Below are 69887 nucleotides of genomic sequence, written 5' to 3' on the forward strand. Positions count from 1 at the left end.
CTGTATGAGCAGGAAAAGATAAAAAACAACCAAATATATGATCAAGATTACATTGAAATAACATACATCAGAAACCAATCAAATTGACCTTGACTTACTGTTTTACTGCTAATGAAGGGCCATTAGTTTCTTCCCAAACCTCCACGTTGAAGAGAATGACATAGGAGCCCAGGTTGCCCTTGAAATTCTGTTCATCAGCGAAGTTCACTTTCAATCATCTGTATCCGTGCATTCTCAGTCGGTGAAACAATCACAGTCTGTGAGTTTTAATTTCTAACATCCCTCACTGTCTAAGACTCGCGGAGTGAGCGGAGAGATCCATAATAAAAACTTTATTGCTCGTTGCCGAGGAAGGAAAGTAATTACAGGCTTTATAAGGTTATCAATTCCTTGGACCTGATCTTCATCGATCGCTCCAAGGAACATTTTACACGTCAGACAGATAATGGGCAGGGCCTCAAGGGTGTGTGTTTGCGAGTGTGTGTGTGTGTGCAGACATTTTCTTGCTGAGAAATAAAGAACTCTTGGCTTTAATCTTCTTTTCTTGACACAGCACTTTTCCTAAGCAGGTGTTACAAATCTCGACCGTTAATGATTCCAGAGCAGATCTAAAAATGTCTGGAACTCTTTAGATGATTATTTCTCAATTAGATCACTGTGATTCAACATCATTCATACAGAAACCTGTACAACTCTGTGGTGTGAATAGATTCATAGCAAATGAGTCTCACCCAATGTTAATAGATGGACTTTTTACCTTAAACGCATACCTCGGGTCTTTAGTGACCCGGAACGTCATCCACTACCCTCCCCTTCATTCATTTTTAAAATTAAACATCAACCTTCTTAGTGTTCCTCAATCAATTAATTATAAACAATATAACAAGAAAAAAAATGATAGAATTATAAAAGAATGCCTGTTTTCCCATTCATTTTATGTAAAAAATGTATAGGGTCGCTAACGACCCAAGGGTGAAACAGTGCAAGTATATTTTTCTGCACAACAATAATTGAATCTTTGATGAGTGAATAAGAACAATTCACCTTTATTTCACAAGGGGGCAAAGTCTGATACACAATGATGAAGTGACCTTTCACTCATAAAAAAAACAAAAGAATAGGAAGTATCATCAGCAAAACTTGAAATGGCTCAGCGATTTACTGCAGAGCAAGTACTGAACACAATCCAATATTAGTGTCACTATCACTTGATGGTGGATCTGGTAAAGAAGCTGTCAGCGATCAAAATATTGATTTTGAAGATGCTGAAAATGATAGTTTTGAGAAAGTGTTTGAGATTGCGAATATGAGCCAGATGCTGAATGTACTGGGAAATGAGCTCTGACAAGGACAGTGATAATGGTATTGGTAACATCTGCTCAAACTGAACCCTTCCAAGCTCCAAAAGGTAATAAATATGCTTTATTTTATTCTTCTGTAATTGTCACTCTAATCAGGACAGTTATATATAATCGCGGCAGGTGGAGATCCATCCATGTTAGATATAGATCCAGGTCGCTGAAGACCCAAATATGTAATAAGGATTGGCGAAACATTCATGCATTTAAAGCTGAGGTCACAACAGACTTAAAGCTTGTGAAATGTCTTTGGACCTCGCAACAATTACGGAAAAGAAGATTGGATGTCACACGCTAGGAAATCTGCTTTTAATTAACATTTTTATATAATTAAAAAGATAAAAAAGCTCAAATTGGTAATGCAATTTGTATTAGCCTATATACAAACAATTTCAAATTCCAGACCTGTAAAAACATATGTAACTTGATGACCTACACAGGAGAACAAGTGCAGAGCCATAGTCTTTATACTGACACTCACATTCAATTTTTCCCCCTCTGACATATCTTTTCAATAACTATGATTTCTGAGATGGAAAAGAAAGACTCTTCTTTGAACTGTGCTATAGACATTGTGGTACTTTCGAGCAGTAATAAAAGACTTTAAAACCCCGGAGAGTTTTTTTTTTTTTTTTGCATTATGAGGGTATACGCACTGTACTCAAAGGCCAGGGGAGAAAAGGGAACGCGTTGTTCTTTCAAACTGCACACCACCTTTCCATTTCAGATGACATTTTGAAAATCCCATAAAGGGATCAAAGGCAAATCATTTCTGTGACACAAAGCACTGTATGTGGGGAATTTACGTTTTTTTTCCCTCCAAACCAAAAAAAATTTGACCATGTGTGCCTCAACCAAAAGTGAAAATTGTATGGTTAATTATGCAGCCTCATGTCTTTCCTAACCTGTATTTCTTTTGTGAAACAAAATTTGAGGAAATTCTGAAGATTGTGCTGATTGCTTTTTCTTCGCAATTACAATGGTTCAAATCTTTCATTTTCAGAAAGTACCCCAAAATAATGTAAAGTATTGTCAAATATCGAATTGTCCACTAGCTTTCTGCTGTCATGTATTGATTTTTATTATTCACTTATAATTGGTCAAGGAGTTGAACTGGTTAACACGAAGTAGAAAAACTTGCTTTCCAATATTACTATCATAAGTTTTTACAAGGCTTTAACATAATTTTTGGGGGCATGTCATAAAAAGTTTGCCAGAAAGAGGTAAACCTGAATTTTCGTCACATCAGAGCGCCGCCAGAGTCCCGTCAGCGATCCTGAAGGTTCCTCTGGAGATCAATGGGATTTGACGTGCTGTCAGCGGAATCAAACGCTCATGATGGATTGCTCCGTTCGGTTTATTGTCTCCAGCTGACGTAACGCTGAGCGGCTCTCCTCTAGCCCACTTCTTCAAACCCTTAGGGGAACCAAGAATATGAAACATAAATTTTACCTTGTCTCTTTTTTCACCTTATGATATGTGTAGTTCTGTTAGAAGAGTCGGGTTCTATAAAGACGATAGTCCCTGAAGACTTGAAGCTGTTTAAAGAAAATTTTGCATTATACCTCAGTCATTTAAGTCAGCCTGAACTGTACAAAATGCATATATATGATGTATAATGAAAGCACTTTTATAGTTCACATTTTGTATAGTTCAGGCTGACTTAAATGACTGAGGTTTAATGCAAAAATTAGCGTCAAATCTATATATAGGCTATACAAATTTAAGGTAGTAATAACATTGAGAAATGTTTTGTATTATAAAAAAAGAAAAAGGTTATATAAATAGGCTACATAAAAACTTTGTGGTGAAATGTGGCCTGGAAATGTTCTTGCAGTTGCCAGGCATCTTTTCATAGCTGGCTAATCATTTTCAATCAATGTCCTCACTTTTCTCAGAATTTGTCAAGGGCTTATAAAACATGGTCTAGTTGGACAGTGTTAAAAAAAAAAAAAGAGTCTGGAAATAGCATCATTTTCACAAAGCAGCTAAGCAGTTTCCATGGTGGCCTACGCTAATGCTTTATCGCTAATTCTGACTATCCCATTTAGAAGAGGATATGTGGCCCGCTCGACCCCGGAGTGGGACTGACGACGGAGGAAATTCAGGAGCATGGGAATACCAATGGCATCGATCAGATGATGAAACAATGATGGGATTAACACATTTTTCCTCACATCCAACCTGTGCTAATTTCTGATTAGCATGAACTCCCATGCCATTAGGAAGAGAACATTTTGGGGTGAATTACGGCTGGCTCCGCAGTGCTGGAGATGGAGAAATTGGATTAAATTCATGCCACTCACAACTGCCCTCTGGACTTATAAACACACACACGCAACTCTGGCATCATGAAAATAGAAAAGACTCAAATCCATGCTAAGCTGCTTTGCTAAATCACATTAACACATTATTTAAGGCTAAAAACCTTTACCCTTATCAACAGCTCAAACATCCAGATGCTCTGACGAATAAACTAACTTCTTTCCTCAGTAAAATTAAAATTTAAAGATAGTTGCAGGTTCTAATGAATGAATTGTGCTACTTAAGCTAAACAACACCTAGCACAGTAAACAAACAAATGCTTTACAACATAAAGCTATTCTAACATAATATCTGTAATAATTGAGCAATGAGGTTGTTCCAAATCTGTTCTGTGATCATTTACTCACTCTCATGTCGATCCAAACCTGTTTATGGGGAGGTCACACTGCACTTTTTGTTCCGTTGACTTCAATTCAATCGCATGCGAATGAATCGGACCGGAAAGTCCAAAGTTCAAGTTTGGTAAACTCGGAGCTGCTAATTTGACCATTAGAAGATTAATCGCGGCACAATCAGACCTCTTGGCTGAATTAATGGAACGATATTTTTGCATTAAAGTCGAGTAGATTGTATATCTTTTACATTTTTGAGTGTATTACTATTTGTTATATGTTGAATTCATCATGTTTATTAAAAAGACGAGAGTGTGACGTCATATGTTGCAGTGTCCGAAGAAATATCACTTGGCTAAAGTCTATAGTGTGACCGCGGCTTATTTATTTGCAAAATATGGTGTCTAAAAGTTTGCCTGAAAATATTGTATAGTTTTTTTTGAGGCATGCCATATAGCCCAAAATAGTATTTTTGGTCTATTTGGCAAACATGGTCACTAGGACATCTGATGGGAAAAAAAAGCAAAAATGCTGTGTATCTCCTTTTGCATTCCACTGAAAAAAGACCAACATAAGGGTGAGTGAATGACACCATTTTCATATTTAGGTGAACAATTCCTTTATTCTTATGACGAATGACTTGTAGGCATCGAAATATGTACACTTCTTTTATTCCCTATGTGGTTATAGATGTGCGATATGTGCAGCATAATGCCTCTCACAGTCTTATTCTGCTACATTTATATGATATTTGAGAGATGACGGCCTTGATTCAGACTCGTCTGACAAAGACCGACCTCTCTAAAGAGGGCTGAAACTCGCTCTGTCATATCTGTCGTTTTTATTCCCTGTAATGGTTTCCTCAGAGATGAGAAATCAATGCGGATTGACGCTTTTGATGATGATTAACGTCCAAACAGAGCTGGATCAAACTGACCCTATTGTGTCGCCTACTCAGGGAGGGGGGGAAAAAGTCTTCGTTCGGGCTCATTTGCTGCGTGTCCACAGCAGAAAATTGGCGGAAATTACTTGATGATCCATCGCCAGGGATATCATTAACCTATTTAATGCAAATAAACAAAACGGTCGCTAACATTTTGGGAAAGTTAATTTTCGCATCTAGCGAAGCTATTATATTTCTGACATGTTTTTGAGGCATCATGTCACCTCAGCTGAATCAAACATGAGTTGGCATGATTAGATGTCGTTTTTGGCGTCAGGGTTTACTGGTGGTCTGAATGCTGTACGTGGTATAGCATCTCTGGAGAGCCTCAATGCAGAGCAAAAAGCTCAGAAATAACCCGTATCGTTTGATGTATTTGCCCATGCGCTCTTTGTGTGAGCTTCTCCCTGCTAAATTGTATTTTGCATGGTCGTATAATAGTCGCAAGCTCGGGAACGGGCTAATTCCCCTAGCACGTATGCTATATCGGAGTTTTTCTTTGAAAGTTTCCTGCTGTTGTTGACACTTTATTTCAGCTCAAATCTCTGAGGGGGTGACGCTGTTCACCGCTAATTAGAAACTGTTTTCATCCAGCCCTAATCAGGTCACTGGCTTCCGTCGTATAGCGAGATGTACCAGTTTCCAACAAATTGCTGTAGACAAAGGGAGAGCTGTGTGTTTGGGGCTGTTTGGTTTGTTTCTCGTATTCTGGGATGTAGCTTTTGATTTGCGCAGTCTGCTATTTTTGAAACTCTACAACCACAGTTTTTGTTTGTTTGTCTTTTGTTTCCTACGTGGACCGTCACGCACTGTTTACATTAGCATTAGCTGTGTCTCTTAAATGTGTGTATTTTTAGAGCTCTAGCATAGTATTACTGTATCCATACCACATATAGGTCAGCAAACAGATTCTGCAGGTGGTTCAAGATTGTATAAATATCAAGCTGGATTCAAAATGAAGCAAAACTCAGTTTTATTTACTTGGATTCTTCTTAGCGATACCCTGAAATGTCTATATTAAGAGAGTCTATAAAATTGGCACTCTTTATGACACAAATCAAAGGTCAAATCATGGTCCTTATTATTCGTGATTTTTTTTTTTTTTTGCTCACAAGAATATTAATAAGTGTCTATTTATGTCTGTTCACATGCAAAACTTTGAAGGATTATTTTAAATGTCCTTTTACCATTTTCTGTAATCATTTTATTCACAATTGAAGCAAAACATAGCTTGAATTTTTTTTTTTTTTCTGAAGCTTAAATAGATTAACAAACATAAAAAAGCACAAAAATAATACAACATTTTTTGTTCTTTAGTTCATATTAAAAATCCATAAAACAAACATACACACACCCATTTAATTTTATACTGAACATTTTTTATATGTATATATATATATATATATATATATATATATATATATATATATATATATATATATATATATATATATATATATATATATAGACAGACACACATCTGTTCCAAAGTTTAGGGACAGTTTCTTATTATTGTCTTTTTGAAAGATACATGCCAACCAGTCACTAAAATTGGCGTAAATTAAAAAAATCTATGAAATATACAATCAGTATTAGCAAAAGAACTTCATATTATGTTCATATGAAAGATTATGCAAACATTACTAAATTGAGACATGAATGTGTTAATTTATAAGGGTAAACGTTAACAGTATAAAAAATAATTCTGTAACACTCAAGAGTAAAATAATTAGCACACAAGTGCTTACGCACATGGGAACCTATTTTAGTGGAATTTTTTGGAATGGTTGAGTGTAAAGCCGTCAGAAAAGGACATCTGTTGGAAAAGGCATATGTGATTGGAGTGAAAAGGAAGAGGAGCCACGACAGATCCTTCTGTCGCTCGCAGTGATCCATTTCACACAGGAAACGTCCCAAAGGCTTCCCGCCAGAAGATACTAAGGCTCCTCTGTAAAAAAGATTTTCGACACCGTTATGCGAATAAGTTGCTAAAAACTTTTTAATAACTTTTTAAGCAGGAGGTGTCCGTTTTCAGTTTTGAATCCAAAGAGGAAAAATGGTGGAGGTTGACTCTTACCTTCTTCTGGATCTTCTGGATCTTCTGGATCTTTTGGATCTTCTGGATCTTCTGGATCTTTTGGATCTTCTGGATCTTCTGGATCTTCTGGATCTTTTGGATCTTCTGGATCTTCTGGATCTTCTGAATCTTCTGGACTTTCTGAGACATCCTGCACCTCCGGGTCACTCTTAAACGCTAAGTCCTCCTCATTGGTGTAATATGTACCTTTCTGATGGGCAATGTAGCGGAGAACCATTACCATCATTAGCAGTATTATCACGAAAACCGCTATTGCAGAGACTCCTGGGTGACGGAACAATAACAAGAAGATCAGAAACGAATGAAATCAAGTTGATTATACACTCTTAAAAATAAAGGTTCCAAAAGCGGGTTTTCGCAGTGATGCCACAGAACAGGGGTGTACAATCCTGCTCCTGGAGGGTCACTGTCCTGCAAAGTTTAGTTACAAACCCAATAAAACACACCTGAACACTTTGAGCTAATCAAAGTTTAACTTGGCACACTAGAAACAATGCTCTCACTGTCAGTTATATGAAAAAGTTATATGATTTTACATTGCTTTAACTCATCAAAATAAGTTCAACTATTTTTTTCAACTCTTTAAGTTATGCAAGATTCAACTTATTAAAGGAGTCATAACCTAGTATTACATTGGATACCTACTGCTGTATTATAGTCTTTCAGGCCCTTCTAAAAAAGAAAAGTGGAAAAAAAATAAACACAGACCTACTTTTACTCTTATTTCTGAAAGCATTATTGTCTCGCGAGATCAATGCGATGTTTTGGCTGTTGTGGACGCTCATTTTAATAATGCAAATGAGGGGCGCGTTGATTGGTTAAAGGAAGGAGGGGGGTTGACACGCAGGTAACTTCAGCATCATTACAAACTGACATCATGGCGCAAGTGGTGAATGAACCCGACCCGGCCGCGACCTACGGGATTCAACCCTACATGTTTGAGCCGGACTCTGAACCAGAGCGGGAAAGGGAAGATGTAGAGTTGTTGGATGGACGTCTACATCAAGATGTCTCTGAATGGTAAAGACAATCATTTTGACTGAGACATACATTAACATCGGTAACGAGCTAAAACGTTTGTTGCTATTTTCTCCCACATAGGTGTACCTTTTATTTAATGTCGATTACATTAACGGAGATGTAGTCTACTTATTTTATCAGCTTACAGTGGTTATTGAGATGAGACGTTTACTATCATGTGCTGTTTTTGCCTTGTTTCACGTTATTTAGACATTCAATATTTTTCTTCTTTAGACAGGTAACGTGTTGTTTTTCTTTATGTTTATTATTACTTGACTGTTTGTTTTATTTATCTATGTATCGTTATCTATTCTATAAAAAAATCAATACAATGATATGTTGTCATAGTTATATAATATACAATAAAGCGCACACACATAACGATACGCCAGTTGAAAGGGTTGTTGGGACAGCGTCATTAAAAATGAATTTCATCCACTGGTCCCTGATAGTTTCGTCTGATTTTGGGAGATAAAACACATTTACATGTTTTTTATGGCAATCAACCACAGAGCACCGTGTGCACTCGGTTTCTCCATCTTTCTCGACTGAACTGAATATGAGGGGGAGAGGGGAAGCAGGGCTTCCTGCTGCGGTGTCCATATATGGTATATCCTACACCTCATGACGTCAAGAGGGAGCTGAAATCAAAATCTCGTATTTGAGTGCGCGTGCACGCGTGCTGGTTATTTTACACTGAGGTAAACAAACGCTTCACTTTTAAATATCGGCTTCCCGGCCAGTGTATAATCGTTAGTCGATCATAACATACATTGATTCTCGTGGAAAAGTGAAAATTGCAGGTTATGACTCCTTTAAGTCATTTTAATGTAATTTATGTTGATTGTGCTTAAAAATTTAAGGCAGCAACATTGTTTTAGAGTGCAGATTTATCAAGTGTGAATGGCAAAAAATCTCATGAAATGCAATTTTTACAAACCCGATACACAATATGGACGGTCAATCGTTTTTTATCAGATTCCAATCGGGTACACAAATGCTCGGATTTGGACTGACCGTGTGAATGTAGCCTTTTTTTTTTGTGTGTGTGTGTGTGAAGAATGTTTCACGAATCTGAAGAACCTTTTGTGGAATAGAAACGTTCAGTGGATGTTAAAGGTTCTTCATGGAAAAATCGATGCCAGTAAAAAATTGTTTTTTTTTAAGGGTATGTTTACACGACAACAAAGTAGTAAAAACTGAAAAGTTTTTCCTTTGCGTTTTTCGCGTACAGACGACAACGTTGTCAAAACTATTCCCGTTCACACGGAGCCGCGAATTCATGCCAGGCCAGAAGTGGGCGATGTCACATTTTTTTAAAGAAACACTATGCTGAACCTATAGACTGAACACGTAATATGCATGCACATGATGTCACCGGTTTCACAAATTCGTATTCAAAAACGGTATCGTATTCAAAAGTTCGCACTTTGAATCCCATTTTCGTGTAAAATCAGCATTGTCGTGTAAATGAATGGTCAAAATGCATCATTTTTTTCCCGTTTTTGTTTAAAAATGGTGTTGTGTAAACGGCCTCTAAGAGTGTCTTTAAAAAACAGCGTTTTCTTCAGAGGGCGGGACTTTTATTCATTGTAAATTGATTGGATGATGAAAAGTGGGCGTGGCCGTGAGTAAAATGTGAGGTTAAATAACATATAAAGTGAATTTATTGAATAATTCAGCCTTAAATATCCATTGAGACACTCATATTATCAGTATGGCCTTGTATGATTCAAAGAATTGTAGATGAATAGATCATCTTTTGAGTTTGATTGCATTCTTACCCAAAATAATGAGATTCACTGATTGGTCTGCAATGGGAGCTGCATCTGAAACACAATTAAAACATTCAATGTTTTTTTCATTTAATTGATTCAATGATTTTTCTACCCCTCCTCCAGGAACTTTGTGCTTTTCATAAAAGTCTCTCAAGCTGCACTTGAAAACGATCTTAGTGTTGTATTTTAAACGGAGGGAGAACAGATCTTGGAGGAAGCACCATGAAGAGGATAATTTGGGAAATGATGTCTATCTAAATCTGAGTGCAAACATCTGCTCTCCACTCCACAGAATGCCACATTTTCTCATTGCAAGGCTTCCCGGAGGACAGAAAAATGTGAATGTGAGCTCTCTGAAGGGATAGTTTACCCAAATCTCATAATTTACTCATAATTTACTCTGGCAAACCACATATGTTCAACAGTCAACATATTCAACGTCAAACCTGGTGCTGATTTGGCTTAAATTTCGGTGAAGCTATTGCATGGCTTGAGAAGAACCAACCTTTAAATATCTCAAAAGTTTCTCCTCAGCAATGAGACTAATTGGAGAACATGTGGAGAAGTGTCCTGCTTCTAAGATTTTTCTCTTTCCCAAGAGTTCTCAATAAAGTCTCAAACTGTGCTCAGATTTGTTGAGATACCAGTCAAACATCTCAAAATTAGCTCCAACATTAATAATATTTGTTTCAAGACCAACTAACCAAGCCGAGTTGTTCCATTAACATAAATTTTATAGTTCTGTATTATTTAAGGCCCATTGGCACAAAGAACTGTAACTATATTAGCATCCACACCAACAGACAATGATATTCTGTTTATTATAAGGACATGCTGCAGTTTTGTCTTCTGCCACTTTAAATGCACGAGCTCTTCAAAGTTGAATAGTTTCTGTTTGGCTGTCAAGGATTTTAGAGTTCATCAGTTTGAAAAAATCTCCAACAATATCGTTCCTCTGTATCGTTATCATTACAGTAGACTTCCCTATTCTCATAGAATTAGAACAATTTTTCAAAACTTCATCATTATCGTTCTTGGTGAGAACAAGCCTTTACTATTACTTTACTGCATTTTTGCAGGCGAAATCCAGTCACACTGTAAAAAAATTATAAGTAGTCAGTTTAATGTAATTTTTAGTTGACATGACTTAAATATCCAAGTTGATTATACTTAAAATTTTTACTTTTTTTAACAGTGCATTTCAATAGGAATGCAAGAGATTTTAACATGAAGGCGAAAATCTTTCCCACGCAGATTTTAAGTTGATAAGTTGGTTACAGTGACTTCAGCGTGAGCAATGCTTCATACATCGCTACGCTATATTGACAAAAGCAAAAATCAAAATTTTGCAAATGCGATTGCACCTTTACTCTACATTAGTGATTGTCTCGTTTCTCATTTCTTCTCCAAAGCAATTTTAAGAGAAACATCTGAGACAAGCTTCATTAATGAACCATCAATAAGATCTCAATTAAGTCTCCTGAGAAATGGAGGAGCAACTTTCAAGCAATTAAAGCCCTTGGCGGTGATGTGTGGCTATGTGTGACCGAGTCTCTGTGTGTCTGAGTGCTTTTGCACAGCTCATTGATGCTTAATTACCTGCTACATCTAGGTGTTAGCCTATCATTACTGCTCCATTAATCAGAGCTTAAAATGCACTGCCCACTCAGAGCCATTAAACAACAAGCGTCAATAAGAGAGAGAAGGGGGCGGCTAGGAGAGGACATCATGATAATGAAGCACCTTGAATTGAAGAGGAGAGAGATACTGGCTCCGTTCCAAAACCTAGTGAGATAACAACGTAGGAAGCATTTCTAAACATCATAGACACACTCATGATGCAAAGGCTGTTCCTTTCAATTGGTAGGTAGCTGTCAATTTAACGTTCACTGTAAAAAAAAAATACATCACCCAAGTTAAAAATTTTCTAGTGACTGGTCACATCTAAATTTTTCAATTAGTCTGACGTATTATTTCTCATTGAGCCAATGTTAACAGACTATTGCATCAAGAATTGCACTTGGGCCAATTTAAAAATTTAGATGTGACCAGTCACTAGAAAATTTTGACTTGGAGAGGTTAGAATTTTTTTTACAGTGTTTAGTCAATATATAAATAACTAAAAAATAAAAATACACTGAACATTTAATAATGACTGTCCTAAACAATTAATAGTAATAAAAGTGATACAAATTTGCAGTTTTTATTGTGCCCTCTAAACTTTCCAAACATCCCCCCCAAAATATTTCAAAACAAACAAACAAACAAAACACTCATTTAGAATTCAGACTATTTCGGAAACGCTTTTCCAAAAAACTAAACAATAAGAAAAAATAAATAAAAATAAAACAAAATAAAATAAATAAATTAAGTTAAATTAAACTAAACAAAATCACTCCGAATGCTGAAAATGTCTGACATGGTTTTCCAAACAAAAATAAAATAGAAGAATGCTAGCTAAATAAACAAACAAACAAATAAACAAATAAGTAAGTAAGTAAGTAAGTAAGTAAGTAAGTAAGTAAGTAAGTAAGTAAGTAAGTAAGTAAGTATGTATGTATGTATGTATGTATGTATGTATGTATATGTATATATATTTTTTTATTTTTATATAAAATATAATATAACACACACATAGGGTTTATATTAACATTTCTTTTATCATTGTATATAGAGATTTATCATATGGAAATCGCACACAGTGACTTTAACTTCTTTCAGAAGACAAATCACAGGATTTTCTCTGTCTTCCTTTGGTAGTTGCTGTTTAATTCCTAAAGTTAAACTTCTAAAACTTTCTTGAGACACGCCAAACGGTCGCTCATGTCGCCTCAGATCACCAGCTCTCACTGAAAATGAATGGCTTCCGGGAGCTTTGTTGCTGCAGATGAGCTTTTGAGGGCAGCTGCCTGTGTATGCAGTAGTCAAGCAGGCGCACTAGGTTTTGGAACACAGCCTGTGTGTGCGTTGTGTGTGCGTGTGTTTGACTGAGAAACCTCTGGAGCTGATTAATTCTGTGAATAAAGAGCACAAATGCAATTCTAAGTGAGATGTTTTCCAGAATCCTTTCTTTTGACCTCCGTCCATCTCTATTCCTTAATTTATCTGTCTTTATCTTTTTTTCTTCTTCTTCTTTTCTATTCTCTGTATACCCACCCCACACACACCTCAATTCCAAGCCTCATTAAATCCCTCGTCAGCAGCTCTACATCTCATCAGTCACTGCCTCATTTACACACGTCCATCTGTTGGATGCAAGATCACACACACACACTCTCTCTCTCACTGCAGAGATGCATTACAGACCCCGTGCATTGTTCCTGTTCCTTTGGTGTTTACGGTTCTGCTAAATTAGTTAAAACTCAGCTGCGTTCAGTTGGGAAAAGGTTATGTGAGCTGAATAAATTGCTTAAAGTATTTTCATACCAGAATATATTTATATGATATGACATATATGACATATGATATGATACAAATGATTACATCACAAAAATAAAAAAGTGCTAGAACGAGAAACAGGGTTACAAATATTACGTTTAAAATGTTTTATTAATTCCAGCAGATTCCATGAAAAGATCTATAATACAATATAAAAATATTAGCTTTCATTTAAATAAAAAAAAAATTAGGGGGGGGGGGGGGGGGGCTATATTAAGCCTAAATTATAATATAATAAATTATTAAAATAAAATATGTAAAATAAATAAATAAAAAATGTTTATAAATGAAACCTAAATTCAATTGTTTTAATAATTCAACCAGATTCCACGAAAAGAAAACAATTTGCACAATGTTTTACTTCAGTATCGAAACAGCCCTTGACACAAGAAGCACCTGCTTTCCTTGGTTTATTTTGTAAGCACACGCACACAAACTCAAAATGATCACACATAAAAGCATCGAATCCATGCTGACTTTGAATCAAAGCAAGGCGAGGCTTTGCAAAAGGAAACGTTTATCATTTGAGTGTCGACTTAAGTTGTTTTGCAAACCTCTCTTTGATGCGGAGTAACGAATACGGCCGGCGTTGATCTTTACAACCCTACAGAGCCGGGGCCCTGCGCTCTGTCAGTCGCTCTATCACTCCAACCCTGGCCCACATTCAGGCCGAGTAAACAAACAAACAAACAAACACCTGGAGCAGTTTCGCTCCCGGCCCACCTCTGGGGGCCCCCGCTTTCAAAAAGGTCCCTAATCTGCAGGCAATTTGTCAAAATAACGTCTTTTGTTTGTCAGGCTCAAACAGCGCTTGTCTCTTTAAGACAGGCATGCTGACAGACGGCTCGCTTGGGTCCTGATGAACGCTCTCTGATGGATTTTGCCAGATTAATGGAGCTGAGAGATGGTTCTGTTTGGATGGCTGACAGACAGTTTTCTGATTGCGGAGCCTATTGGTGGGAATGGGCCGGTCTTTAACTAGGGTGAAAAAGCTCTCCCCAATTTGTGACCCTGCTGTTTTTATTCATAATTAAATTGGAATTTGGTTTTAATGCAAACGTTTGTGCTGAATCCTGCATTTCACAAATAAGGAGCAAACAGTATCAGTGGTTTTATGGCTTTCAGTGATGCTTCTGCATATTTACCTTTTGAGGCAAACAAAAGTTCCTTCAGGGATATATATATTACATAATAATAACAAAATATAATAACAAAAATTATAAAAATATAATAATAATACAAATATTAGATCATTTAAAAATGTAAGGCAAGACACCCCCGGTGAATTGGGTAAAAAAATAACTAATAGTAGATATCACCATACTTCACCAGTTGATTGATTACATTCAGAATTGCAAAACAATTTTTGTATGACATATTTTCTGAAATGTTGTTTAAATATGCAAATGATCCAATAGCTAATTAAATATGCACTAATTTGCATACTTTTTTTTTTTTTTTCAGAACAAAAATCTGAACATTGGATAAAGCCAGGTTCAAAATTCTTGTTTTTTACAGGGCGGGATTTTGGATATCTCTTTTTATTACTCCATAAATCAGAAAATACGGTCAACAGCCAAAAATAAATACATAAAATCAGGAAAATGATACTTTTCAAAAACAATCCCCTCCGTAAAAAAAACAAACATTCATAATATAGATACGACTAAAACTGTAAAGTTTGGTGTATGTAAGTGCTACTGAAGTGGAGACTTCATGGCTCAATGTAGGAGGAAAAACTCATTTTGAGAAAACGGCCTTTAAAGATATATACTGATATTGAAATCTACAGACGCAAATAGATAAAGTGCTCTAAAAGATAGTTAAAATTGTATTTTTTTTTTTGTATTTTAAGGCCTCCAGAGTGCATTGCACCATTTTATCCTTGTGCTTCAGGAAGTTAGACCCCCCCCCCACAAGAGCTGGGTTGGTTTTTAACGGCACATCAATATAAAATGCCCCAACATTTACAGAATTCGAATCCTCTGCACTGAAATTGGTTGCATTCGTTTTTAAGGCTTTTTTGTATTATTGATGCATTTTTTCCCGTTAGCGGGGAAATGGTTCCAAATGACTTTTAAGCCTCTGCGTCTTTCCATTTCTGGTTATTCCATTTCTTACATAAGAGTTGAAATGGAAAGATGAGAAAAACATATTTCTTATTTATAAAGTGAAGTAGGAATTGATAGATGTAAGAAATGAGAATGACAGTGGCCGTGCGGTGAGTAACACACACGGGCGACTAACAAAAATATCCCTCAGTGGGACCGCTGACCCGTATGGAGTCCAAACCTGCTGGGAAAAAGCCTTAAGTGAGCTTTTTTTATATGCTAGTTTTCTTGCTAATGCACTATTTGGAGTACTTTCCTCTTCAACTTTGTTTTTTATTACTAGCTAGTTGTTTTAGATGGCAAGAAAGTTCCTTCTGAGGATAATTACAACTAATAACCATACTCGGATGTTTTTACTGAAGTAAACCAAGGGTTTACAGTCATTGGAAACGCTAATATCGAATCGCAAACTGAGTCGATGCTGCAGGTCAGCCGAAAGTACAAAGTTTTTGCTTTTAATTGTTTGGTTTAAAAGCAAAGAGGTGGTTGCGGGCTGCTTCCGCGGTGAGATCACCACTTCTGACTTTAGTTAATGAGCTCAGGCCGCAGTGTGTCATGGGAAGCGTGTGATGTTAGCGGGAGGTTCCTGGCACATGGGTCGGGAACCGCCTGTTACTGGCATCAAGGGTAATGGAAGTAAACAATCACCCATCGGGAGCACGCAGAGAATTTTAATGATTATGAGTATAAGAGTGAGATCGTATATGTGTGCAGACTGCATTTAAAAGATTGGTCCGGGTTAAACATCTGCGACAATTACACAATTATCTCTTAACTGATAAAAACAAACAAAAATTGCACAGGCTGTGAGGTAATACATTAACGATAGCAATTAAGAAATTCCAAAAAGTTAAAAGTAGTTTGCAGCTCATCATCAAAAGAGCTGATTCAGGTCAAATTTCTATAATGTATACACAATGTATACATAAAAACTTGATTTAAAAATAAACTTAAAAAAATTCCTAATAAAAATGATCATTCTTATGGACAAAAAAAGTGTTATGAGATTGCATTAAAAATACATTAAAAAACTGTATGCACATTTTGCGTTCCCGGGTCTGATTAGACCCTGTGGAATGTAAGCTTATAAAATAGTCATAACTTAATATTTTTCAACTAAAACCATATTGTATCTGATCAGTAACTTCTCATTGATGAGTGACTGTGCAAAATATTAAATATAAATAATTCATAATAATTACATAAAAAGTTTTGAATGTTACCATGTTTTTACCATGCTGAAAATGTCATATATGAGCTGTAAAGTTAAATTTAATGCTTAAAAGTTGTAGTCTAGAGCACTTTCACCAGTTTAAAGAGCTAATCCAGGTGAATTCCCCGTGTACTTCAATCTTTACCTAAAAAATGTAATTTAAAAAAGAAGAATAATTCTTTCTTATGGCCAAGGCTCAATTTAATGCTTAATAAAAAAAAAGTGTAAAAAAAAAAAAGAAAAATAAAGTTTGCCCTTGTTACAAAGTACTTTTATATGCTGTTTATCTTCATTATATGTATGCGATGTACTTCCATATTATACAAAAGATAGTGGACACAACCGTACACAGACAAGGCTAGTTAGCAATTTTAGCACGCTAGTATCAAGTTTACATGTATAATGCGGAAGTAATGTGGTTGTACATTCAAAATAAAAAAATAAACGTTTGCAGGTTTACATGGCAGGATTTCAAATCTTGGACACAAATTCTCACAGACAAGGCTAGCTAATTTTAGCACGCTAGTATCAAGTTTACATGTAAAATGCTTCAGTGGTTATACATTTGCGTAGGGCAAATCCACTAAACAGTTGCTCAACTTTAGCATGCAGTATGTAAGTACTAAAACCACCCACAATTGAGCTTAAAATAGTAGCTTCTAAAATAGCAGGTGATAAATGCAAGTTGTAGTCAAGCACACGTTTGTCATTTTAAAAAGCTGATTCAGGTGAATTTCCTCTGTACTTCAATGTTTACCTGATACAATTCCTCACCCCACAGACTGTAAACGCAATTTTTGTTGGATTTCGGTAAACTGAGGTACAAAATTCAATGATTTTCAGTGGTAATAGAGCTTAACTTGTTAAAAACCCGTAACATTACTAAAAGAAAGTGATTTTTGGATGTAACGATATTAAAAGAGCCAGTTTGTAAACGTTTGCATTAGCATTAGCCTATGAGAAATTGACCTGCGTGTGGTAATTGTGGGGTCTTTACTGAAGTTGCTTATATAATTTAAAGCGTATTAATGCACAATTTCCACTCTCACTCACACAGCGAGAGAGATGGTGAGAAATTAAATAGAGCCATAAGACAGAGCCATAAGTTCATCCTCCATGGAAGTCATTTGTACCCCCTCCGTTCTCCTCATAAAACGATCACCTAATAGTCTCTCGCTCTCCCTCTCACACAAACACACGCAGGGAGATACACAATTCAGATAAATCAAAATGACAAGATGATTGGTTGGGGGAAAAAAAAGCTTAAAGAGGCTGTAATATTTTCCTCAGAGAGATGAAAGTGACTTTTTCTTTCCACACTAGCACACACACACACACACACACACACACACAACAAAACACGCATACATTATAACATACATACATTCTGTATATAAATATTCATTATCGACCCACTCTCGCTCAGAAAACATGTCGAGAGACTTGCTACAAAGATGGACATATCTTTTTGTGGTGACTAAGGGTATGCTAACATGCTAAGCACACTATTTTTATTAGCAGTGTTTTCAACAGCATATATAGAAATGGATAAATGGATGGATGGACAGATAGATAGATGTCCCAAAAATGTGTCAAATAACAAGTCTTGAACTACAGTGTCCAACTTGAAATAGCAACGCCTGCACACTTCTTGCATCTTTGCTGCCAAATGCTAGCGCAAACTGTGCTGGTTGGGTTTATCTGGCGACCACAGCATGGGTTCTAACGCTATTATTGTAGCCCTCACAGGTGTGGACCGGAGTTGTGATTTTTCTATGGCAGGCTCTGTTCAAATACGCAGTCGCACTGCAGGTTTCAACAGGAAATTGAGCGGGAACGATATCAGCTTGGAATAACTGGCCAGGTGGTGAGCATGAAATTAACTTATATTTTGAACATTTTGAGATATTTGGTGGCTTTAGGGTTCTCAACTGGAGCGTCTGGAAACCCTGGATGTTCTGACTAAGATGTGTGTGAATTGAAGTATTGAAGTATTGAACCATTTTCAAAGTCATATAAAAACATTACAGATTAAAATCACGTTACTTATTTTTTCACTTCAGTAACTTCTAAAACTGTCCGAAAGCACTTAAATACAAATTTTGATCTAGAGTGGGCTATTTTCTATGGAAGCTTGTTTCCACCACAGAATATAAAATACAAAAGGTAATTGCGACTTTTTATCTCGACTTTTAATTACGAGAAAAAAGTCTATATCTCGCAACTCTGACTTTATAACACGCAATTGCGACTTTATATCACGCAATTCTGACTTCATATCTCGCAATTCTGAGAAATAAAGTCAGAATTGCAAGATGTAAACAAGCAATTGTGAGATTAAAAAGTCGCAATTATCTTTTAAAATGTTTTATTCTGTGGTGGTAATTTTGGTAATTACCCTCCATAATTTTCAGTATAGCATACTACCTTAATACTTTTGGTGCAGTTTACTATGTAAACTATGTGCCGGTGTTCTGAATACCCAAATGACCAACAAAAGTTTGCACATTGCGTACAACGTTGCATCCCATAATGCAATGCGTACTGCTTGACGTTCCTTTTTATTTTTATTTAATTCAACATATTCTCTTTGCTAACTTGTCTACTACTATGTTTCGATATTTTGGCTAAAAACATGCCTATGAAAACAAGAAAATACTGATTAAGGAAATGTTTTTTGCTGTGTTTTGGATCAAATAGGCAGTATACAGCATTCAAGTGATATCCCCAGTGACTTACATTCCGTAAAAAAAAAAAAAAAAAAAATTCTGGCCTCAGAAGCAGTCACTTTAAAAGCCCCTTTGCACCCATGACATCACCAGAACACAACTGTTCACTTAGCCGAGCTGAAAACCATGATGTGTGCCAGAGCTGTGTCTCCAATGCAGAAAATGTCTTCAGAATGACATACTCCCCGATGACTCCTCCCTAGACTTCAGCTGTTGTCAAATATAACAATATAATATTCCTATGTCGACACTGTCAACAGACAAGCTAAAAGACACTGTGAATCAGTTGTTCACAACAAAACCCAACCCTCAACTCTCATCCCAGAAACTGCAGTGGCTTGATCTGATCTTAGCAGAGCATTAATCAACACAGATTTGAAATCATGGCTGCTTAAAATAAATATAAAATATTCAACAAACCTTGTGGGTGGTTGCCAGTGTTGCTTGGCGGTTGTTAGGGTGTTCTGAGTGGTTTTGAATACATTGCTATATGGTTAGTTGTGTTTTCTAAAGGATTTAGTGCACTGCGATTGCCAAGGTGTTCTTATAGCACATTGCTATACAATTGACCCTTCGCTAAGCCCCACCCTCCTTAGTTACTGTTGCTACGCTTGTCAAGCTTTTGCGCCTGGCACGTCTATTACAGTATGCACCGGTTTCAGACATTCGCAAGGAGATAATTAGTCATTTTTGGCGAATAGGTGAAATATCTGAGAGAGCAAGACAAAAGGGACAGCAGTATGCATTCGAGGGATATATCCACGACATAATATGCAACCGATTAGAGAATAATTTCATCAAAATTGAAGCTAAAGTCTAGATCGTTAGGTCCCAGCGCAAGCAGCAGCGCCTCATACGCTCACCATTCAAATGAGAAACACACAAATTGAGGAACAGCTAAGTGCATGCACAGCAGGGTGAGTGAAATTTGAATATTTATAAATCAAACAGCTTATCCATAAGTATTGTGGAATAAACACAAGACATTAGCCTGACCACTTTGCAATGATAACATTCTCCCGCTTATATTTTTAGTGCGCCAGGCACTAAAAACGTCGTGGGTCACATAAGTGACTAACGTTACTGTTATGAACTGATTAAGTTTGCATACCAACCTTTTCCTTGGAGATCTCCGGCAAGCCCCCTGGTGTTCCCTCCTTTTACTAACTACCTTTTACTTTTACTAGAACTAACACCGGGAGAGTCGCGATCGGATTGGGGTACTAGTTTAGCCGTCGATTAACAAAATGCCGAAATATAATTTTAAGTAACGTTAAGTAATGTCAGTGAGCCTCTGTCTTGCCTTTAATCACACTGCTTGATCCAAGAGCTGGACAATAACTTTATTCTAGAGCTATAAAGCCAAAACACTTTACTTTTAATTTCCTATTATCCATGTAAAGCTGCTTTGGAACAATCTACATTGTTAAAAGCGCTAACGTTATATAAATGAAGATGACGCCCGGCATTTCTCCCTTTGAGTTTTAGGTTTCGGGAAGGGAACAAAATCCACCACCCCGTCCAAACTTTTAGGATACCGGGTATCAGATTTGCACAATCCATACGCACAACGCTTCGGCATGTTTCCCTCGCTCGAAAGCTTGCCAGACCTCCCGCGCCTAGTTACGGTTGCTAAGCCACGATTGGCCAGTGGCGGTTTTCGGGCGTGGCTTAGCGAAGGGTCAATTGCAATTAAGGTGTGCTGAGTGGTTTTAATGCATTTCTATGCGATTGCTAGTATGTTAGAAGTAGATTGAGGCCATGTCCACACTAATACGTTTTCGTTTGAAAACGTATATTTTTCTCTCAGTTTCGGCCTTCCGTCCACACTGAGACGGCGTTTTTATTAATGAAAACGAAGCTTTTTTGAAAACGCACTCCAAAGTGGATAAATTTGAAAACGCTGTTTTCACGTTGTAGTGTGGACTGTGAAACCGGTGGTATTTAAAAACGATGATGTAAATTTAGTCATGTGACGGATATTGTACCAATAGATATTCATGTTTATACCAGTATTGTGCCTGTTATGTGCTAGTTGCACACTGTTGCTAAAAATATTCTACATTGCACACTCTTCATATCACAGGCCTGCAAAGATGACAGAATTTACTCACATTTGCTGTCCTGCGGCAATACATGAGAGCAGTTGCGTTTTAGGCCATATGGTGACTGCGTGCGACCTGGACCGCATCAGTGAATGGTGAGATATTTTACTAAATAAAATTATCCTGTCAGAAGAATTGCGCGATAACTTCATTATTTATTTTTCCATCTGAATCATATCAGTGATCTTTTGTGGGGTTTTACGCATGCGCAGTAAAGGTGAATTTAGCGTTTTCAGGCGTTTTTCAAAAGTTTCTCATCCACACTGAAACGTCCGAAAACGCCTGAAAACGCTAGTGTTGACGGAGAGCGTTTATAGCCGTTTTCAAACGTATCTGAATTAATGTAGACGTAGCCTAGCTTATACGCAGCTGCAAGTGTGTTTTGAGTTGGTTTATTGTATCAATATTTGGTTGCTACTGTTTTCTGAGTGGTTTTAGCACATCACTGCGCGGTTGCTAAGTGGATTTAGCGCATTGCTATTTGTTAACTAGTGTGTTCTGACTATTTTTCACCATACTAGTATTTTTTTAGAAGTTTTACACAGTTGTTTTAGCACATAAATATGCAGTTGCTAATGTGTTTCAGTAGGGGTGGGACGACACACTTCTCACAAGACGAGACAAGACAAGATTTTTGCACAATATTTTATAGAAATCCTCAATTTTATAGAAATCCTCAAAATTCATGACTGGAAAAAGACTGGTCTGCAGGTGCATTTTGAAATGTTTTAACTAATAATCTTGTAATGAATGTCATTTCAGTTCTACTTTATGAGTATGAATTATCATATGCATTGAAAGACAACAATATACAAGCACTGTGAAATGTTTTGCCACAAACTCAACTGACTGGCTTTTCTCCTCTTTGATTTCACATGATTCCCTTCAGACCTCACTGTACATGAATTATGAGTTTCCAGAACTTCTGATTGAGGCTGTGTGTGACCTCCTAATTGAACATAGAAATAAAAACAGTATAAATGACCAAAATAAATAACAGTTTGTTCTTCGTCTTATTAAGTGCAAACAATTAATGCAAGTGCAACCATAATCAAAGATATTCAATATTCAAAGTGCAAACAGAGATCAAAACAGAGTTAATAAACTACACAGTCCAGAGATATTGGGAGACAGGACGTTGTATGCAGCCTAATTTGCGCACATCAGGGAGCTCGCGTTTTAATTTCACTTTCAAATTTGCGATCGCATGTACTCTGTGTATAGGGAGCAGCGGTGCTGAGCGTGTATTCTACAAGATAAGACATTTCTGTCAGGACCACTATCGTCAAATACGATTGACAATTAGCATACAGTTTGGATTTGCGGTATGGTTCTGTTCTGGGCAAGAACTCCCTTCGCATCCATTCAGCATGGATAACAGCAGGGAGAGCAGCGATAACCCCCCTTAGGGTAAACAGAACAGAACCAACATGAATGTATTGTAGGTATCATTAATGCAAGATTTTAAAGTACAACATAATTCAAGAATGTATTCTGATTCAAGGGGAATCAGAATGCCAAATCCTGACGGACAAGAGGAGGAGCTGGGGATGGAGGAGGGTAATAGCTCCTGAGAAACACGATAGCTGCTGATAATACTGAAGGAGCTTATATATGTATACAGTGATAGGCGTCGTATTCCTATGTAGACGTGGATCAGCTGAGAGACAGCTGATGCGAGCTTGACTAACGTGACCTGCCAGAACTGACGCTACGCTTAATTTAATCTGACGTTTAGGCTCTGTTGTGCAACGAATCCTCCGCCATCGTCACGTGATTCTGTGATTCATTCGTGAACTGTGATTCCTGCTGCACTGTGTGCGACTGCAACTCTTGCTGGATGAGCAGAGCAGACATTTACAATAGTTTACAATGTTTTTTATTGTGAATGAAGCGGTGGCATATTCTACATTAATTTCACCCTCATGCTCCGTCAAGGCGATATCGCAAGACAGCTTTTCACTCGACGAGAAATCTCGTCACATTTTAGTCTCACGATCTCGTGCCACCCCTGGTTTTCAGTGGATTTAACCCATAGTTATGTGGTTACTAGTGTCGTGTGTTCTGATTCTGATTTTTACCACACCAGTGTTTTCAGAGTAGCTTTAGCACATATACGGTTGAAAATGTGTTTTGAGTGGTTTTAGCGTATCACGATGTGCTTGCTATGTGTTTAGTTTGGATTTAACGCATAGCTATGTGATTACCAGTGCTTTCTGACTATTATTACCACACTAGTATTTTCCGAGTAGATTTACCACACAAATGTGTTTTGTGTTGTTGTAGTGTATCACTATGTGGTTGCTACTGTGTTCGTTGCTAATGTGTTTGAATGTGTGTGTTCTGACTATTTTTACCTCACTGCCATGCGACTGTTAGTATTTTTTTAGTAGATTAGCACATAGCCGATTGCTGGCGTTTTGATTGCTTTTAGCACGTTACTATACTATTGATAAGATGTTCTGGGTGGTTTAACGCATCGCCATGTGATTGCTAACTTCTAGGTAGATTTAGAATATGTGTTTTGAGTTGGTTTAGTGTATCAATATCTGGTCGCAACCGTGTTCGGAGTGGTTTTAGCACATTGCTATGTGGTTTCTAGTGTGTTCTGACTATTTTTTACCACGCTAGTATTTTCAGAGTTTTAGCGCATACACAGTTGCAAATGTGATTTGAGCTGTTTTAAAGTATTGCTACTCAGTTGCTAATGGTTTTGGAGTGCATTTTAACACATTGTTAAGTGGTTGCTAGTGTGTTCTGACTATTTTTACCACAGAAGTATTTTCAGAGTAGTTTTAATGCACACAGCAAAAATGTCTTGAGTGTTGTAGTGTATCGCTATTTGGTTGCTACTGTGTTTGTAGTGGTTTTAGCACATCACTATGCAGTTACTAATGTGTTTGAAGTGAATTGAACGCATAGATATGTGGTTACTAGTGTGTTCTGAGTATGTTTACCACACTAGTGTTTTCAGAGTAGTTTTAATGTGTCTTGAGTTGCTTTAGCATATCGCTACGTGGTTGCTACTGTGCTCTGAGTGGTTTAGCACATCGCTGTGTGGTTGCTAATGTGTTTTACCACACTGCCATGCGGTTGTTAGTATCTTTTGAGTATTTCGCACATAGGAAAGTGTGTTTTAGTTTACTGTTAGGTTGTTCCTTTGTGGTCCAAGTAAAAACAAAAAGAGCTACCTCAAGTAATTTCTCACAAAAAACATGCTCGCTACATACACTGAGAGAACAATTCACCGTAGCCTTACTGACAAGTGTTATTTCTGAAAATAGTCCCCAAACATGTTTGAGCCGTGTGAGTGTCACAAGCACAATGTGTCATTGCTGCGAAATCTAATTTAACACAAAGAGCAGTGGCAGGAATCATGTTCTCAGGTTCACAAGTGTTCGAGCTAGCTAGCGCTAACAATACGCTTCAGCTATGTTTTGACATGTTTAAATGGGAAATGACAATTAGAGCGTGTTGGTGAACGTCCTCAGAGTAAGGCGCTGGCTTCGAGACGACATGGGCACTGGGAGATTTCATCTTCTATTCTGAATAGTATCCCATGATTCCTTGCAGCTGAAAACAGCAAAGAATCAATGAAAAATGTATGTCTGCCTGTGATTTCACACAGATATGAACCCGAAACCATGGATAACAAACTTGTTTCTGCCTGCTATCTCTTTAAAGAAGAGTACAGTATGCTTTTAATAAAGCATATAAGCTCATCATACGAGGCATAGCCTTATTTAGATAGAGCATTCTCTTTCTTCTCCTAGTTTATTAATTTATCTAAGCCATCATTTTCCCAGCAGTCATCATGACATGCCGAGGCGTCTCACTGGCTCTCTGAGGGCCCCATTCAGTGGCGCTATGAGCCCGTGTAGAGACCTTGAAATCTACAGCTGGTCTTATTGGGGCACAGAGCTCGCACAGGCAAACATACTCATTTACACACACATATAGACACACATTGGCGGTACTTCTGGGGCACCGAGCTCCACATATCTGACAGATGCTCTCCTTTTTCTCATTAACTCTGGCACAATGTGAAAGAAAGAGACAGAACAACTCACTCAGGCTTTTTTAAGTGGACTTACTGTATACGCGGCCCGAATTAGGACGATTATTTCTGAAGTAGTTCAATTAATAATGAGACACAATGAGTACATTCTCACATAAGCAGATGTGACTGAAAAGGTGCAGGCTAACCTGATTTAGCACCTCTAAGTGACCTCAAATTGAAGTTGTAAAAAGTGACCCCAAACTGGCCTCCATTAACTGAATGAAATGACTCAAAGACCCCCTTAAATGACTCAGTGACCACATAATTGACTGTGCGACTACCTGTTTCAAATGGTTCAAAAAGACCTCCTTGAAGAACTCAAAGAGATCATATAAATGATTCAATGTTATCGCTTAAATGATTCAAAGTTAATGAGTCAGTGACTACCTTGAACAAACCACATTGAATTATTAAAAATGACCCTGATAAATGGCTCAAACTGATCTTATTAAATGAATCACCTTAAATTATTAAAAATAAACACCTTGAATGACTTTCAATGGGTCAAAGTGATCACTTTAAATGATTGAATGTGATTGCTTAAATAACTTAGAGACTCCCATCTCAAAGTGGCTGCATTAAATGGTTAAAAGGGTTCAAACTGACCTCTTTCAGTGGTTCAAACTGACCACCCTAAAAACTCTATATGAAAGTCTTGTTCTGGTGGAAGAGTGACCTCTGACCCGACGCATGACATATGTTGTAGCAGTTGCGTAAGCTTAGGTGAGAGTATACCCCTTTTCCACCAAAAAAGAACTGGTTCGGAACTGGTGCTGGTTCAAAGTTGGTTCAACTTGCTAACCTTCTCAGAACCTGTTTGTTTTTCCACTGACTAAAGAGCCCAGCGAACAACGTCGTTACGCCACTGGGTCCGTTGCCATATGTCTTAGCTTTCGGCAACTTCAAGCCTAACAATTACAATGGCGGACTACATCGTCTTTCTTCAAATGTTTCTCCTGGCTTTGCGATCCTATATTGGGGTCAGAAGAAGACGTTTAGAACACATTTGTGCTGCTCGTCTGGATTACTAGACGGAGGTTACGTTCAAGAAGAAGTTCGACAATAACCCCGCCCCCAGCCCCCGACATAAGCAAGTAAGGTTCTAGTCCAGAAAAGAGTTGGTGCCGCTTTGGAACCAATTTTCCTGGCCGAGAACCGGTTCTTTGGCTGTCGAAACACAAAGAACTGGTTCGCGAGTAGGCACCGTCTCCGAAGCGGCACCAGCACTGCCTTGGTGGAAAAGGGGTAATAGACACCTCTCGCGGTTCAATCAAATAGAGCTGGGCAACAAACTCTTGTCTCTTTAAAAAATTTCATTTTAGACTTTGTTAGAGATGTTTTGTTTTGCTCTATCCACTGTGCTTCCGCGTTCATCAATACGTCATGTGTCGGATCAGAACTCCGGAAGCCAGTGATTATAGTTCATAAAGTTATAAATATGGATATTTTGCATACAAAAATGCATCGCTTCACTTCAGAAGGCCTTTATTAACCCCCTGGATCTGTATGGATTACTTTTATGATGGATGGATGGATGGATGTGCTTTTTTGGGCTTCAAAATCTATGGTACCATTCACTCCCAATATAAAGCTTGGAACAGCCAGGATATATATATTTTTTTTACATATAACTTAGATTGTGTTTGGCTGAAAGAAGAACATCATATACACCTAGGATGGCTTGAGGGTGAGTAGGATCATTTTTGGGTGAACTAACCCTTTAAAGTGATCACCATCAAATGATTCAAAGGAAGAAAGACAATCTTGCAGGTGGGTGTGTAAAAACAGGTGAACTGTTCCTTTAAGACCGAGACAGCACTTAATCAGAGAGCTCTTCTATGATAAATTGCAAAATGACTTTCTAAGTGAGTCTACGTCTGCGCGTTCAACCTGTCAAAGACTTTCCAACCTGGCACGAAAAACAACGAGCCGAGTCAACAGGAGGCATGGCACTTTCCCATAAAGAACGGACACGCCAGCTCGCTTTTTCATTACCGCACCCACCCACACACACACACACACGCAAACGTACATGGTGATCAAACGTACGGATCAAATGCATGGCTGCGTCAGAGATGTCAGACATAATCGTCAACGCAGACGTGCGCCACGAGCTTTGATTCGTCTACGTGCCCTCAGTAGGGTGCTATTGCTGTGAAGGAGACAGAGAGAGGGGGTAACAACAAGGGCAGAGGAGGCTTCAGGTGGGTTGTTTGGGTGTTTTGCGGTATTACAGCATTACTTGCGACTTGTCAGATGTGACTGGAAACTTTTCTCATAGTGAAGCTAAGCATATCAAACTGTCTTCTTCTGTCAAACGAGAGCTACGTTTCTATCAAAGTAACTTGCTATAGTTGGCCAACTCATTTTTATAAAACGTGTAAAATTTACAAAAAAAAAAGTTAACTTTTTATAGCAGGCTTCATTATGATGGAAGACAGGGTTTCAGCTCCTTTAAAATAAGAATAATATATTAAATAATATATTGAAAAATAAAAGTCATAAAATGCATAAAAGAATGAAAGAAAAACATATAGGCTACACACGTGTGTGTGTGTATGGATATATATATATATATATATATATATATATATATATATATATATATATATATTTATTATTATAACAAATTTTTTTCCTGATGACAAAATATAAAATGTGACATTATTAAAAAAAAATTATCATCGATTTTTTACGATTAAGAAATTATTATAAAAAGATGTGTATTAGCATATACAGTATGTGTAGATATGAAATTATATTTATGAAAGAATTTTGAGATAAAATTTTAACTGCATATATTTATTTACATTATTATATTATAGGCCTATATGGAGAAAATTAGGTTTGCGTCTATTCCTACCTAAATTTCACATATCTGCTCTGTATTTATATGTATGAAAACAAACTTAAAACCCAATCCCAATATTCACACCCTGGTTGCACGTTGGTTACTTTTTGAAAAGCATTATAAGCAGCCGCCTCAGTACGGCATGGGTTATTACAGTCTGGAAACTGGTTTCAGTGGCGTGTCGGTGATCTCCAGAGATCCGTGGACCGCCTATGTGCGTTTCAGCGAGGGGCCGTGAGCGTGAACACTAAATGAAATTACATTCCTGCAAAACTATTTTTTCTGCTGCTGCTGAAAAAAAAAAGCAAAAAAAAAAAAAAGCTCTAGGTCTGAAAAGAAAGCTTGTCGTCAATATTCCCTCAACACCCAACACATCTGCTCGAAAGAAAAGAAAAAAGATTTTTGAAAGAATAGGAAGAAAAAATGTATGATGTTCTCCGGAAGCTGTTTTGACAACTCAGCTTTTTCTCTGAAGCTACGGAATGATAAATGAAATGAGAAGAAAAGTATTGTGTTCTGTTAAATGAACATATTGCAAAAACTTTATCCATTATCCATCCATCGTATATATCAATTTTTTTTCCCCAGCAATTTATCATATTACCAATATATCATAATATTTTTGGAAAATTTTCCTTGATTTTATTGTCCATTTTATCTTAAAAATGACAAAAGGCAAGTTTTTTTGATGAAAGAATAAAAAATTATATTGCCTATTTAAAATGATATAATCTATTGTAAAATTGTTCTGTCAAGTATCAAACATTGAGTTGAACAATAAAAAATAGAAAAGATGTGAATTTTCTACGCCACTTATATTTGCATATTTTATTAGGTGTCCCAATATAACAAAACAAATATGTATTTTGTAGATGTATTTGATTTTGATTTAATTTCTGAAGGACCTCAAATGTAATTACTGTAGGTTACCTGAAGTTAACGTTCTTTTCACTAGGGAGCTAAAAATAAAACTATGGAGCTATCAACTGCATTTATTCTCTTTGTAAATTCAAAACAGAACAATTAAGATGCACATTTCAGGGAAGAAAAATTCCCAGGACTAAATTGGAAGCAAAAGGTAAAGAATGTTATTATTTCTTGTGTGCATTTGTGAGAACATTTCATCAGATGTCAAAGCTGTAGTGGGACCAAACCACACTGTAATTGCACATTCCATTTTTAGCTAATGAGACAAAGAGATTGAAGAAAGGGTTTTGTATCTTTTCAATAAGGCATTTCTCATGTGGGAGTTTCATTCCTGCATGTTGAGAGCTGAACTTAATGCCATGTCTATATAAAGCATAAATGACAGATATTCACAAAGATCTCAAAGATGTATTTATATGTTGAACTCAGCGTCTCAGGGAACATGTAAGTGAAACTTTTGGTTTCTATTTAAGTGCCATTATTATGCTATTTTAAAGGTTCCTAATTTTTTATACATTTTTTTGGAGGTCTCCTACAACAGGTTTACGTGCATCCAAGGTAAAAATAAACACTTCGATTTTCTCATAATATACATTGCACATCACCTCATTTCAAAGAGTCTGAAAACAGTTCTTTCAAAGATTCAGTCTCTCTAAACCTCTCCTTTCCGAGAGTTACTCAGATGACCCAGTCTGTTGTGATTGGTCTACTCTGCTCTGATTGGTCAGATGACCCAGTCTGTTGTGATTGGTCTACTCTGCTCTGATTGGTCAGATGTCCCAGTCTGTTGTGATTAGTCTACTCTGCTCTGATTGGTCAGATGACCCAGTCTGTTGTGATTAGTCTACTCTGCTCTGATTGGTCAGATGACCCAGTCTGTCGTGATTGGTCTACTCCGCTCTGATTGGTCAGATGACCCAGTCTGTTGTGATTAGTGTACTCTGCTCTGATTGGTCAGATGATCCAGTCTGTTGTGATTGGTCTACTCCGCTCTGATTGGTCAGATGACCCAGTCTGTCGTGATTGGTCTACTCTGCTCTGATTGGTCAGATGTCCCAGTCTGTTGTGATTAGTCTACTCTGCTCTGATTGGTCAGATGACCCAGTCTGTTGTGATTAGTCTACTCTGCTCTGATTGGTCAGATGATCCAGTCTGTTGTGATTGGTCTACTCCGCTCTGATTGGTCAGATGAGCAAGTCTGTTGCGATTGGTCTACTCTGCTCTGATTGGTCAGATGACCCAGTCTGTCGTGATTGGTCTACTCCGCTCTGATTGGTCAGATGACCCAGTCTGTTGTGATTAGTGTACTCTGCTCTGATTGGTCAGATGACCCAGTCTGTTGTGATTGGTCTACTGCTTACAGTGTGGTTTGGAAACAAAACATGAATTACCATAAATAAAATTTTAGCTCTTCCTAAACACTTGATACACAGTAATGTGCAGGAAGTGAGACTGGAATTACTGACTACTTTGGGAGACACCAACTCCATTTGTCACGAAATATGATCTTAAAGGGTTAGTTCACCCAAAAATGAAAATTCTGTCAGTAATTACTCACCCTCATGTTGTTCCAACCCCGTAAGACCTTCGTTCATCTTCGGAACACAAATTAAGATATTTTTGATTAAATCTGAGAGCAGTCTCACTCCTCCATAGGCTTCTAAGGGAATGAAACTTGCTGGCGCAAAAAAGTTATTAAAGACATCGTTAATATAGTCCAAGTGACTACAGTGGCTCAATCTTAAGTTTGTAAAGCGACGAGAATACTTTTTGTGCGCAAAAACAAACAAAAATAACGACTTTATTCCACTATTAATTTCATTCTCTCTGGGCCTCGAGTCTTTTCACGTAGTGTTTTAGCGCAGCGCGTCTGTGTTGCACATCATCACGCATCACACACATGACCAGCGTCGGCCAATAGTGAGCCTACGTGGTGACGTGCAACACAGAAGCGCTGCGCTAAAACACTACGTGAACTCACTCGAGGCCCAGAGAGAAGGAAATGAATAGTGGAATAAAGTCGTTATTTTTGGGGGGTTTTGCGCACAAAAAGTATTCTCGTCGCTTTATAAACTTAAGATTGAGCCACTGTAGTCACTTGGACTATATTAACGATGTCTTTAATAACTTTTCTGGGCCAGCAAGTTTCATTCCCTTAGAAGCCTATGGAGGAGTGAGACTGCTCTCAGATTTAATAAAAAATATCTTAATTTGTGTTCCGAAGATGAACGAAGGTCTTACGGGGTTGGAACAACATGAGGGTGAGTAATTACTGACAGAATTTTCGTTTTTGGGTGAACTAACCCTTTAAAAACTTTGCAGACCTTTGACATTCACAAACTGTATATATTATAAAATCATTATGACATTGAAATTGATTCTATTTTGTTTTAATAAATGTCATCTAAATAAATCTTAGGCTAGCCAACATTATTTCCTACTAAATTTTCTTTTTTGATCTAAAAAATGTCTCATTACATTTACACAGGTTAAATGTGTTGCAAAAGCCATTTGTCTTTTAAGACAAACAGTGAATATTTTAAGAGCCTCCAGAACGCCAGTGAAGTGCTTGAAGATGCACAACACCACCAAACTGATAATTACTCCGAGCACCCCTGTCTACTCACATCCCAGAATGCAACGGAAATATGCCAGTGTCTCTTGCTCCTGCTGTCACCGCTCTCATTGATGGAGGAAGACAAGAGAACAGTGGGATTCTGGGTAAAGACTCTGAAACAGATTATTGTAGGCACAATATCGATGTAAGGGAAATGAAGACATACACAGCTCTAAATATTTTAGACCACATCAAAACCACATTCTTTTTCCATAGAAAACGCAAATTTACCATTTAATGATGTCTACTATAAAAGGATGGAAGTATTTTCAGTTACGAAAGGTAAACTATAACATATAGCGATGCCTCAATAAAAGTGTGCATTAAATATTATTCTATTGAAAAATGTGTTTTCGTTTCCTCCTGAAATAAAATATAGAGGCTGGTATTCTACAAGTACTTGGTGATTCACTACTAGTGTTGTGGTATTTGATTCATCCTAGTGAATCTTTTTAACGCATTCACTAGAATGACCGTTGTTTACTTATTCATTACTTTTGTGTCTTTTTGAGTCATTGAATCACTCATTCAGTCAATGATTCAATTTAATTAAAAGATCTGTTCTCTTAAAATATCTGTTGACTTAAGATTTGTTCACCTAAAAAAATGTGTTCACCTAAAAGATTTGTTCAAACATGTACAAACTAGCTATTCACCATAATGAATGTTGACAAAATGCAATTTATATATAATATTTTGATTTATCTCAGTAGAATCTTTTGAACCAACTAAAACTATTCATTAAGTAACTTTTTAAGTCATTGAATCCATCAATGACTCGGCCAGTCAATGATTCATTCATTTAAAAGATCCATATGTTCCTTTAAAAGATCTGCTCATTTAAAGGTATAGCGGAGGATTTTCCCGAATTTTAGAAAAGAACCGCCCTCTCCACTTTTTGAAAAAATGCACATGCGCAACACTCTACCTGCTCCCGAGAGGGAACGCCTATTAAACGTGTGCACGAGAGAGCATGCACAAGCTAATCATAGCTTACATTAACTTTTACTAGCAGTGATTTTAAATGGATTTCTCCAAATAGCATGCCAAACTTTACCTGTCAAGTAGAAACTTCGCGACTGAGGCATCAGTGGGAAGCCCAACCTGTGTTTTGAGCGCACGCCATCGTGTGAATCGTGTGCACGAGCACGTACGACGGCCTTACGTAAACATATCACCAGAATGATTGACACTTAGGAGGACCAATAGTCTTGATGATCCACCCGGAAAAAGAAAATCCTCCGCTATACCTTTAAATGATCCATTCACTTAAAAAAAAAAAGAAAAATCACTTAAAAGATCTGTTCACTGTTGAATTTGTTGACCTAAATAACAGAAAAAAAAAATTAGATTTAAAAATGAGAAAGGTTAAAGGTCATCACTCATGGTGGTTTTGATGACATCACACCCTGACTACTACACAGAGGGGGATATAGTAAATACTAATACATATTTCTATTCACCCTTTCACCCACATGATGTCAATAAAATACTTTAATTTTTAAATAAAAAAAAGTCTATTAAATTAGACAAATGCAAACAGAAACATTTTGGCTGGTGGTGTTGGGACTTTTGGACAAACAGAGCATGCAGAATTGAGAACGCTGCTATCAGGCCTGCAAGACACATTGTGTGAGTCCTGTAGCTCAGCGTCCGTGACTCCCTGAGAGCCTACGATAAACCGACACTCCCACTTAATCAGCCCCAGTGTGTGTCTGTGTATCAGAGAGAGAGTCTGTAGCACACACACTTACAGTTATGTCCATTTTCTCCTGTAGCATGTTTGAGTTTCCACTTTAAAGCTTTAGGTTATTTCTGAGGCTATTATTGTTCCTGAGGGAGTGTGAACACACACTACCAGTACACTCATGTTGTCCGGATCGCTCAATGCCAATTATTGTCTGCCTGTACGGCAACAGAAAAATTGTGACTAGATATCTACTTCCTGTCTGCATCCCATCTCTCTTTCAGTCAGAGTAAAATGTGTGTGTGCTGCTCTCGCTTTAAGTGAGAAGAATGTGGCGACAGTACAGGAAATCACAACCCACACCTGTTTTTCACTCCTTTTTTTTTTTTTTTTTTGCTAGGATCGTGCTAAAGTGAATATTCATGTCATCTAATGCCTCAGGTCTTCTTCCAGCAGACGTGTGAACCGCTTTGCTGTGTTCTTAACCCTTAACCCTGTGTCCTTCCAAGTTCATGTCAGCGGTGGAATTGTTAAAGTCTCTGGGGTTTTCTTCTAATCTTGTCCTTCTCAGTGGAAAATTGGCGAACTTATGGACATTGGTCCAATGTCAAAGACGCTTCTCAACCTCATGCCTTGAAGTCAGACTAGCTCATGGTTTTACATGACAGCCCTTATTGGTCCTAACCAAGTTCACCAAACATGGCCTAGCAGGTCAACCAAGGAGGTCTAATGTCTTCCAATTCCTTTGTTAACAACTGTCCTGAGAAGTCAAAAGCCAACTAAAGTTCCAGACAAAACAGTTTGTTGGTAGACATCTACTGTGTTGACGAAATGCGGCTACATTTTGAATGGAAGTCAATGGAGAAAGCAGAATGCTTATTTTTTTTGGTAGCAGAATGCAGTTAAAAGTTGACCCCCTTGAGGTCCACCCGCTCGTAGTCCAGTTTATAAACGTTAGATCACCTTAGACCTGTTAATAACCATGAATGACATTATTAAAATCAATGCAATGTGATCTAAAAACAGAATTGTCAATGAGAAAAAAAAAAATAGAGCAGGATTTAATATTATCCATTGGGAATTGGTTGGATCATAACAGCCTTAAGGCCAAAGTATACTTTGTTTCTTGACTTGACCTAAGCACTTGAAAACAAAGTCCACTAGATAGTGCGCATGGTGTGAATGCGTCTTTCCCCACTCACGGCCAAAGGAAAATACTTTAAAAGATGGAGCAGAACGCAGTAAATAAAGAATACCAGGGCCTTGAATATGATACGTTGTTGGTATTAGTGTCTAATTTGTTAAAGAATCGTTCATTTGAGTCACATTTTTTCAATGGTTCACAGAACTGGTCTGAATGATTCATTGGCTAAACAAATTAATTGATTTACTCTCTTAAAGGGATAGTTCACCCAAAAATGAAAATGCTGTCATCATTTACTCTTCCTCAAGTTGTTCCAAACCTGTATGACTTTCTTTCTTCTGCTGAACACAAAAGAAGATATTTTGAAGAAAGTCGGTAACCAAACGACTGATGGACCCCATTGACTTCCATAGTAGGAAAAAAAAAAATACTATGGAAGTCAATGGGGACCAGCAAATGTTTAATTACCAACCTTCTTTAAAATATCTTCTTTTGTGTTCAGCAGAAGAAAGAAAGTCATACAGGTTTGGAACAACTTGAGGAAGAGTAAATGATGACAGCATTTTCATTTTTGGGTGAACTATCCCTTTAAGTCGGACTGAATAACTTGTTGGCCAAAACAATAAAACAATTCACAGAACCTGTCACATAACTGGTCTGAATAGTTAATATATGTATATATATGCATATATATGTATGTATATGTGTATATACATGTGTATATATACATGTGTATATGTATGCATATATGTATATATGTGCGTGTGTATGACCCAGCAAAATGATTGATTCACTTTTAAATTGGACTGAATGACGTGATCATGAAAAAGAAATAATGATTGACAGAATCAGTCTGAATGATTGACAGAACTGGTCTTAATGATTCATTCACCCATCTAAATGATTGATTCACTCACAAATTTGACTGAAATACTGAATAAATGAAAGAATGATTCACACACAACCAGTCTCACCAAATTAAATGATAGATTAACTCACAAAATAACTTTTTGAAATGGATTCACTGATACATTCACAAACCGGACTGAACAATTAAAGGAACCGTATGTAAGAAATGTATTTCAATTAATCATAAAATGGCCCTGATATGTCACTAGACATTAGGAAATCATGTTCATTTCAAATACTTATATCACTGTAGTCCGGCCAGGATATTGTCATTTAAAAGTGAAGTTGCAGCCCTCAACTGATGTTGATGTTGTCATGTTGTGTTTTGGCCTGATGCCCCACCCTCCACCTATCTACCAATCACGAAGTCAGTAGTGTTTCGGCATCCGGGTTGCCAGCTCTGCTCTAGTTACCACAGCTGCAGCTACAAACGTGTCGGATAAAAAATGTCTAACATTACGAAACCTGAAAGACCTCTTTATGAATCCGAAATACGCAAAGCATCACTCATGAAGCATAAACATAATTAACAGGAAAAAAACGTACTGTGTAGGACTCGTCACTTGCCATCGGAAGCTCCTTGTAGCAGCCTACGTTCCTGCTGGATCCTGCAGCCTAGCTGGCAACCTCGAGTCAGGGGGGAGGGGGAGGGGGAGGGGATACACCGCTCTACAGTAATTTGAAAGTGATTGCAGTACCAGTTTTGGCCACAATCTTACATACGGTTCCTTTAATTCACGCATCACGAATTTGACTGATTTGGTCTGATTGGTTCTTGAGTCGACAACTCACTGAATCACTGAACCATTATCACTGAATGAAATCTTTGAAACAATATTCATGTGAAACTCTTGAAGGGATGGGTAGTACGGCAAATTGTTTATAAAACCATAAAAATACCACATTCACATTACATAAATGAGTCTTCATGAAGTCAACATCCACTCACATGTAATCTGAGCCCATATCAGCAAGGATGCTTCTCTCATCTGCCGTCTCCCTGGAGACAGCAACCATGGAAACCATGACAGGCCCCATTGACTGCAATCCCACAATTCCCTGTCCATTCGGCATGTACGGTAAAAGCTTTCGTCTGGAGGGGTTCTTTATTCAGGTGACTTCAAAGGTAGATTAGTTCACCTGCAATTGATTTGGCACACGAGAAAAAGACAAGGACGCCCTCCAGATCTAAAGAAGCACAACAATAAATCTCAAAATACATTTTAACAACAGCCTGGAGATGAAACGCAGTTTCGTTATGAATTCCGAAAAATTTGAAGTTTCGTTACATGACATATCAAGGTAGGACTGACAAGAGGAAGATCTTAAGTGCTATTCAGACGGTAATCGTTTAACATGGATGTAAGGTAATATCAGCATTATCAGGCACTAGATGGAATAGGAAATGTCAGTGTTTTTCTACCACTACAAAAGATTCGACTCAACATTTGTGAACATTTCTATCAATCCATTTCATGACCGAATAGTCCAACTGTGAACAAACTGATCAGTTGAATTCCTGAATGAATCATTCAGACCGGTTTTGCGAACCTGTTCAATGATTCTCTGACAAGATTTGATTTAAAAATCAGACATTGATCAGTAATTTTTCCAGAAGTAAATTACGGGCCTTTTTATGGATGAGATACGGCTACTTTTTGACACTTTTATCATTCGAATTTGGGTATTTGGCACAATTGAGGCTTGTGTCAGAGAATTGTTGTAAAAAACATGATTAAAAACATTTGAAAATGAATAGTTGTCATCACCACTTTTCAAACTTTGCTTTTTTGTTTTGCAAGATTTATGTTTAATTTTACGAGTAAAAAAATGTATTCATATAGGCAATGCAACTAAATCTTCTAAATGCTAAAACTCCCTATTTTAAGGTCAAATAATTTTAGTAAACAATGTGAACAGGTTCGAAGAACCGATCTGAATGATTTATTTCACCAAACTCACTGGCTGATTCACTCTCAAATTGGACTGAATGACTCGTTCACAAAAGCTATAGAACAATTCACAGAAACAGCCTAAACGTACGGTGGCTGAGAAAGCTCAACGGGCTGCAACTAAAGAAAACACATTTTCATCAGTTTGTCAACACATTTACTGCAAATTCAACGCAACCAAATACAGAAATGAGCTGCAAATACTCACAATGCAAGCAAATACAGAAACTTGCTGCAAATACTCAAAACCAGATACAGAAGCGAGCTGCAAATACTCACAACGCAACCAAATTTAGAAACGCACTGCAAATACTCACAATGGCCCTCATTTATCAAAAGTGCGTACACCAAATTTCCAGCGTACACCTGGCGTACACCCAAAACCACGGTGACTTTGAGATTTATCAATATGGACGTTGGCGTACGGCACGCTCAAATCCTACGCCAGCTCAGGAGGTGGTGTACGCACGTTTTGAGTGCGGGAATGCGCGGAAAAACAATTCCCAACACCACAAAACGCACTGACAAACTAAAAGATATGATATATTATGACCCACTGTAAAAAAAAAACAACAACAAGTAATTATAAACTTCAGTGTTTATTTTTGTGCAACATGGACTTCAATGTTTAATTTGTGTGACTTTACCAAAGCATTTGAATTGTAGGCATATGTATTCCTTAAGTTGTGAGCCTGTGCGCTTTACCTGACGTTTCAAGCCTAGTTTATACTTTCGCCTGGCTCCGCAGCGCGAGTCTCCGCAGACTGCGCGCGCACCTCCCCAAATGGACGAGGCGTTTATACTCGACGCGATCGCCGTTGTATATTCTTTGAAACGATGGTTAGGCCAGGGTTAGGCCCGGCAGGTGTGCACGGACTGGGTTTAGTAATGAAAGGCTTTCAATGACCAAAAAATAATTCAGACTGACAAAATAATAAAAATGACATTCTTCTTTTAAATAATAATAATAATACAAATAATAATAATAACGACATTCTTCTTCTAAATAACAATAAGCGTCATTAATAATAAAAATCTAGAAATCAATTTTGTTTCTTTCCACTTCCCTGGTTTCGCTTTCTCTTTCTCAAAGAAGTTTCTCTTCTTTGCCGTCTTCCGTGTGTCCATGGCGTAAAATGAGGGCGTGGAGGGAGCGGAGACTTGAATATATAGGGGCGTGTTATTCTAATGACGATCGTTTTCAGCCGCGGCATTTATCAAGCGCAGGTATTGCGTACACCTGGATTTCAAAGGTACGCACAGCTTCATAAATCAGGCGATGAGAGGAGTGTAAGCATAATCTTACGCCAATATATACGCCCGTTTCTACGCAAGAATGATAAATGAGGGCCAATGTAACCAAATACAGAAACGAGCTGCAAATACTCACAACGCAACCAAATTCAGAAACACACTGCAAATACTCACAACACAACCAAATACAGAAACAAGCTGCAAATACTCACAACACAACCAAATACAGAAACAAGCTGCAAATACTCACAACACAACCAAATTCAGAAACACACTGCAAACACTCACAACACAACCAAATACAGAAACGCACTGCAAACACTCACAACGCAACCAAATTCAGAAACGCACTGCAAACACTCACAACACAACCAAATTCAGAAACACACGGCAAATACTCACAACGCAACCAAATTCAGAAACACACTGCAAATACTCACAACGCAACCAAATTCAGAAACGCACTGCAAATACTCACAACACAACCAAATTCAGAAACACACTGCAAATACTCACAACGCAACCAAATTCAGAAACACACTGCAAATACTCACAACGTATCCAAATACAGAAAAGAGCTGCAAACACTCACGACGCAACCAAATACAGAAACAAGCTACAAATACTCACAACGCAAACCAAATACAGAAACAAGCAGCAAATACTCAAAAAGCAACCAAATTCAGAAACACATTGCAAATACTCACAACGTAACCAAATACAGAAACGAGCTGCAAATGCAAACAACACAACCAAATATAGAAACATCAATAAACCATTGTACATCAGTACATTGAGTAGATCAAAACTTAATCCAAAAGTATTGACATTTATCAAAAATAAAATAAAATAGCGGGCAAAAATGATAACCAGCAGGAATTTTTCCCTGGACGATGGGAGAAAACAGACATTTTCAACTCAAACAGCCATTTTTTTAAACAATTTTTACATCTGTAAATGACAAGGCAATTACAGCCTGAATAGGGCTTAAAAAGCAATTTCTTTAAAAGGAAATATCTCCTTTTGCTCTGAACTTTGAGCATTGTAACTTTGATGATGTTGTTTATGCTCAAACAGCAACATTACACACTAACTAAAGTTAAAAAAGTGAAATCATAATCAACCACCCCTTTAATAAATATTTAAATTATAACTGTAAACCTTTTTTCTTTGTTGGTCAAAGAAAATATTGCATCTCTCCACAGTACTTTTGTGTCCTACCTTAGAGTCAAAGTGAAAGGCAAAGATACTGATTCAATAGGCCTACCTGTCCACACACATTCGGCCATCTCTTTAGATGGACTGTGCTTTGACTGGCAGGAAAGTTGAGTGCCTGTATATTTTGCTCTTGTCTGAAAGATCTCCATGTTGGAGCAATAAAAGGCTTTTCTTCCAGTTGCGTTCCTCCCCTTTAGCCATTAAAGAGTGCCTCTCGCTAAACAAATTGCACATCACTCCAGCGCGCGGACCAACGTAGAGCGAGCAATGTTTTGAAAGCTTGAGATTATTGGGCTGCCATACGTGCGGCAACTTAAAGAGAGAGATGGAGAGCGTTGTATAACAGTTATTGTGCGCTCACAAAAAGGACCATAACAATACAGTATGTGCTAAAACCCCATTTGGCCAGTAATTGTTTCTCAAGGGAGCTTCTGTAAAATAATGTTTGTATGGCTTTTTCCGTGATAAAAATGAGTTTTGACAGCTATTAATTAATTCAAGGAAAAAATGTTGTCCAATAAAGTTGCCTCATATGTAGTCAGTCACATGATGATATTTCAGTGTGACATTGAGTGAACTTGCTGAAACCTTTAAGGACTACAACAAGGACATTCCTCCAGGGTTAGTGACATCACCAACCCTAGAATTTGCATAAACCCCGCCCCCTGAACACGATTTGTAGATTATTAAGACAGAATATGCTAATCAATGACTAGAAGATAACTACACATCAGCTACAGAAATTCATCAACTAACCATTCAGAAATGTCCTGTTGCATTCTACATGTTGTCACTTCTTCTTGAGTCTCTCCATCATTTGTCTGAATGCGGTTTGAACATAAAAGGCTAAACGTTTTTGAAATGTTCAGTGTATGTGTGTGTGAGGTAAAAGGACAGGAGCTCTTGAAGCTCCGCCCTCTGTGCCACAGCATCTCATTTGCATTTAAAGGAACAGAAACAAAACGGTGCGTTTTTGCTCACCCTCAAAAAGTGAAAATTTGAATATGCTATATAAAACTATGGGGTATTTTGAGCTAAAACTTCACATACACACTCTGGGGACATCAAAGACTTATTTTACATCTTGTGAAAAGGGCATTATACCACCCCTTTAATTTACGGCCTACAGCCGAATTACAGCCGTGCTGATATAGAGCCATATCGCACGGCTACTCGTGTGATATTGCTTATATATCAAGAGGTTATTTAGTGTTAATCCAAAAGGAGATCCAGTTTCATGACCCTGAAACACAATCCACACACAAGGAGTCTGAAGAATCAAAACACACTTCGCCAGCCTTGCTGTTACATTCATTACATGAAAAGGCCTTGAGTACGTACACCAATCCTGCACTTTTCAAAGGCACCAAATCAGAGGCCATCCTAAATTAAGCACTACCGGACCAGAATCACAAAACACCATACGCACAAGTCCTATATTTACTCGGTTTTCCTGTCGTCCTACTTTCCCCGTCCTTTCAGATCTCAACATCTTAAGATTTTTTGAAGAATGTTATGAATAGATAATTATATCAAATATAATACATAATACATGTAATATATCAACGACAACAAACAAATGAAATAAACAAATAAATAAATATAATTTCATGACTGAAACAAAATGAAAGTGAATAAAATATTATGTAATCTAATGTTGTATTTATAATATGTAATAATACATAGCCTATAATACATTAATAACAAAAAATAAATAAATATAAATAAATAACAGGGATGAAACAAAATGAAAGTGAATAAACAAATTAGATTTTTGGGTAAACTATCCCTTTAAATACATTTCAAGTCAGTGAAATTAGAATTATGCAATCACTAAAGAGTTTGTGAAAGAGTGAATAAATTGCTCCATATTTGTTCAGAAGTATGAGAAACACACTTACATGTGTCATTGTGTAAAATCCATGTTGTGGTCTGTGGAGCTAGATCAGTTGGGCTTATGGATAGTGAAGGGCTTTGAGTCACATCCCCCATGGCTGAATCGGTAAGTCGTTCGACTGGTGCAGTCATTTTTTTTCTTTAAAATACAAATACATGTTCAAAATCAAATGTATGTACAATCATGTTTTTAACACTGCATTTGCTTCAATACTGGTGCATCTACCAAGAAATGGCTTGCATGAGACTCTCAGTTAGCTCTGACACATCAGCTGTGAACAGAAAGTGTCGACAGTTGTCCGATATCAGCAGACTGTGAAGCTGTTGGCTGCGGCACAGAATCTCCAAGCATGATCTGGCTTCTGATTGGCTGCCACTGCATGCATACAGTCCCACGCCCTTATTTTTAGAAAATTAATCGTTGGATGAAACACTGGTGAGCGTTCAAAGTTATCAGTCAAGAACATATGAAACTGTTTACTGACGATCTTGGGCAGTTCACGTAAGTACATGCTGCAATTTTCATTTGGCTTTGAAAGAGTTTCCCTCCCCTATTTAAGAACGATTTTTACACAGCCTCAGATATGATAACCAAAAGTGTCATCTTCAAAAGAGGAGATTAGCAGTAATAGATTCACATATGCACATATACAGCTAATTAAAGACATATCAACTGTGTTTAAAGATAAATGATGCTGAGGTAAATTGTGTTACCTCAATCTACTTAGACAGCATTTTAAGGCAATATAAACATGCTCGAAGTAATTCCATTCCTTCTACAATACATTTTTGGTACAATACATATTTGTATGTAAAGTACTTCTCATTCACTTCACAAAATATTAAAAACATTCTTATAAAATTTATTTTATTCAATTTAATGGGTGCTATAGAATTTGTATGCGTATTATGAGGTTGTTAGCTTAGCAACAAGCTAACAAAATTTTACTGGAATCAATACGAGACAATTCTTTGTAATAAAATGGCAGATAAGTCCAGAGAAATGCTACACTTATAATATGTTAAACCTTGAAAAGTGTAGTTTAAATACTAGCCTATTGTAGATTTGTTTGTTTTTTTAATCACAATTTTACTCAATATTTGTGTGTTCTGTACTTACGCTTCTTTAAGAAGCTAGCCTACGTGTAAACAAATGTAATATGGCAGATGTGTCGACTAGAAATTCACTTAATTCAATACTGAAAAACATGAATAAAAAATGTAATCTACTATAAATACTATTTTAATCAATAGTTTTAGTCATATGTACTTTTTATTAGAGTATAATGTTGTTAGCTTAGCAACATGCTAACATCAACTACTGGAATCTTACTCAATTTGTGCTCTTTAGGCCCGTTCTAAGGACAATACCTATAACAATAATTATAAAGTTTTAATAATCATTCTATGAGAATAGCGGAGTCCTAACAATGACACAGAGGAACAATATAGCTGAAATCACTTTTTAGAAAGATTTTTTTCCCCAGCTGATGAACGATAAAAACATAGACAGCCAATCAGAATCCACCTGACTTTGATCCTGAAGCTGCTAGATATTCACTTATCATTCAATAATGAAAGTCTAGTCTAACAAAAAATATTTTACCTAACATTTAAGAGTGCTATTTACTTTTTATGCTTATACTTTTTTTGCAGTGTTAGCTTAGCAACATGCTAATCCTAAATTCAAGTGGAATCAGTGAAGAGTTTGCCAACTATGTTTAACATTCCAAATCAGTCAGCGAACAGCCAGTTTTTGTCCTAAATTCAGCATAATGTCACATTGAGGAGGAATACGTGCGTTGGGAAGCTAATTAAGGTGGTGTGGATTATTTCAAACTTTTCCCAGGAAAATGCAGAAATGACACGAAGGACCAGGCGCCTGTGATGAGTCTTATTTGTCAAATTCGAAAGCGTCGCCGCTGACAGAATGAGACCGACAATTAGTTACATTGCAGGTGTTGCCTTGCAGCATGGATCTAATGTCCCCACCTTCTGTCACAGCGAAAGGGCAGCGTGTCCTTACGAAGCTACACGAGGGTCTCACGACAGCAAAAAAAACAAAACAAAGTGGAGTGAATGACAGAGCTGAAACTTACCAGGCCAACTGCAGCAGGTTGTCTTGCCTCGTTTCACCAATTGACGTCCACTGACTGGAACTTAGTCTCGAGTTTGATAGTGTATGCAGCTAAAGGGCCATGTGCTGAACGTCTCACCTCTTTATCTGTCTGTCTGTTGGAATGTCTCTCTCTGGTGTTTTTCAGATATGAACCTCATATTTTCTCATGTTGGTTATCTGAACTTGTAGCCCCACCCTTTGAATTCAAACAAGCTGCAGTTGCTCCCTGGACCAGATATGAAGAGGGGCTCTGGAGAGAAAGACCCACACCCATAAACACGTGTGTTTGGAGGAAGTTGGCTGTGGAGAAACTGGTGAAGTCAGCACGCAGATGTTAGGGCCGTGAATCAAAATAGTCAAAATAGTCCCATTTACTATACTTTTCAAAAACATGGTTCTGCTCTTATTGTGCCTGATTGAATTCCAAAAGAAAATGAAACAAATCTTTAACCTAATCTTAAAACAAAAGGAACAACTTTTCTTTTTTTCTGAAATCACGCACTCTTTTCAACCCTTTTCCTTCAACCATCTGCCTCCATTCTGCTTCGCAACACCCACTTTTCATTATCCAGTCAATTCCCAATGGACAGAATTACATTTTCTCATTGAATATCCAGTTCCCTTCCCAGAAAAAATTTGATTGCAGAAGTGGGTTGCAACCTCTGGATAACTTAGTCTTGGTGCATTAAACTGGATTGTAGGTTATAAAACTTTTAAGCTTGACAATTTAATGGAAGTAATGGTAATTTAAAACTCATCTGCTTTTATTGCCATCTCCAAAATCATCATATTTGGTCATATCCTTCAAAAACCTGCACTTCATACTGCATATATTCACACTTTCTCAAGGCCTGATTTTTTGGATCAAGTTTTCATCAATTGTTCTTCTTTTACAATCCCTCTGTTCCTGTCAAAACACTTGGCTGTACAAAGTTAAATTTGTCATTTCACACAAAAGTAATACAAATCTTATCCAGTTCTATCTGCACTGCGGTGGAAAAGAAATTCAGCACCTACTCGCCCACGAAGTAACACGCTCGATATAAATGGGTTGATGTGTAGTGAAATTGCTCCAAAAATGGCGAGGAACAGAATATATTACTGCATAAAACAGAAAGTGTGAGACCTCAATAATCTCTGGAGTTAAAATAAGACCCCAATGTACAGTTACACAATCTTCTCAGTTATTTATTCACTGATCATTCCCAAAACACCCCTAAAGTTCAAACAAACGACTCCCAATCATCAAACGTTTACACATTGCAAAAGAATACTTCTCAAGTTCTTTGTTAGTGTTTTTGTGACTTGTTTACAAGAAAAAATATCTAATAATCCTCAAAATGAGATAAATTGACTTAACAACACTGTATAAGATATTAAGGCATGATTTAATGTATTGTATTTTAAATATAAATGTGTTTTGTCTTACTGCACTTTAATTTTTTTCATAAAACATCCATCAGTGTAATATGACAAAAAAAACAGTGTATTATACTACAAGCAAACTGATCTCATGAGAAAACTATTTTACGAGGTGATGATTTCACATGAATTCCAACGATATGATTCATGCGGAAACATATTTTTAGGAAGAAAAAAGTATACATGAAAGTCCGCCCCTAAACCTAACTGTCGGTGGGGCGTAATCAGTGATGCGTCATTGTGGTGAGCTCTGGCTATGACGCAAGGTGTTGTGGATGTTTGTTAAATGGGCCAACCCTAGTCTCGCGTAGCCAGACCTTGAGAATGACAGCAGAAGGTCTGGACTCCATAGCAGCTTTCATTGGCCAATGACCGTCATGAGGCCTTCTGACTGACATGTAAAGCAACCAATCACAGTTTGTTTTGGTCCGCGGTGTGTAAAACTCTTGGACTTAAACTTTACAGATTTCTTATACTTATGAAAATCCAGCATTTAGTTGATCCAGATAAGCACGTCATTGTCACAGTTGTAAACATGACGTCGTTCTTCTTCCATGAGGGGGTTTGGCGTCACGGCATCTTTGTTTCCAGGGCGGACCGTTAAAGAATGCGACACCCGGACATCCTGTAGAATTCAACCAATCAGATGACGACTTCGAAAATCCTGAAGTGTTTCTAGTTAAGTGTGCTATATGCATCAGACGTTTAGCCAGTGGTTCGTCTGAGGCTGAGACTAGTCCAACACTAACTTTAAGTATATTAAAGTTGTATATTCTAATGATATATACTACAAATGACGGAGAGGAGACATCAACTTTCTGTTCACGGCATTCATCCAGGGGGGAAGCTCTTGGGGCGAGAGGCGGAAGGCGTTAAGGGATCCGGAATGGCTTTTTAATTACAGCCATTTTCTGCTCAGAAATGAACTGATGCAGGCTGTCACCGAGACACCCCCCCCCCCCCCCCCTCCCCCCGCCAGCTACAGCTGGATCATATGGGCGAGGATATTAATTACTGAGAAGACACATGCACTGACCTGCTGTATTCTGTGTGACTAACGAAAAGAAAAACAATGATCGTAGTGACTCGTTACATTATTTATGACTGCCTAATGTTTAGTGCAGACTTCGCTAATTGTGTTTTCAAACAAACGTATTAGCAAGGAAATTAATTAGCGTGTGTGTGCGTTTCTTAGTGCAGCAGTTAATCAATGTTAAGATGGCCGACTCTACACTGATAATGTTAACGAACACTTCAGTCGAAAGTGGAAATACTGTTGTTATTTACTCACCTTCATGTCATTCCAAATCGGTATGATGTTCTGTCTTCTCTGGGACACAAAAGGAAAAGTTCTGAAAAAATGAAAAACTACATTACAAAACATTAAAAATGACTAAAAATATATATAATATGACCTATAAAGTACTTGGCATTTAAATGTTGCGGACAAGCCTCATCAATTTGTATATGATGTTCAGTGAAATATCAAGGAGGGAAAATGTGCTTAGTCTGAATACAATATAGATTTTGCACGGCTCAGAAGAGGATTATATTGACAGGTAAATTCATGTTTCACTGACATATTTAGAGATTTTAATCATGTTTTTCTCATACAATGTCTGTAAAAGAGTAATTTAGCAAAATGTTTTTGCCTAACTCAGGCATCCTCTGAGAAATCCAACACAGTCTGGATAGAAATGTCTCCAGTATGTTATCTTTTTCACAGTGCTTCTCTTAATTTATTCTGACCTTCCTTCGAATACCGTAACTACAGCTAAATTTGTCATTGGACCTTCATTATGGATTTGGACCATTATGCCAACTTTCCGACTAAAATAACAGTTGGTTCAAGTACTGCTGGCATCTCACTTAGCGTAAAAAGAGAGTTAAATCAATAAGGAGAATCAGATCTTCTCAAAATGTGCAGATACTCTAGTAGCAACGTCAGTCGTTTAACTCTGGTGCACAGTGCAATTTTTTATGTCCTTTATGATTGTTGTTTAGGATTGTACAATGTGATCCAGGGTAAAATCCATGGATTGTGCGACATCAACAATATGTCAGAATATATGACGTGTATTAGCTAAGATTGTGGTCACCCCTGACAGATTTGAAATTCTGGTCGATACCGATAAGCAGAAAATTATTTTTATATTATGGCGGATTACTGATACTGGCCAATTTTATAATTGTAGACTATTTTGTCTAAATAATTGTGAGCATCAGATGACTGTAAATGCAATCTAAATGTAAAAATTAGGGAAAATAAGCATGCACAAATTAACATCCAATATCGGCCGATACAATAAATGAAAATCGAGTATAGTCGCCATAGGCTAAGATTCATCGCGGAAGTAATCATTTGGCTACAGAGCCCCTATAAAGGGACATGGTAAAGGAGAAAAATTTGAGATGGGAGGAAAAATATGTTATCAGTGCTTTTGGGTTCGCTCGCAAAATGTTTGCATTCCCCTAAGAAATTTAGCTTTGGCTCGCAAAACCTTTGAGTTCCCACGCAAAGAATGCAAAAGTGTTGCGAGTGAATGCAAAGGTTTTGTAAGTGAACGCAAAGTTTCTCAGCGAAACGCAAAACGTTTTCGAGCGAATGCAAAAGCATTGAAATATGTTTTTTTTATCTCATGCATTCCAAATTGAATCTTTACTAAAGAGTTTTGAGGAGAAATATCTGAGACAAAATTTCTCAGGGATGATACTTTAGTAGCCCACGTCTATATGAAAATTCACATGATCTCACTTGTTTCTCATTGTCTGCAATAAGATTAATTGGAGACCCTTGCTTTAGTCTCATGTTGCTCAGATGTTTCTCCTGAAGAAAAGACCCCATTAATCTCAAAAGAGCAAACACAAAAGTTTTGCAAGGGAACACAAGGGTTTTGTAAGCGAACGCAAAGTTTCTCGGCGGAACGCAAAACGTCTACGACCGAATGCAAAAGCACTGAAATATATTTATTCCTCATCACCATGTCCCTTTAGGGGCTCTGTATTTGGCAGATCAAAGATAAAAGTCTTTTTTGATCCCCAAAAATGGTCTTAAATACCAAAATAGTGTCAAAAATTGGCATTGGAAAATGAATCCTGCTTCACTCAGTCAGAGAAATAACTGGGAAAGCCTCTGATGATAACCTCTCTCTGTCTCACACTCTGTCATCTATACTCTACACATTTTTTGCCATAATTTACACTGATATTCAGCGTGTGTGTGTCTGACGTGACTGTCCGAAGCCTTCCGAGTATGCAGAGGGAATGAAGAAGGGAGGGAAGGGAAGATGGAGAAGACATGTGACGACATTTAACGAGGCAGATGCTCGTTCCGAATTTGTGAGCCCTACATACTGAAATGCAATCCTGAAGGCAGAAGGAAAAGAAAGAAAGACAGATAGAGGCCAAGAGAAACAGTAGTAGAACAAAAGAAAGTAAAAAGAAACCATGGGAATAAACTACGCTGACTTGAAAGAGCTCCTGAAGGAAAGTAAAAAACACAGACAAAATCTCTTTCATTTCTCAATTGTTTCTCCCAGAAATCAATGAGATTAAATTGAGAGCAAATTGAGACTTTTTTCTAGTGATAAAAAGGAAACATAACCCAAATAAGCCTAAACCTTAGGGATGATACTGTTCTGATGAAAGTTCACAAGATCTTTTTTATATCTCACTTGTTTCTCATTGTCTGCAATAAGATTAAATGGAGACCTTTGCTTTAGTCTCATGTTGCTCAGATGTTTCTCTTGAAGAAATGACCCCAGTAATCTCAAACTCGCCTCATTTAGAGTTTCAGAAGAGATCTCAACAAAGTATTAATCTGTGCTCCGTTCTGAATCAAAAGTCTGTAATCGGAAGTCAGATCTCAATATGAGCTCAAACATTTCTCAAATTCAAATAACACATGATCTTATCTATGCCATTCACATTTATTTGTTTCTCTTCACAAGGAATTTCAGGAGCAATATCTGAAAAACACGAACAAAATCTCGTACATCTAAATTGTTTCTCCCAGACAGCAATGAGATTAAATTGAGAGAAAATTGAGAATCTTTTTTTTTTTTTACTTATTAAAAGAATCTGGTAATCTCACAGGTGTCTGATATAAAAGTTTAGAAGATATCTCAAAAGAGTCTCTAATTATGCTCAGATTGGTGAATAAAAAGCCACGAGATCTCAATATGAGCACAACTACTGTTGATGGAATTTAGAGACCAAATGAGTTGAGCTCTGCTAGTGAGAATATTTGGAGAAACATCTGAGACAAAGATAATACTTAGGATAAGTAAAACATGAAATAGTAAGTTTCCTCTTAAATTAGTCAAGAAGTCTTAAACTGTTCTCAGATCTTAAACCTGAGATATCAGAGATCTCAATATAAAATCAAATATTTCTCAAATTAAAAAAACAAGTGATCAGATCTATGCCATCAACACTTAAATTAAAACTCTTACTCTATGTCAACAATTGTATCACTTGCCTCAAAATTTTCTCTTCACAAGGAATTTTAGGAGAAGTTTGTTGAAACAGAACCAGGAATGCAATTCTCTTGAGATCAGAGAGTTTCCTCTGGTTTGGACACACATGCTGCATTGCCACAGCTCATATTTCTCTATCTGTGTGTGTGTTTATGAGCAGAACGAGTGCGTGTCCACATCTGACCCACATCATAAATGCAACTAAAAATCATCGGAGAGCCATTCCAGTTCATGCCAAACCACACACACCTCGCTTGTGAAAATCCTTTTATTTGTGATATAATTCATTTGCTGTGTCTTCCACCACCCACTGCCTCTTCATGTGACTTCTGACTGCTCGTTACCGCATCCCGAATGGCCCAAATTAATGATGAAAAAGGACAATTATGAGGAAACCGCAATTAGCTAACGAACAGTGAGCCAATTATCTCTCTCCCACACAGTGGGCCAAAACTCAACGGCTGCGGGGTCAACCCAGAGGATTTTTACAGATCCAAACATGCAGAGTTTTTCCCTTCTTTGATCACTCCGATGAGGACTGTGGCGCGGGTTTAATTAAACGGAAGCTTGGGTTCGCCTCTGAAGTGTGAAATTTAAACCAATCGTTGTTTTTAAACCGTTGTTGTTGCACGCTGGATAAATATTTTTCTTCTCCAGATAAAAGGGGATTGCGTAAGTCGGGTTTTAAAAGGAAAGGCTCGGATTGCATGCAAAGGAAGGAAAAAGTACAAAGTATGTCAAAACAAAACGACCAAAGCCTCCAGTAGGTGGTGCTGTTGATATCTCAGCAGACAGATGAAGTCTCCAGGTTAAAACAGACATGAATCACCACACCCTTTCCTCTCATTCACTCTCTCCTCGAATTTACAGTCCCTTTTTCTAACCACAGGGGCTCCCCCTTATGATGGACGATGCGTTTATGGAGGATGCAGAGAGGAGAATTATGAGGACAGACAGGAGTGGCTAGAATACAACAGTTTTGGGAGAGAACGACCTGAATTTGGAGACGCATTCCTTTTGTTCTGTCCATCAAAGCTCTTCTACTGTAATAAATCTTGGTTACTAGGTCCTGCTGTCTATTTCTCTCTATTCAGCTCCCTGCTGTAATGGGAGAGTAAAACCTCACGGTTGATCCCGTCTCGGCTTGTCTCATCTCATCTCTTCTAATAGGAAAACTCGCAGTTGTTCGGTTCTCTTCTTGCCTCCCTTCTCAAGTTGTCTCATCTCTTCTGCTTTCTTCTTAAAGGGATAGTTCGGCCAAAAATGATATTTAACCCATGATTTACTCACCCTCAAGCCGTTCGAGATGCATATGTCAATCTTTTTTCAGACGAACACGTTTTCAGTTATTTTAGAAAATGTCTTAGATCTTTCAGTGGTTATAGTGTGAAGCTATGGGGTCCACCTCCTCCAAGTCCCAAAATGTGCATGCATCCTTCACAAAAGTAATCCATCCGGCTCCAGGGGGATAAACGAAGGCCTTCTGAGGGTAGGACGTAGGACGTAGCGTAGGAAGCGTTGTGACGTAGAACGAACGTGATAGAGAGAGAGCAAGAGAGCAGAGCAAAACAAAACTCTACGTTCGTTCTACGTCACGACGCTTCCTACGTCCTACGTCATACGCCAGCATCCATCTCCGTGAACGCGCGTCGACCGCTACCGGAAGCCAGTTATTTTCATTTATAAAGTTTTAAATATGTATATTTTTTCGACAAAACCGCACGGATTACCCTCAGAAGGCCTTCGTTTATCCCCCTGGAGCCGGATAGATTACTTTTGTGAAGGATGCATGCACATTTTGGGACTTGGAGGAGGTGGACCCCATAGCTTCACACTATAACCACTGAAAGATCTAAGACATTTTCTAAAATAACTGAAAATGTGTTCGTCTGAAAAAAAGATTGACATATGCATCTCGAACGGCTTGAGGGTGAGTAAATCATGGGTTAAATATCATTTTTTGGCCGAACTATCCCTTTAAAGTAAGGGTAAACCTCAGTTATTCTCATCTTACCTTGTCTCATTTAGTCTCTGTTAAATGGAAAGTTCAGTTCTTCAGTTGTTCTTTTCTTTCCTCGTCTTGTCTCTTGGCTTTTCTTCATCCCTCTTCTTATAGACAAAGCTGACACCTCAGTTATTTTTATCTCACCTTGTCTAATCTCTTCTCTGTCAAGTTCTCTGCTAATAGGAAATTTCTCAGTTATTCTCACCTCATCTTGTCTCTTCTCAAATGCAAAGTTAAACTCAAAGTTGTTTTGTTGTTTTCTCATCTCATTTCCATTTTCTTCTGAAACATCAGTTATTCTCAACTCATATCACCTGATCTCTCTGTTGTTCTCTTTTCATCTCTGTCTGTTTGCTTCTCTTCGTGCCTCTACTAATAGGAAAGGTTAGCCTCAGAATTATTTACTTATCTTCATCCCTGGGGAAAAAAAAGTTAACCTCACAATTAACATCTTTTCTCGTCTCACATTATCTCATCTTTTCACCCCTGTGCTGAAAGGAACAGGTAACCTCAATTATTCTCATCTCGACTCATCTCTCTGCTAATAAGAAAGGATATAAAGGATAATAAAATAGGTTTAGTCTTTTTCTCTCTTCATACAAAAGGAGAACCTCATGGTTGTTCTTGTGTCATCTACCCTCAAGTTTATGATTGAAATTACACAAGATAAACTCTCTTTTTCACCTCACATCATCTCGCCTCTTCAAAGAAAGGATAACCTCATGGTTTTATTGTCTCTTTATCTCTCTGCCACAAGGGAGGAGGAGAGAACACTGGATTATGATTGAAATTACACAATATAAATGTCATGGTTATTATCCTGTTGTCTCATTTAGTCTATTCTCAAATCTTCATCTCTCTGCTAATAGCTAAAATTAACATCTCAGTTGTTCTCATCTCGTATCTTCAGCTCTTAGGGTTTGTCTCACAGTCGTCCTCTGTTCTCTTACGAGAGGTTCTCTCGTATTGCGTAAGCTAGCTTACGCTGCGGGAAAGTCTCCTTTCACGAGATACTGAAGCCAAAAATTATCCTAATTTTTTAAACTTTGTCAACGCAGTGCGGCAGCCTGCAGACCTAGGGCAAGCGAGTCGCGTGCCCATTGGCTGCTCTGCGGCAACTGCAGCAGCCTATGGCTGAGCCTTGCGCGTGACGTCACGTCCAATGAGCGCGCTTGGCGCGCTTAGTGCGTCACAGCCCGTCATTAGGGGTGTGGCTTAGAGTATATAGGCAAGGAACAGAGGCTGCTTCGCTGATTTCTGTCTCTTCAGCGAAGCTCTTCGCATCGCTGATCTCCGAGGAAGCCGCCGTTGAATCCAGCGACCAGCACGCCGAGGATCTCAGCCTGAGGACGCCGGCCGCTCGCCGCCTTCAGCCTTCCCTGCCTGCTGCGCCATCCGGCCTTATATCCTTTTCTGCTCTGTTTTGTGTGTGTGTGTGTGTCCGCCGCGACACACTTGCATCTAAAAGAGCGCGAGGCGTTGTTTCAAATGCCTCGCACATCCTGTGGCTCGTGCAGAGCCTCGCTCAGCGACGGAGACCGCCACGTGCTGTGCGCTCTCTGCCTGGGTTTTGACCACGCTGTTCGCGCTCTCTCCGAGGGCGGCTGCGAACAGTGTGAAGATTTACCGATGTCGACCCTACGGGCTCGACTCGCTAAATTCGAAGACACTCCATCTTCTCCGGCCGCTTCTTCCGGGCCACGAAAGAAAAAACGTCGCTCTCAAAGGCCGCCGGAACTGGACGCTACAGCTGAGCGCTCGCCGGAACCTCTCCCGCGAGCCTCGCTCTCTCCTTCCCCCCCACCCTTCTCCGACGCGCAGCGGCCGGCCACTGCCCGCACTGCCGTCGCCCTGGGGGATGATGCAGATGATGCCGCTGACAGCTGCTCTCTGCTCGCGTCTGACAGCGAGGAGTGGTCGGGCTCTCACCGCTCCGCCCCCTCTACTATGGAGTCTTCTCGAACCCGCGCTAGTGTTGACGCAGAGCTTCTCCGCCTCCTCACTTTAGCGGTCGAGAGAATGGGACTGGATTGGTCTCCACCTAAGGAGCCGGAGCCCAATCGCCTTGACGGGTTTTTTCTGCCTAGCCGCCGCCCTGCGCCTGCCTCTAGGTCAGCACCCTTCCTGCCTGAGCTCCACGCCGAGCTCTCTAAGTCCTGGAACGCTCCGTTCTCCACCAGACTCCGCTCGCCAGTCTCCTCGGCTCTCTCCCAGGTGGACGGAGCCGCCGAGAACGGCTATAACGGCATCCCCGCCGTTGAGGATGCTGTGGCAACGCACCTTTGCCCGCCGTCTGCTAGATGGCGCTCAAAGTCTGCCCTGCCGTCTAAAGCCTGCAGGACCACCTCAGCTCTCGCCGGCCGCGCTTTCGCCGCCTCCGGCCAGGCTGCTTCCGCCCTGCACTCAATGGCTATTCTTCAGATCCTTCAAGCCGACCTCCTCCGTGAACTGGACGAGAAGGGCTCGGATCAGTCTGCCTTTACCGATCTCCGCAGCGCTACGGATCTCGCGCTGCGCGCTACCAAGACCGCTGCTCAAGCCATCGGCAGATCCATGGCCGCGCTCACCGTCATCGACAGACATCTATGGTTGACGCTCGCGGACATGAGTGAGTCAGAGCGCGCTGTGTTTCTGAACGCACCACTCTCGCCCACCGGCCTCTTTGGCCCTGCGGTCAGCGGAATTGTGGATCGGTTCTCTGAGGTACAGAAGGCGTCGCAGGCGATGGACCTCTTCCTGCCCCGCCGTTCGAGCTCAGCCACAGGCCGCCCTCAAACTCAGCCTCCTGTGCGCAGCTCTAACCAGCGCTCTTCCAGGCCCCCCAACGCTTCGCAGCGGCGCCAGGGCAATCGCCCCAGGTCGCGCTCGACCAGCCGTCACAGACCGCCGCCCCCACGGGGCCCGCGGTCCAAGATCGCGTTGAAGCCCGAGCCCGCGAAGTCCTCCTAGCATCCGCAAGGAGGAAAAGATGGTTGAGTCCCGCTACGGCCGGACCGCCATCAAAACGCACAGCTCTGTCAGTCCCCTATGTTCAGGCTACTGCAGCAGCACACACCGCAGCCAACGAGCCAGTAATTACACTCGCTCGCCTGCACACAAACGCCGTTTTCACGGCGACCCAGATAAATCTCAAAAAGAGTATAAGTGCTTTAAGTGTAGAAAATGTGCCCACACCCATGTGCTCACTGCTTCACACAAGTGCAATCCCCATGGTAACGCGCCCAGAGCGCTCTCTCATAAAGCGGCCTCACACCGCTCGAGCACTAAATGTAGTAAAAGTGCCCACACTTCCGTGCTCACAACTACTCGCTGCTCGCTCTGTCACTCAGTTACCTCAAATTGCTACGGCTCAAGCCGCAGGGGTTTTAAGTGTAGAAAAAGTGCCCACTCCCGTGTGCTCACTGCCTCACACAGACCAGGTTCCCATGGCAACGCGTCCAGAGCGCTATCTCTTAAAGCGGAAACTTTCCGCTCGAGCATCAAGTGTAGGAAATGTGCCCACAGCCCTGTGCTCACACCTGCCCACTGCCCGCTCTGCCAGACAGGTTGCAAACCTCATAAAGCCCCCAAACACTGGCCGTGTCATAAGTGCATATCCCGCGCCAGCTCACGAGCACGCGCGCCCACTTTCAGACACCATAATCCCCACGCCGCCCTCGCGCCTGGGTTGTTTGACAGCAGTTCACGCTCCATCGTCCAAGATCGAGCTACTAAATTCTGCACAGTCGGCCAGCCCTGTTCTTCTGCCCTCGTGTCCGAGCATCGGCGGCGCGCGCGCCGCCCCGTCTTCTCTGATACAGGTTCCCCATCCCGCGCAACGCGGCGATCTGAACCCAGAGACCATTCGACCCCTAGCTATGCATGCAAAAGCATGGGAGGCTATTCAGGGCGCGTCAGAATGGGTGCTCAACACCATAAGACACGGTTATTCGCTCCAATTTGCTCGTCGCCCTCCGCGCTTTCTAGCGCAGACGGAAACGAAAGTGAGTTTGGAAACAGCACATCTGCTTCAAGCAGAGATAACAAAGCTGCTGCGAAAAAGGGGCCATAGAACAGGTGCATCCTTCTCTGAGCGAGTCAGGCTTTTACAGCCGTTACTTCCTCGTTCCCAAGAAGGACGGAGCATTAAGACCTATTTTAGATCTGAGACATCTGAACAAAGCCCTCATGAGACGGCCGTTCAGGATGATTACAACCAGACAGATCCTCGCGCAAATTCGCCCAGGAGACTGGTTTATCTCTCTCGATCTGAAGGACGCTTATTTCCAGATCCAGATAACTCCCCGTCACAGGCCATTTTTGAGATTCGCCTTCGACGGTCGAGCTTATCAATACACAGTCCTGCCGTTCGGCCTGTCTTTAGCACCCCGTACATTTACGAAATGCATGGACACGGCTCTCGCTCCCCTGAGGAGTCAGGGAATGCGAATTCTGAACTACTTGGACGATTGGCTCGTTCTAGCGCAGTCAGAGACAGAACTTGTGTCTCACAGAACAGCGCTACTCGACCACCTGGAGGTTTTGGGTCTAGCGGTCAACTGGACAAAGAGCTCGCTCTCGCCCCGGCAGTCGATTTCCTTTCTCGGAATAGAACTGGACTCGGTGGCGATGACGGCCAGATTGACGGAGCAGCGCGCGCGCCGCATCCAGCGCCTCGCTGCATCCTTCAAAGAAGGCAACCGGGTTCCCCTGAAGGCATTTCAGCGCATTCTGGGGCATATGGCCTCAGCTGCAGCAGTGCTTCAGTTGGGTTTACTGCGCATGCGCCCGCTTCAACGCTGGCTGAGAACGCGCGTATCCCATCGAGCCTGGGCGACCGGCGGCTCGCTAATCAGAGTGACTCAGGTCTGTGTCTCAGCCCTGCAGCCCTGGCTAGCAGCCGAATGGTATCACACGGGAGTGAATATGGGAGTGGTCTCACACCGGAAAGTTGTCTCTACAGATGCGTCCAACCTAGGTTGGGGAGCGCTCTTCGAAGGCAGACCGGTCTTTGGCCACTGGTCAGACCAGGAGAATCTCCTACACATAAACTGTCTAGAGATGCTCGCGGTCGAGAAAGCGCTCATGCACTTCCTCCCTTTCCTCCGTGGTCACCATGTTCTAGTCCGCACGGACAACACTTCAGTAGTGGCCTATGTGAACCGCCAGGGCGGTGTCAGATCAAAGCAACTCTGCGCCCTGACGGAACGCCTCCTCGTATGGGCTCAGCACTCTCTGCGCTCTCTGAGAGCATCGCATGTGCCTGGCCATCTGAACGAGGGCCCCGACAGACTGTCCAGGGACAACGTTCCCCCTGGGGAGTGGTCTCTACACCCTCAAACAGTCCAGTCGCTGTGGCGCCGCTTTGGCAGAGCGAAAGTCGACCTCTTTGCGTCAATAGACAACGCACACTGCCCAGCGTTCTTTTCAAAGAGCGAGGACGCGCTGGCCCAGTCTTGGCCCAGCGGCCCGCTATATGCGTTTCCGCCAGTCTCTCTGCTGCCTCAGGTCATCGAGAGAGTCAGGAAAGCGCGCCACACAGTGCTCCTCATAGCCCCGTTCTGGGAGAACCAAGCTTGGTTCCCGGAACTCATACAATTGGCAGACTCAGCCCCCTGGCCGATTCCGGTGCGGAGAGACCTTCTCTCTCAAGCCCGCGGCTCGATTTGGCATCCCCACCCAGAGCACTGGTCTCTGCATGCGTGGAGCCTCAACAACTACATGCTGATCTACCAGAAGGGGTGATGAACACGATCATACAATCTAGAGCCCCCTCCACGAGGCGGCTCTACACGTCTAAATGGTCTGTGTTTAACAAATGGTGCACTACCAAAGGGCTCAATCCACAGACATGTGGGGTCTCACAAGTATTGTGTTTCCTTCAAGAGCTACTGGACGCGGGCAGGTCCCCCTCCACGCTCAAAGTCTATGTCGCGGCCATTTCAGCGCTCTCTGTGTCAGAGCCGGGCCGCGCATTAGGAAGGAACGAGTTGGTCATCCGCTTCCTTAGAGGAGCGAGGAGGATGAACCCCCCGCGACCCCCTTCGGTTCCTATGTGGGATCTTTCACTGGTCTTAGACGCACTGAAAGCACATCCCTTTGAACCCTTAGAAACTGTGGATATGAAATACCTCACGCTCAAAACCGTTTTTCTGATAGCACTGTCTTCAGTAAAACGTGTGGGAGACCTTCACGCGTTATCCACTAACGCTGCGTGCCTCGAGTTCGGACCTAATGACTCTAAAGTTATTCTCAGACCGAGGCATGGGTACGTCCCAAAAATTTTGGGCACTCCCTTCAGAGCGCAGGTCATTTCCCTTTCAGCCCTGCCGATTACTGGCTGCGAGGCAGATAGTCACCTCCTCTGCCCAGTTAGGGCGCTGAGAAGCTATATTTCGCGCTCCGCCGCCTTCAGGCGTTCAGAGCAGCTTTTTGTTTCGTTTGGTGGGCGCACCAAGGGTCTCGCCGCCTCGAAGCACACTCTGTCCAGATGGATAGTCGATGCTATCGCAGCTGCTTACGCATCTAAAAACCTGCAGTGCCCCTTGGGCATTCGGGCACACTCCACCAGAGGCATGGCCTCATCGTGGGCGTGGTCCAGTGGGATTCCCATTCATGACATTTGTGCAGCGGCGGGCTGGGCCTCCCCCTCCACATTTGTTAGGTTTTACAACCTGGATGTTCCCGCTTTGCAGGCCAAAGTGCTATCAGTCTAAGTCTCGCGTAAGCCAGCCCACTGTCTGTGCGCGGGCTACGCTGCTGATTTAGCTCTACTGGTTGAGCTACACTGTATGGAAGTGTTAGTTGGACCGGCTGTGCCGCTCCCTGCCCCATATTATGTGCTTGTGTACTGTGGTATCTGGCCGCCCAGCTCCGTTTCGCGTTCCCTGGGCTTCCCACGGGATTCATTCAGGATGCTGGGCGCGCGCACGGCGTTGACAAAGGTGTTCCCGCAGCGTAAGCTAGCTTACGCAATACGAGAGAACCTCTCGTAAGAGAACGTACTCGGTTACTAACGTAACCTCTGTTCTCTCTAGAGAGGGAACGAGTATTGCGTAACCCGCCGTGCTCTCGCCACGAGCTCATTTTCGCTTCATGCGACAGAAACCAGCGAAGCAGCCTCTGTTCCTTGCCTATATACTCTAAGCCACACCCCTAATGACGGGCTGTGACGCACTAAGCGCGCCAAGCGCGCTCATTGGACGTGACGTCACGCGCAAGGCTCAGCCATAGGCTGCTGCAGTTGCCGCAGAGCAGCCAATGGGCACGCGACTCGCTTGCCCTAGGTCTGCAGGCTGCCGCACTGCGTTGACAAAGTTTAAAAAATTAGGATAATTTTTGGCTTCAGTATCTCGTGAAAGGAGACTTTCCCGCAGCGTAAGCTAGCTTACGCAATACTCGTTCCCTCTCTAGAGAGAACAGAGGTTACGTTAGTAACCGAGTACGTTTTCATGTCTCATCTTGTCTCATCTTGTCTCGTGTCTTTATAGAAGAGAGGGATAACCGTATGGATTCTCTGACTGAAAGATTTCTCATTTTGCCTCATCTGTCTGCTAATAGAAAAGGTTAACCTCTCAGTTGTCCTCTCTTTTCACGTCTCATATTGTCTCATCTTCTCAGGAAAGATTCATCAGGATATTCATCACAGAAAGGACAACCAAAAGAAGAGCACATGGGATAATGGACAACATATTTACACAACATAAATGTCACGTTGTTCTCAACTTGTCTCATTTCTGTCTCATCATCTCTCTGCTAATAGAAGAAGTTAACCTGTCAGTTGTTCTCACTTCATCTCATCTTGTCTCTTTATTCTCTTATAGAAGAGGTTTATCTTACAATTTTCTTCTCTTTTCATGTCTCATCTCGTCTTGTCTCATCTCATCTCGTCTCATCTCTTCATAGAAATGATAACCATATGGCTTCTCTTGTCTTTCATATCTCTGCTAAGAAAGAAGAGAACGCAGAATTATGACTATAACACAAAAGAGTTCTCAGCTGTTCTCATTTCATCTAGTCTCTTTAGCTCACTGTTAAAGGTTTGTCTCACAGTTTTCCTCTCTTTTCACCTCACCTTATCTCTTTTCTTCATATAAAGGATCACCTTTGGTTTCTCTCGTCTCTTCATCTTCCGATTACAAGGAAATAGGTTAACATGGTTACGACTGAAATTACAGAAGAAATACATCTCGCTTGTTCTCTTTTCATCTCATTTTGTCTCCACTTCTCTGGATGATTCTTAATTTTCCTGCACAAAAACACACAGAGGAATCTGAAAGGAGCGAGAACTATCAAAGGGAAGTTCTGGAAACTTTGCATGCCTGAGCTCTGTGGAGGGATACAGGGAGTATAATGATATTCTCTATTGATCGCAAGGAGGAGAACAAATGCTGGTAGTTACGCCGCTGACATTTCCATCCAGCTCACTTGCTCTATAAGTTCCAAACAAATATAAAGATGCATTTCTCACAGCTCCACCATCCGAATATCAAAGATATGAGGGGAAAAAAAGGAAGAAAGATGAACGGTTTCTTTGATGGTGAATGCAAATGAGTTTAGAACTTCACCCTCAAGAAGCCTTCTTTTTTCACAAATTCGAAATTTTAAACAGCATGCATATCCGCTTAGATTTGCATGACCTTTATAACCCACAAAACATTACCTTTAGCTGTTATGCTAATGATGTCAAGCTATAATTGGCAGCATTGGCTTTTTGTAGCATTAGCACTTTTAGCTGATGGCTATACAGTAGCTAAAGTGCAGTTGTATTTTTGCTGGTTTAAAGTCGCACTGGGAAGATTTAAAGTCGTAGTTATGGGTTACAAATGCATACGGATGAAATTGTACCATCAATATTCACAATTCTCAATAGTTTCTTGCAGATAAGATGTGGGACATGTACAGAACAGCATACTTGTGTATAAATACTGTTTACTGCATGCGATTTTATTACAATTTTATGTAAAATAAACAAGGAAATAGTATGCTAAGGATATCTCAGTCTCATTTGTTTCTCAAGAAATCTCAAGTAAAGAGATTTAATGGAGATCAAATTGATACTTTTGCTTACATATCCAGCATCTCAGATTTAGCAATTTCACATTCGTTTCCTGACACGAGTTTCAAAAGTTCTCAAAGATGACTCAAATTTTGCTCAGATTTGTCAATACACTGAAGTAAAAAAAAAAAAAAGTGTAAATATAGCCTCAAATATTTCTAATTCTCACTCATTCAAAGGCCTCATTCATTTGTCTCTCACTTAGATGTTTCTCTAAAAATCTTTTGGGAAAATACGAGACAAAGATAATGTCAAGTTAGACACTTGATCTCAAATGTGTCTCCTCTAGTTTAAAGCTAGTTTAGGCAAAAACTTACATTAGCATTAACAGTTAAATACAAAATTAGACCAATGCCAATTTAAACCACGATTTCATTACCTGAAACCCTCAAACTCGGAACCCCTGGGAATGAAAAGTTTCCCTCTGGTAATTGCATTGGGGTTCATGCGAGTTCTTGCAAATGTAAATGCAATAATTCGGACATGGCTTTAAGGCAGCTTTTGGTCTCTGGTGAGACACTAAGGTAAAATATAACCATGATATATAATGAGAAACCTAAGCTGAGTCTTCTCACAAGGCAATGGTAGGAGGACACACCGGGCCAATAATGAATGGATGAAGGTGATTCTCTCTCTCTCTCTCTCTCTCTCGCTGTCCTCCTGATGTTCCTCCTCTCCTCTTCCTTGGGTGTTTTTCTTGTTTTACTCTCTCCGAGCCGCCTGTCAGTGGGATATAATGAGGAGACTATAACTAGAGCAGCTCTCAGTCATGATCAGTGACCACCTGTGGAATCGACAGGGGTCTTATCAGCGACTCTCATCCTCTGACACCGGCGCGCACATCTTTCCATCTGTTGCTCGCTTTCTCACACGGGCGAACCAATGGGATACCGAAAAGAGAGGAACAGCAACCCACAAAGGCTGCTGGAAAGGCTAACAGCAGTGGGATAGAAGCCCATGTTTGCGTGGTTGAGCCCCAGAGGTCGGGCCGCTGCAAATGCCAAAGCTGTTCCTCTTAAACAGGAGGAGAAAACTGGAGAAATGCAAGCTGAGCTGGTTGAAAGAGAAGGTGTCAGTGTTTTTGATGGATCCAGTCAGGCGTTAAGAGAGGCTTCACACCATGGGCCCTCCATTGGGAACGAACGCACACCTGCAGGGGAATGAAGATGTGATCCAAGCCAACGGGCCAAATGGATGTGTGTGTGTGTGTGTGTGTGTGTGTGTGTAATAACTCAACATGGAAGAGGCATATTCTGACCCTCTATAACATTGTAAATGTGTCACAGCCACATTTAATTGAAAAAAAAAAGAAATGTCAAAAAAAAGTTTGGGTAAAAAAAACTAACCAAAAGCAAGAAAGTATATATCCACAGGCTCCTAAGACAATGGAGCCTGTTTTTATTATTATTATTTTTTTTTTTTTGTGAAATTATTTGAATGAAATCGATCATTTGCGAATTTCATTCTTATTACTCTAACACTATAAAAATTATTTATATTATATTATATTATTTGTAGTAGGTTGTACTGCCTTTAATTATGCTGAAAAAATCATTCTATTCAAAATTTTGTTCCGTAAATTGATTGTAAATTGTAAATATATGTAATTCAAATGTAATTATGTTATATTATGTTATATTATAATATTCTTTAATTAGGATGAATAAAAAATAAATAAAAAATAAAATCATTCTATTTGTTCCCGTAAATTTATTGAAAATTGTACATTGATATAATGCAATTTCAATTATATTATATTATATTATATTATATTAGCCTATATTATTATAGTATATTACATTGATAGTATGTTGCACTGCCTTATTTAAAGCTGCAGTCCGTAATTTTTATGGGTTAAAAATGATCCAAAATAAAAAATATATATTTTATTGTACATAACCATGCAGCCAGTGTTCAAAACGATCTGCTTGCCTTAGCTCGATTCAAAACGGTAAGCTTGTAATAATATTTTAAATTCCAGTGGTACTGGTGGATTTCCGCGGGAAATTCGAGCATGTCTTTGCGTCATTACGTCACATCTGTACACATAAAGGAGGAGTCTCGGCTAGTATGAGTGTGAGGATGTTGGAGGTGGAGATTTATAGCCTTTTCTCACTGCACTTGATATAATTAAACTTATCAATTTGATGGCGGATCCAGAAAAGTTCAAACGACAATCACCAGTGACAGCTGGAGATTCACCCGTTGTAAAATGCAAAAGACTTCGGACTTCGGAGTGACTACGGAAAAAAAGAGACTGCAACCGGGCCCATGCGAAAACAAGGATAAATATTGGAAGGGCATTAAATGTATTCACACAATGCTGATGTTGTTAACATTAACAATTTGAGAACAAAGTATCATTTGCACGGTTTGACGTGATATCATAAGCGATCGTTAAATTTAATCAGCGATTTACTACAATGCTTTTTTTCCAGTGACATTTTCCGGTGAAAATTCTTATGTTGGTCATACTTCCAAATAGTAGAATCTGTGATTCCGAATGACAGTTTCCACACTGGAGCGGTGACTGACAACCGCACATTCTCCTCAAAACATTGGATTCATCCGCGCTGTGCCGTGCCGAGGCACAACCCACGTAAAGTTGATAATTCCGCGAATAACTGCAGTTGCAGATTTCGAACAGAGGTGGCGACAAAGAGGAAGAACTACGGACTGCAGCTCCGTATTTATGAATTAAAGCGGGGCTCAATTTCGGGATTTCTTCGCTGTATTCTCGCTTTTTGCTGGCAGGTTTCTCTCTAGAGCTCCCCCCACAGCTTCGGAATAGATATTTGACAACACTGTTGTAAAAACTCGTTGGCGATTCTCAGACACCAGAGGCTAGTAGATCAGCGACATCAAAGCAAATGGGACATTCTTTAAAACGTCTTTTTCATTCGGGTTCGAACAGCGTGAGGGAGCGCAATAATGATAGCATTTTAGCAGATTTCTTTTGGCCGTAAAGCAATTGTTTACATCGCGAGACCTGATATCACGCGATACTTCCTGACGCGGCGGCCCGCCGGCTCAAAGTTGCAAGTGCGGATTTTCCGCTCGCGGGCACCAGGGGGGTGCGAAACGACCACCATTCAACCCGAAATAAGTAATATAACCATTCCAATGACTACTTAGATCACCTTTAAAAATCATTCTATTACAGTTTTTCCATAAAACAGAAAAACTCTATTTCAGTAATGATCATTAATTTATAATATTAACAATAAACAATACTTGACTTTTTGGGAGCATTTTCATGCAAAAAAAAAAAAAAAAAATCCCTCCAAAATAGGCTTCATTTTGTTTATGCAAAATATGAACATTTAATTAACATTAACATTTAATTTTGGAACAAAAAAGTTTTCCTATAAATGTTGATTGCTTTGCTACTCTCTGTGGTAAGAGACACTGAATGTGTGCGAATCAAGCAACACACACACATGCTAATGAGGCTGCAAAACCTTGTTACAGAAATAAACAAACTAATGTTCATGAATTAAAATCACTTATGCTTAAACAATCAAAACATGTGCTTAATTATCCTCCTGATACTTTCCCCATGATTCTGTGCTGTATTATTTTGCAACAAAGCCTTTTAAATTAAAAACTCATCCAGTAACAAGCACTTGACCCTAAGTCTTTCCTTTAATATTTTTCTCTTGTTTTACCTTAGGATATATCTGAAATGAAAGTATATTTTCACAAAACCTGTATAAAATATTCTTGTACTAAACATCAATAACAAATAATGCAGATCTTGGCATTGCTGCGAGAAGTTGGCATTGCATTTTCCCTTTTGTTTATTCATCCAGTATGGTTGGGAATGAAGAACCCTTTTAATCAAATTCGATTTGTGATCATTTCCATTTACAACTGCTATTTGAACATGATGTAATGAACAGCTCATTTCATTAGAGACTTCAGAAGGATCCCAGCATCAGGAACAATTGTGGATGGTTTATTTTGTATGGCGCCCCGGATCGCGTCAGATGATTATATGTTTGTTTGGAGCATTTTGTTTTTGTCAGTGAGGCACAGTTTAATGGAGAGTTTGCAAAGAAACTTTTGTGTAAATTGGGGTTTTATATGGATAATGTTTTCAAAACACTCACTCGTGTGCAGTAGCGAGTGGGTGTTGATACGATTTCCTATGCAATGGCGTTAGCCAATCATAACAGTGGTCATTTACTGTCAAGCCTTAAAGGAGCCGCCCCTTAAAAACGGATCATTTCAGACACAGGGTCAGAATGAGGGTTGAAAATAATAGTTTGTCCATGTATATATATATATTTGCGTTGTTATTTGGACTTATCTAATTTAATATATTACCCATGATAGGGTATCCAAGGCTGTTGCATGCATTGTCAACTCTGTTAATTAAAATGAATAAAGTCTGTTTGGTCTTGGCAGAACTTGTGTGTGTTTGTGTACCGTGAGGGTCCTTAATATTTACGGGTTCATTTTGTCCTCACCGAGGAAAGCAGGAGCCCACATTAACCTTAACCTTACCAAAACAAAGCGCACAACTTTTCCTTTCCACTCTGGGGGGTTTGACAAAACAACCTCTTAGACAAGTGCAGGTGACTGGGTTTCGTACCTGTAATCATCATTTATCAAGCTGGAAACCAAAATGTTCCTCAGCTAGAAACTCTCCTGCGTGTGTTGGTGGAGACTGAACCTTTGACTACGGACTATTTTCAAGCAGCTACAAGAACTGACACCCAGCGGCTGGTGCCGTGACCCTAGTAGGTTACACTTTTTCTGAGTTTTTTTATTTCTTTTTATTTCTTACACTATTTTATTGAGTAAGTCTCACAGAAACATGTCCAAAGTCACATTTCATCTTAAAATCAGTAAGGTTAAAAAAAGAAGTTATATTAAAGAAAATAAGGCCTGTGTTTGGAGTATTAATTCTTTTTTCAGTCTGGCATTATATATATATATATATATATATATACATACCATATACCATACACACATACACATACAGACGTGCTCAAATTTGTTGGTACCCTAACAGCTCATTGAAATACTGCTCCATTCCTCCTGAAAAGTAATGAAAATAAAAGCTATTTTATCATGTATACTTGCATGCCTTTGGTATGTCATAGAATAAAGCAAAGAAGCTGTGAACAGAGATGAATTATTGCTTATTCTACAAAGATATTCTAAAATGGCCTGGACACATTTGTTGGTACCCCTTAGAAAAGATAACAAATAATTGGATTATAGTGATATTTCAAACTAATTCGTTTCTTTAATTAGTATCACACATGTCTCCAATCTTGTAATCAGCCATTCAGCCTATTAATGGAGAAAAGTAGTCACTGTGCTGTTTGGTATAATTGTGTGCACTACACTGAACATGGACCAGAGAAAACAAAGGAGAGAGTTGTCTGAGGAGATCAGAAAGAAAATAATGGACAAGCATGGTAAAGGTAAAGGTTACAAGACCATCTCCAAGCAGCTTGATGTTCCTGTGACAACAGTTGCAAATATTATTAAGAAGTTTAAGGTCCATGAACTGTAGCCAACCTCCCTGGGCGCGGGCGCAAGAGGAAAATCGACCCAAGATTGAAAAGTAGGATAGTGCGAATGGTAGAAAAAGAACCAAGGATAACTGCCAAAGAGATCCAAGCTGAACTCCAAGGTGAAGGTACGTCAGTTTCTGATCGCACCATCCGTCGCTTTTTGAGCGAAAGTGGGCTCCATGGAAGAAGACCCAGGAGGACTCCACTTTTGAAAGAAAAACATAAAAAAGCCAGACTGGAATTTGCTAAAATGCATATTGACAAGCCACAATCCTTCTGGGAGAATGTCCTTTGGACAGATGAGTCAAAACTGGAGCTTTTTGGCAAGTCACATCAGCTCTATGTTCACAGATGAAAAAATGAAGCTTTCAAAGAAAAGAACACCATACCTACAGTGAAACATGGAGGAGGCTTGGTTATGTTTGGGGCTGCTTTGCTGCACCTGGCCCACCCTGCCTTGAATCTGTGCAGGGCACAATGAAATCTCTAGACTATCAAAGCATTCTGGAGCGAAACGTACTGCCCAGTGTCAGAAAGCTCTGTCTCCGTCGCAGGTCATGGGTCCTCCAACAGGATAATGACCCAAAACACACAGCTAAAAGCACCCAAGAATGGATAAGAACAAAACATTGGACTATTCTGAAGTGGCCTTCTATGAGTCCTGATCTGAATCCTATCAAACATTTATGGAAAGAGCTGAAACTTGCAGTCTGGAGAAGGCACCCATCAAACCTGAGACAGCTGGAGCAGTTTGCTCAGGAAGAGGGGGCCAAACTACCTGTGAACAGGTGCAGAAGTCTCATTGAGAGCTACAGAAAACGTTTGATTGCAGTGATTGCCTCTTAGGCCCTGTTTACACGAGAACGCTCGCGGGTGAAAACGTACAAATATTTTATCAGATGTGCCTTTCGTTTAGACGGCGACGGCGTTTTTGGGGCTTAAAAACGCAAAAAAGTGAAACCACCCTCCAGAGTGGAAATCATAAAAACCGTTGCGTTTCCGTCTAAACGGTAAAAGCGCAAAAGTCTACTAGACAGTGAAGGCAACGATCAGTGCTTCACATTGCCACCTAGCCGCCTGGAGTGCATACTACATTGAATTTCACACACTTTTGCGTCACCATATGCACGCAGATTTCCCCCCCCATAACGCTCGTCTAAACGCAGAATAAAAAGTGATCACTTTTGCGTTTTCTCTTCAGATCGTTTCCGTGTAAACGTAGCCTAAAGGTTGTGCAACAAAATATGGGGTCAGTCCTATGTTCCCACAGCCCTATGTTCCCACATTTATAAGATTTTTTTATTTTTATTTTTTTATTTGTCTAAACCCCAGTTAGGGGTAGGCCATTTGTGGGAACATAGGGCTGTGGGAACATAGGCATGATCCCCAAAATATTAGGTTAGCGGTCCCATCATTTTTATCCATGCCATTTTCATTTGTTTTATTATTTACAATATTATGTTGAATAAAAAAATCAAAAGCAAAGTCTGATTTCTATTAAATATGGAATAAACAATGGTGGATGCCAATTACTTTTGTCAGTTTCAAATTATTTCAAAGAAAATTGTGCATTCTTCGTTTTTTGTGGAGGGGTACCAACAAATTTGAGCACGTCTGTATATATCTGGTGTTGAGAATAACAAATATTTCAGTATTTCAACAAATACTACAATGTTTAATACATGATACAATTTATTTATATTTTATAAAAAAAAACATAATTAAAAATATGATATAAAAAATATATATATATATATTTACTATAAATATGAATATGTATATTTACATATAGAAATATATATTATATTACAAAATTGGTCCCAAAAATAAGCTTATTTTTCAGAAAAGTTGAAGTGTGTATTATAGATAAATTGTAAGTAAACTGTTGCAGTTTATTACCCTTTTTTTATTTTGTGTGAAAAGTGGACCTGACATTGAGATTCCTCACATTTCAGTTCTCCCTATCCATTAAACCCAGTTCTCCTAAAGATGTCAGGTTAACATGAGGGCAGTACTAACCTGCGGGGCAAGAGTTGATCGATAACAAATGCAAGTCCTGCACCCAGTGTTGCCTTACAGGTGCGCTATCATCAGACAGAGACAGGTCAGAGTTGAGGCAGTCGGTGGATTTATGAAAGAAGAGATAAACCTCCAGGTGTACCCTGGGGTCCCCCCCTCACTGCCCCCCTCCTGTGTGAAGGTGCATCTCGGGTTTGAGGAGAGAGAGAGAGAGAGAGAGAGAGAGAGAGAAAGAGAGATAATGGATCAATGAAGTCAAGCGATGACACTTTTTCGTCGCACACCTGCTGGGTACGCATTTGGTATATGAGATTGTGTGCATCAAAATCAACATGAAACGACATTCGCAACCCATTTTATTCCCGTAATGTGACATGTCTGATATATCTGCAAATATGGAAAAAGATGTAGAATGGAATCAGGAAAAAAAGTAAATCAGGTAAATTCTGATTTCATGACTTGAAATGAGTTTTAAAGTGTGTTTACATGACTGTGTGTGCTTCTGACCTCTCCACTTCCGATGACCTGCCGAGTCCGTCATCCTGGCCGTGTTTGATGAGTTTGACCGCAGTGAAAGCGCCTGAGCGAAAAGGTCGCTGGGGTGATCTGGCTGAAATCTCTGCCTTTCTCTTCCTGACAGGTGAATCGTTCATGTGAAGTGACAACAGGAGCAAGAAGAAGAGTACACTATACAATGTTTATAAGGGCACTCTCAAAGTTGATGTCACAGAGTTTATATTGCCTCGGATAATGATAGAGAAACTAAATGTTAGTACTCACCTGCAGTCATCAGTCAATCACTCTAGCTTAGAAGAAAAATATTTACTCTTAAATACACACAACAATAAAAATGATGACCATTGTGGTACCATGTGCTAAAAAAAAAAGAAAAAAAAGAAAAAGTATATATATATATATATATATATAAACAAATATATGATCATGGTGTCCTACCTGTACAAACAAACAAATAAACTTGTTAATAATACTAATAAATAACAAATAATCAACAAACAACAAAGAATGTTAATAATAACAACAACAACACTCAAACAATCAACAAATGTTAATAATAATAATAATAAACAATTGTGGTGTCACATCTAAACATTCAAACAAACAAACAAACAAACAAACAAACAAACAAACAAACAAATACAAGAACATAATTATGATGTCCCATTTAGCATTCAAACAAACAACAACAACAACAACAACAACAACAACAACAAAGATTAATAGTAATAAACACAATTTTTGTATCACATCTAAGCATTCAAACTAACAAACAAAAATACAACAACAATCATG

General features: G+C 39.4%; 1 protein-coding gene across 2 annotated transcripts; it reads right to left on the bottom strand.

The window, feature by feature from the left end:
* Window positions 1-6403: 6403 nt before the first annotated feature.
* LOC311295466 (uncharacterized protein) lies at window positions 6404-44281 on the bottom strand. Of its 2 annotated transcripts, none has more exons than XM_084416854.1 (5): window positions 44065-44281; window positions 41971-42104; window positions 9861-9905; window positions 7036-7320; window positions 6404-6906 (listed from the first exon to the last, which is right to left on the bottom strand). In XM_084416854.1, exons 2-5 carry the CDS (start codon window positions 42095-42097, stop codon window positions 6896-6898), a joined length of 468 nt encoding a protein of 155 aa, XP_084272980.1. In that variant the 5' UTR covers window positions 42098-42104; window positions 44065-44281; the 3' UTR covers window positions 6404-6895. The 2 variants fall into 2 exon arrangements, with proteins under 2 accessions (XP_084272980.1, XP_084272979.1); XM_084416853.1 differs by lacking the exons at window positions 41971-42104; window positions 44065-44281 and adding exons at window positions 36595-36833; window positions 37689-37931.
* Between the last annotated feature and the right edge of the window lie 25606 nt (window positions 44282-69887).

Source organism: Rutilus rutilus (assembly GCF_951802725.1).
Source record: "Rutilus rutilus genome assembly, chromosome: 8".
Taxonomy (NCBI): domain Eukaryota; kingdom Metazoa; phylum Chordata; class Actinopteri; order Cypriniformes; family Leuciscidae; genus Rutilus; species Rutilus rutilus.

Coding starts and splice junctions, on each gene's coding strand:
- LOC311295466 (XM_084416854.1), bottom strand. CDS start 42,097: ATGACTGCACCAGTCGAACGACTTACCGATTCAGCCATGGGGGATGTG. Junction 9,906..41,970: donor GATTTTACACAATGACACAT/GTAAGTGTGTTT, acceptor ATTGTGTTTCAG/ATGCAGCTCCCATTGCAGAC. Junction 7,321..9,860: donor AGTGAATCTCATTATTTTGG/GTAAGAATGCAA, acceptor TCCGTCACCCAG/GAGTCTCTGCAATAGCGGTT.